The sequence below is a fragment of the Lactuca saligna genome, chromosome 2, assembly GCF_052625555.1.
Source record: "Lactuca saligna cultivar CGN05327 chromosome 2, ASM5262555v1, whole genome shotgun sequence".
In the NCBI taxonomy this organism is placed as follows: domain Eukaryota; kingdom Viridiplantae; phylum Streptophyta; class Magnoliopsida; order Asterales; family Asteraceae; genus Lactuca; species Lactuca saligna.
The window spans coordinates 51,703,829-51,775,917 of record NC_136418.1 but is presented as its reverse complement, the minus strand read 5'-3'; the positions used below and the strand labels follow the sequence as shown (position 1 = coordinate 51,775,917).

At 34.6% G+C, this 72,089-nt stretch overlaps 5 protein-coding genes, 1 long non-coding RNA gene and 1 pseudogene across 15 annotated transcripts in view; 3 read left to right on the top strand and 4 right to left on the bottom strand.

Annotated features, from left to right (window-relative positions):
• Positions 1 to 4,056, top strand: part of LOC145030957 (putative disease resistance protein RGA3) — a 10,223-nt gene extending 6,167 nt beyond the window's left edge. The window contains exon 2 of the mRNA XM_078979399.1: positions 741 to 4,056. Coding sequence (XP_078835525.1) covers positions 746 to 3,961 — 3,216 coding nt within the window. The 5' untranslated portion in view covers positions 741 to 745 and the 3' untranslated portion in view covers positions 3,962 to 4,056. The remainder of the gene's footprint in view (positions 1 to 740) is intronic.
• A 2,907-nt stretch (positions 4,057 to 6,963) lies between these two features.
• LOC145030956 (uncharacterized) lies at positions 6,964 to 10,854 on the bottom strand. Of its 7 annotated transcripts, XM_078979398.1 has the most exons (5): positions 10,142 to 10,854; positions 9,857 to 10,058; positions 9,552 to 9,748; positions 7,500 to 8,157; positions 6,964 to 7,323 (listed from the first exon to the last, which is right to left on the bottom strand). In XM_078979398.1, the coding sequence occupies exons 2-5, from the start codon at positions 9,966 to 9,968 to the stop codon at positions 7,295 to 7,297; spliced, it is 996 nt and encodes a 331-aa protein (XP_078835524.1). In that variant the 5' UTR covers positions 9,969 to 10,058; positions 10,142 to 10,854; the 3' UTR covers positions 6,964 to 7,294. The 7 variants fall into 7 exon arrangements, 1 of the variants encoding a protein (XP_078835524.1); XR_013676764.1 differs by having other exon boundaries at positions 6,964 to 8,539; positions 9,027 to 10,058; XR_013676766.1 differs by having other exon boundaries at positions 6,964 to 8,157; positions 9,027 to 10,058.
• A 26,266-nt stretch (positions 10,855 to 37,120) lies between these two features.
• LOC145030955 (cationic amino acid transporter 2, vacuolar-like) lies at positions 37,121 to 44,453 on the bottom strand (annotated as a pseudogene). The gene is made up of 13 exons (XR_013676763.1): positions 43,335 to 44,453; positions 42,882 to 43,247; positions 42,705 to 42,779; positions 42,532 to 42,604; positions 41,759 to 41,811; positions 41,509 to 41,650; positions 41,050 to 41,251; positions 40,875 to 40,959; positions 40,647 to 40,781; positions 40,460 to 40,577; positions 40,285 to 40,381; positions 40,096 to 40,214; positions 37,121 to 37,285 (listed from the first exon to the last, which is right to left on the bottom strand). The product of XR_013676763.1 is annotated as a cationic amino acid transporter 2, vacuolar-like (transcript).
• A 726-nt stretch (positions 44,454 to 45,179) lies between these two features.
• LOC145029722 (putative disease resistance protein RGA3) lies at positions 45,180 to 48,414 on the top strand. The gene has a single exon (XM_078978202.1). The coding sequence runs from the start codon at positions 45,214 to 45,216 to the stop codon at positions 48,412 to 48,414; it is 3,201 nt and encodes a 1,066-aa protein (XP_078834328.1). The 5' UTR covers positions 45,180 to 45,213.
• Positions 48,415 to 49,940: 1,526 nt separating this feature from the next.
• LOC145030954 (uncharacterized) lies at positions 49,941 to 51,461 on the bottom strand. The gene is made up of 2 exons (XR_013676762.1): positions 51,029 to 51,461; positions 49,941 to 50,826 (listed from the first exon to the last, which is right to left on the bottom strand). It is a non-coding gene; the product is annotated as an uncharacterized LOC145030954 (long non-coding RNA).
• Positions 51,462 to 60,625: 9,164 nt separating this feature from the next.
• Positions 60,626 to 62,085, top strand: LOC145029721 (uncharacterized). Its single transcript, XM_078978201.1, has 3 exons — positions 60,626 to 60,909; positions 61,110 to 61,384; positions 61,493 to 62,085. The coding sequence occupies exons 1-3, from the start codon at positions 60,626 to 60,628 to the stop codon at positions 62,083 to 62,085; spliced, it is 1,152 nt and encodes a 383-aa protein (XP_078834327.1).
• Positions 62,086 to 62,731: 646 nt separating this feature from the next.
• On the bottom strand, positions 62,732 to 68,225 carry LOC145030953 (uncharacterized). Of its 3 annotated transcripts, XM_078979394.1 has the most exons (7): positions 68,021 to 68,225; positions 67,403 to 67,695; positions 66,357 to 66,485; positions 65,621 to 66,121; positions 65,259 to 65,393; positions 64,657 to 65,144; positions 62,732 to 63,484 (listed from the first exon to the last, which is right to left on the bottom strand). In XM_078979394.1, the coding sequence occupies exons 2-7, from the start codon at positions 67,467 to 67,469 to the stop codon at positions 62,855 to 62,857; spliced, it is 1,950 nt and encodes a 649-aa protein (XP_078835520.1). In that variant the 5' UTR covers positions 67,470 to 67,695; positions 68,021 to 68,225; the 3' UTR covers positions 62,732 to 62,854. The 3 variants fall into 3 exon arrangements, with proteins under 3 accessions (XP_078835520.1, XP_078835521.1, XP_078835522.1); XM_078979395.1 differs by lacking the exon at positions 68,021 to 68,225 and having other exon boundaries at positions 67,403 to 67,969; XM_078979396.1 differs by lacking the exons at positions 67,403 to 67,695; positions 68,021 to 68,225 and adding an exon at positions 66,592 to 66,656.
• Between the last annotated feature and the right edge of the window lie 3,864 nt (positions 68,226 to 72,089).

Sequence of the window (72,089 nt, the reverse complement as noted above, 5' to 3'; positions counted from 1 at the left end):
ACACAATTCATTTCAAAATTTTACCCAACCTTGCTATTAATAATCCTCTTTGTCACATGTCTCTATCATTAACTTGGACACATGTCATTTTTTGGTATTTTTGAATAAATGTTTTTTCCATTTTTCATTTTTTCTTAATTAATACATCATATTTACACCTCAATTAATAATTGTCTTAATTATAAATAATCAATAAATTACAATATTACTATTCATATAGTATTTAATATATTTCCTTTTGAATTCAAATTTTGAATTTAAATTTTAAATATCAAGTCTAAATAAATTTTTGTTTAAACCTTAATATTTAATTTTTTGTTTTATCCAACCGGTATAATATACGAGTCTCACATCTAATTAATAATACATTAGATTCATTCAAGATGTGCATATGTGTGTTGCTCCAGTATGAGGCGGTGGCATGATCACACTGCAGTGAAAATCTATTTTGATAATGTAGATAACAATTGTTTATTCAGGTTTGCCCAAAAATGTTTTACATAACTAGATATATTATATAAATGGAAGGAAAACAATTAAGCAGAAATATAAAAAAAGAAAAGAAAAAAGTCCATTTTAATAGAGAATTACTTGATTCATATCCTCCGTCTGAGTATAATATGTTTATTACCATACATAACCTTTTTGGTTACAATTCCACTTTCCCTGGTGGGTTCTTTCCATTTATAAAGTATATATCTCTCTCCACCATCTCATTCACTATCTCCTTTTCTCAACAGTGAAAATGGCTGAAGCCTTAGTTATTATTGTCGCTGGGGGGATATTGAAAAAAGTGTTGTCTATAGCTGCTGGCGAACTGGTCATTTCTTGGGGTTACGATGAAAAGCTGACCACCCTCCACAGAACATTGGACCTGATTTGTGCCAAGTTGAGTGATGCTGAGAGAAAAAAGGGAACGGAGGTTGTGATGATGTGGCTGAAGCAGCTAAAAGTTGTAGTGGGTGAAGCTGATGATGTGTTGGACGAGGTTCATTTCGAAATGCTGAGGCGGGAGATAAAGAAACGTGATCGGGTGGCAAAAACTGTGCCATCTCTTCCAAGCTTAAAAAAACTTTCATTTCGCTGGGAAATTGGTCATAAAATCAAAAACATCAATAAAAGGTTGCTTGATATCAATACACAGGCAAACGGTTTAGGACTACAAAACGAACACCCTGGTGCCACCCCTTTTACAGATCGTCTCTATCGGGAGTCTGTTCCATATCCAGAAAAATTCAAAACTGTTGGGAGGGATGATGATGTACTACGTATCATACAGATTTTAACCCAATCAAGAACCGAAGAAAAACTTACAATTGTTCCCATAGTGGGAATGGGCGGGATTGGGAAGACAACTTTGGCTAAGTCGGTCTACAATAGTAAAAACATAAAGCAATATTTTGATATTAAAGCTTGGTTGTGTGTGTCGGTTAAGGTTGACATCAACACACTTCTCGCAAAGATCTATGAATCTCTTGCCGGAAAGAAACCTGAGTCGGACTCTATGGTCAATTTAATTAAAAGTCTAGAAGAGAAGTTGGGATCAAAAAGATATTTGCTTGTTCTTGATGACGTTTGGGTTGAAGAGAGAGCATATTGGGAAGCATTTGAGAGTTGTATGCTAAATGTAAACTCACAAAATGGAAGTGGCATTCTTGTCACTACACGGAAACTTGAAATCGGAACTACTGGAATGAAGGCTGATTCATGTCTTTTAAAAGGTCTTTCTGATGATCACTGTTGGGACATCTTTAGAGAAAGAGCATTTGTGACAGGCTCATCACCCTCTCCAGAACTGGAGGAGATAGGCCGTGAGATTGTAAAAAGATGTGGTGGTTTACCATTGCTATTAAATGTAACAGGTGGCATGTTGGCAAATTACAATGATGATAAAGAAAAGTGGTTCTCCATAAAAAATAGCAAGGTTTGGGATCTAGAAGAAGAAAGGGATAGAGTTCAAAAGAGTTTGGAACTGAGCTTTGATAATCTCCCCAATTCTATTGTGAAGCAATGCTTTGTATATTGTTCCATATTTAAGAAAGATAAGGTTATTAAAAGGGAAGAACTGGTCCGGCTTTGGATGGCTTTAGGATTGATTCAAGCAGATGAGGAAAGAAACAAGGAGATGGAAGCTGTGGGAAATGAGATTTTTCAAGTTTTGGTCAGCAATTCATTGTTCCAAGATGTTGCAAGGGATGAGTATGGTCGTGTCGATCATTGTAGCATGCATGATATGGTGCATGATTTGTCATTATCACTTTCAAAACATGAAAGCTTATGTTTGGTGGATGCTACAAATGATGATATTGCATGTATACCTCAGTTAAAACATCTCTCTTTTTACCAAGAACAGAATGAGTACGATGAATTGAAAGCCAATGTTTCTATGTTCATTGAAAGGAATACAGTGGCTAGAACTTTGCATACATTGTTTATCAAAGTTGAAGTCGAGAAGAAACTTTCATTTCAACGATTAAAGTGCATACGCATTCTAAAACTCAAGGGAGATAGTATTGAGAAGTTAGACGATTCAATTGGAGGGTTGGTGCATCTCAGGTATCTTAATTTATCATCTACAGAGATACGTGTTCTTCCTAAATCTATTGGTAAATTGTACCACTTGCAAACTCTGAAGTTGCCTGATCGCATTGAGCAGTTTCCAGAAACCATGAGAAATTTGATAAGCCTGCGGCATCTGAAGTGTGACGAAAACATTCCTACAAGTATTTTGGGACAATTGACTTCACTTCGAACATTAACGCCTTCCTTCAGGGTGCTTAAAAGGAAGGGACATAGTATTCAAGAGCTACGCCATTTGAATAACCTCAGTGGAAGCCTCTTTATTTCACATCTAGAGAACGTCGGTAGCAAGGAGGAAGCTAGCAAGGCAGATTTATCTAGCAAGAAAAATTTACACAATATTCATTTCAAATGGAGTGAAGACTATCAAGGCGCCAACCGAATTGACATGGATGTATTGGAAGGCTTGCAACCCCCTAGAGATGTAAAAGCATTGACAATTAAGAATTTTTCTGGTGATAATTTTCCAGATTGGGTAATGAAGATGGTGATCCACATCGAAGGGAAATGGATGCCCCTTAATAAGCTGATGGATATCACATTATCTAACTGTAGAAGCTGCCTCTCTCTTCCAACGCTTGAGCACCTACCACATCTTCGGCATATGTGGTTGCAAAATATGGACAACTTGACATGCTTAAGGACTTCTGATGGTAGTGGAATAACAAAGCCTTTGTCTCCAACGTTGACATCACTCCTACTATATCGCATGAGAAAATTAGAAAAGTGGATAGATGGAGCACCCAATAGCTCAAAAATGATATCTCCTGTCCTTGGGAGCTTGTACATTCGTGAGTGCCCAAAAATTATTCACTTGGATGAATGCCATCCCCATCCTCTTTTTTCCTTACAGATTAGAGGCTGCGAAGGACTGGCATCCATTAAGAGTATACAAGGCCTCACATCTCTCATATCTTTACAAATTTCCATGTGTCCTAGTCTTTTAGAAATAACCAATTTGCCCCAACAATGTCATTCTTTGGAAACTTTGTACATTACGCATTGCCTCAAACTGACTTCCTTGCCTCACAAACTGTTTGATTGTTATGCATTCTTAAATGAGTTGGAACTTGGTGTGTTCTCGGAGGAGCTCGATTCTTTTCCAAGTCTCCAAGGCATCGAGAAGTTAAGAAATCACCTTCACTCTTTGTATTTGGGAGGTTGGGATCATTGGGAGTCAATTCCAGAAGAAATACAACACCTCACATCACTGACTTTGTTACGCATAAATAGTTTCGGATTACAAGAACTGCCCATGTGGTTAACCAACATGTCATGTATTCGAGAAATTATTTTCTATAATTGCAAGGGGCTAGATGAAGAAAAGGTTAAGCGGGGAGCACCGCGAGAAGCAAATGATGTCACTTGTCAGATTAGATAATTTGATTGTAAGTAGAGATGTTAATTAGTTATTTGGTACACTAAGCTTGTAATCAGGATCTAATTTTGATTTTGAAAAATATCCAATTTGGTTGTCAAAAGTCATGACTTGAACTTATTGTGATAAAGGTACTATTAACGTTGCTCAAGAAATATATCAATTATATATTTTTTTTTAATTCTATCAATTACCACTAACTATAATGATGCATGATAAGGAAAAAAACGACGAACCTTGAAATCCTTAGCCTCGGTCCAATCCCAACCCTAATCACAACTGCTACCGGTCCCAGCCACCTCCTCCAGAGCCACAACTGTAGCAACAACAACATTTGCAGCCTGTAAAGGCTAATAAAGATTCAATTTCATTGTATTTGATACAATAGAATACATTGGTATAAATACAAAGATGAATGAAAAATATACGGCGCAACTCAACTACATACAGAAGACTAGGAAAGTAGAATAGACTAAATCAATAGAACTCCTACAATAACGGAAGTATTTTACAAGTTGTTAGCCCCCTCACAAAAGGACGGGTCGAACTTGAAGCTTGGAACAAAGAAAAGAGAGTCGATCCTTTGGAAGTGGTTTAGTAAATACATCAGCCAACTGGTCCACAGAAGAAACATGACATATTTTTAGAGCTCCAGATTCTATCTGTTCACGAATAAAATGAAAATCCAATGCTATGTGCTTGAACTGGGTGCTTATTACCAGGTTCTTACCCATGAAGATTGCTCCGACATTGTCACAAAGTAACAGTGGAGGCTGAGTGACCGGAGCATGGAGATCAATAATGAGTTGTTTCAACCATAAGAGTTCAGCTGTTGTGTATGCCAGAGAGACCGGTATTCCACCTCAGTACTGGAACGGGAAACTACTCTTTGTTTTCTGGAGGTCCAACTAATAAGATTATTACCATGGAAGATAGTATAACCGTATTGAGATCGATAATCTTCCTTATCAGAAATCCAACCAGCATCAGAGTATGCGAGTAAGCAAGTTGCCGTAGTTGGAGTGAATCACAAGCAATGATTATTCGTGCCTTTTAGATATCTTAATATCTGTTTTGTAGCGTGCCAATGAAGATTGGTTGGGGAGTGCATAAATTGGCAGACACGATTAACTGCATATGCTATGTCGGGACGAGTAATGGTAGCATATTGCAGTGAATCGACCACTTGTCTGAACATTTTAGGATCATGAAAGAGATCACCTTGGAGATGAAGGGAAGATTGTGGATCAGCAGGTGTTGTAATAGGGATGCTTCAGTCATATTTGTGCGCTGCAAGATATCATCAATGTATTTTGCTTGAGACAAACTAATGCCCTTCGAGTCTTTAGAAATTTGTATCCCCAGGAAGAAATTTAGATCTCCTAGATCTTTACGTTTAAACACCTGATGAAGTTGATTGATGAATCGCTGAATTTGATATGCTTTTGACCCTGTGATTATTAAATCATCCACATACACGAGAATATAAATGACAGATGTGGGAGAATAATGAACGAACAGGGATGTGTCTGATTGGCAAGCCCTAAACCCATGAGTCATACGATAATTATTGAGTTTAGTAAACCAAGCCCGTGGGGCTTGTTTTAACCCGTAAATAGCCTTGTGTAAGCAACAAACATGATTGGGTTTGGATGGATCTTCAAACCCTCGTGGTTGTTTCATATAAACTTGTTCCTTTAAGTCGCCGTTAAGAAACACATTGTTGATGTCGAGTTGACGGAGACACCAGCCTTTTGATAAAGCTAGGGAGAGAACTAAACGGATTGTTGTTGGCTTAATAACTGGATTGAAGGTCTCGAAATAGTCAACATCAGCTTCTTGATTGAAGCCTTGAGCTACCAAACGGGCTTTCTGTCTTTCAATTTTTCCATTCGATCGTCTCTTTATCATGTATATCTACTTACAGCCAATAAGATTTACATTAGTAGGACAAGGGACTAAAGACCATGTTTTATTTCACATAAGGGCATCATGTTCAAGTTGCATGGCTTGATGCCAACAAGGATGTCTGACAGCTTGAGTAAAAGATTTGGGTCCAAATTTAGGATCGGAGGATATGATGGATGTGGTGAAGGTTTTTGGTTTTAATGAGTTGGTGCGAGCTCTGGTTTGCATTGGGTGAGTATTGTGATTTGTTGCATGATAATGAGATGTGGAGGGTTGTTTTTGCTTAGATCGAGAGCTGATGATGGATTGTTAGTGGGAGGGTGTAGATACAGTTGGAGTAGGAGATAGCGATTAGGGAGGTGAGGGTGTTGGTAGGGAAGTAGGTGGAGGTGCTGTTGGTAGAGAGGTTGTGTGTGCTAAAAGGTCAGTGGAAGTAGATGAAGGAGGTAGAATAGTAATAGAAGGTGAGATAAATGAGATGTTTGTATTTGGAAAAACCTCTTCATTGAAGACAACATGGCGTGAGACATAGACGCGGGAAGTAGGTTGATGAAAACATACATACCCCTTATGAGACGTACTGTACCCGAGAAAAATACAAGGTAAAGTTCGGTAAATGAGCTTATTCTTGTAGTAGGGTCGAAGAAAAGGATAGCATAAGCAGCCAAACGTTTTGGAGAAATCATATTGGGGAGGTTTGCGATACAATTTCTGATAGGGAGAGTGAAACTGAAGAAGAAGGGTAATGGTGCAATTATGGATATAAGTAGCGGTTTTGAAGGCGTGTTCCCAAAACCCATGAGGGAGGGAAGACTAGGTTAATAGAGTAAGGCCTTTTTCAACAATTATACGGTTGCGTTTCTCGACTGCACCATTTTGTTCCTGAGTGTATGGGCAGGAGATTCGATGCTCCATGCCATGGTGGTGAAGAAAAGGATAAACATTTCTAAATTCACCACCCCAATCAGATTGCAACACTTGATGTCACTATGAAATTCAGTTTTAACCATAATTTTGAAATGCAAAAATGTAGAGAACACTTGAGATTTATGAGATAAAAAATAAATCCATACGTATTTTGTGCAGTCATCGATAAATAAAACAAAAAATTGATTTCCATTCATAGACAAGAAGGGTGATGGCCCCCAAACATCAGAATAAATCAACTCAAATGGTGTTTGTGATGCAATGTGAGAAGTGGGGAGAGGGAAGCGATGACTCTTTGCTAATTGACATGATTCACAAACATTCGGGAATTTATTGGACACAACAGGAAGCTTAAACAAAGAAACTAAATGACACAAAAGTTGTTCATGTGGGTGAGCAAGTCGTTGATGCCAACCATGAAGAGATGTCCGAACACCAGAGAGAGCCATGATAGAAGGCTGCTTATTGTTGCTGGAGTGAGGAATGCGATATAAGCCATGCTTAGTGTCCCCGCGGAGCATGGTTTGACCCTGAAAATTCTTGACAGCACAGTAAGTAGGCCAAAATTCCACAAAAGCATTATTGTCATGAGTTAATTTAGAGATACTAAGAAGGTTTTTGGTAAGTTTTAAAACAACAAGAACATTAGGAAGTTTCAGGTGATGCAATTTACATGAGCCCATAGGAGAAATAAAAAGGTTTTTACCATTACCAACTTGGAGTTTATTATCTCCTGTATATTCAGTAGCACCATGAAGTTTGTTCACATCCGGAGTGACATGATTAGTTGCTCCTGTATCAAAGTACCATGTATCAAAGTACCAGGAGGGATCTAAAATAGTAGAAGATGAACCAGATTGAACCAGGTGAGCTTGGCGAGATTGATCACGTGGGTTTGCCTTGCGGGAAGGGTAGTCAGCTTGATTATTCTGCTGCCAGCAGTCAATGGCTTCATGGCCTGGTTTGCTACAAAGTTGACACATTGGTCGTCGTCTGCGATTGTCATTGTTGCGGTTGGGAGAGGAAAGAGGATCGGTATTGGAGGAATTAACCTTTCTTGAAGACGAGCGATTTGCGGAGTAAGCAGATGCAACCGAGGTAGCAAATAGCGATTTGGTATTTGGTTGGGGTAGAAGAGCACCTTGACGAGTAATCTCCTGTTCCAAATGAGCCTCTTCTTGAAGTAGAAGACCAGCGAGATGATCAACTGAGATAGGATCAGGTCGCAACGTGATAGCAGTGTAGAATGGACCATAAGAGGAGTCGAGGCCAGACAAGATGTCACCAACAAGGTCCTCTTCAGATATTGGGTAGAGATTTTCTGCAAGGGAGTCAGCTATGGATCGTTTCTGCTGAAGATAGTCCTGTTAAAAGTTAATTCAAATTTTAGTTTAATGCACGTTATTTTCTTTTGATATTTGAATAAATCAAAGCCCAGTGAGTGTATTCCTGGTCTTTGGCATGTAGTCAAGTTAGTTCCTTATTTTTATCAAAGTTTTAGTATAAGTAGATAGGCAAGTGTACGTTGAAAGTATCCCACTTTGTTTTACAATTCAGTGAATAAAGCAGTTACACTTTGCCCCAGATAGCTATCCTGTTCCCCTACTAAGTCCTCTCTATTTTTGTTCACTGTGCAGTTCTTCATTAAAAGCTGTTTTTCCCTGTTTTACCCTTCCTGTGTTTATCCCCTACTCACTTCACTATCCTATCCCCTGCTTCTTGTTCTAAAAAAGGACTTAATTGCCCCTGTAAAAGACCAACATTTGGTATCAGAGCATTCCTGGTGTATGCCAAAATATCAACCTCGTGTGATAGATATGTCTGGAAGCAATGGAGAAAAAGATGGTCAAGTCACACTACACTATCCAATGTTGTCAAGATCCAATTATGCTGCATGGGCAATCAAGATGAGGGTGTTTATGCAGGCCCAAGGTGTTTGGGAAGCTGTTGAACCTAGAACATCCAATACAGTGGTGGAAGTGAAGAAAGATAAATTGGCATTAGCAGCCATTTATCAAGGAATACATGAGGATCTATTGCTGTCACTGGCTAAGAAGAAAACAGCCAAAGAAGCATGGGACGCTTTGAAGACCATGTTTTTGGGAGCAGACAGGGTAAGGATTGCAAGAATTCAAACATTGAAGTATGAGTTTGAATCATTGAACATGAAGGAAACTGAAGGAGTAGATGAGTTTGCTGTGAAAGTGACAAACATTGTGAGTACTATGCGTACCTTGGGAAATACTGTAGATGAATCCTATGTGGTGAAGAAGCTACTTAGGGCAGTACCAGCCAAGTTCCTTCAGAAAGTATCAACCCTTGAACAGTTTGCTGACCTAGATGAAATGACAATAGAAGAAGTGATTGGCAGGCTTAAAGCTCATGAAGAGAGAATGAAGGGGCATGGTGATATAGAGGAGAGAAAGTTACTATTAACCCACCAAGAGTGGACTGAAAGAAATAAGAAGAAGGGAGAAGGTAGTTCTAAGTCAGCCCAAAAAGGCAATCGTGGTGGGTCTTCACGAGGAAGAGGAAGAGGCCGGGGGAGAGGTGGTCCAAGTGGTGGTCGAGGTGGTCGTGGCAGAGGTGGCTCTTACCAACAGAAAGAAAGGAGTCACAATAGAAGCCAAAGTCAAGATAAAAGTGAAATACAATGTTACAATTATCAAGAGTTCGGGCACTACTCAGCTGAGTGCAAGAACCCAAGGAAAGAAAGAAATCATGAAAGCAATTTGATCCAGGAAGATGATGAACCAACCCTATTATTGTCATCCTTTGAGGCTAAAGAAGAGACAGGGGAAGTTTTTTTGAATGAAGAGAAGGTCAACCCGAAGCTGAGATCGAAAGGTGATGTTGTGAGTGACTCAAACATGTGGTATCTGGACACAGGGGCTAGCAACCACATGACTGGAGAGAGAAGCAAATTCCAAGAACTAGACACCACGATCCAGGGGTCTGTAAAGTTTGGTAACAACTCAAAAGTCACAATTGAAGGTAGGGGTATGATTAGTTTCTAATGTAAAAATGGTGAGCAAAGGAGATTAAGAGAGGTATACTATATACCGGAGTTGTGTAGCAATATTATAAGCCTTGGCCAACTCTCAGAAGGTGGAGATGAGATCAGAATCAAGGAGAACTTCTTGAGAATATATGACTCCAGGATGAGACTACTCATGAAGGTTCAGAGATCACCAAACAGGCTCTACAAAATCGAGCTCAAAGAGGTCACTCCAAGATGTTTGGTTGCTGAAATAAGTAACCCAACCTGGTTATGGCACACAAGGTTAGGTCACGTGAATTTCACTACTTTGAAGTCGATGTCGGATAAAGGAATCATAGAAGGAGTACCTAAGATGGTTATACCATCCCATCCATGTGAAGGCTGCCTGGGAGGAAAACAATCAAGAAACCCCTACCCATCGTGTACAAGTTTCAAGGCCCAAAAGAAGCTCGAGTTGATTCATGGAGACCTGTGTGGTCCAGTTTCACCCCCCACACCAGCAGGTAACAAGTATTTCATGCTCCTGGTCGATGACTACAGCAGGGTAATGTGGGTATACCTGCTAAAAACAAAGGATGAAGCTTTTCAATCGTTCAAGAATTTTAGAGCTAAAGTAGAGAATGAAACCGGTGAGAGGATCAAAGTTTTAAGAACAGATAGGGGCGGTGAATTTTTGTCAAATCAATTCACTACCTATTGTGATGAAACGGGACTCGATCGACAACTCACCTCACCATACTCCCCACAACAGAACGGGGTGGTGGAGAGGCGTAATCGCACAGTAATTGAGATGGTGAGAAGTAATTTAACGATGATGAAGGTCCCACACACGCTATGGGGAGAAGCTGTGAGCCATGCCATTTATGTACTGAACAGGATAAGCACAAAAGCCTTGAATGATTCCACACCTTACGAGATGTGGACCGGTCGCAAGCCTCATGTGGGTCACTTGAGGGAGTTCGGATGTCTCGCACACATGATGATTCCCAAGAATCAACTGAAAAAGTTAGATAAGAGAAGCAGGCGTGTTGTACATTTAGGAATTGAAAAGGGAACAAAAGCTTACAGGCTGTTGGATCCGAATACTGGGTCGATTCATATAAGTAGAAATGTCGTGTTTGAAGAAGGTCAGACATGGGTGTGGGACCAGACGACAACGATACAGGGAACGCCAGGCATAAGCTTTACCATTGAAGGTTTTGACTTTGACAATGAAAACTCCATCGGCGACCAAAATGACGCTGAAGAGATTGGGTCCATTCCAATCACGCCTGATGGACTACATAATGCTTATTCCCCTGTTAATATGGACTGGACTGATAGTGAGTCGCAGCCCAGTTACCAACTGGACTCACAAACAGGCCCACATGGTAGTTCTTTAAGTCCGACTGACCCACCATCCACACCAATCGCGCCGATCTCACCAAATACATCTAGTACCGCCTCAAGCTCCACTGGCGGCGGTGCCCCCAAGAGATATCGGTTATTCTCCGATTTATATGAAGCCACAAAACAACTAATGATAGCTCAAGATGTTGAAGAACCATCAAATTATCAAGAAGCAAAGAACAAGGCTGAATGGGTCGATGCAATGAAGGCAGAATTGGCAGTGATCGAAAAAAACGATACTTGGAATCTGGTCGATTTACCAAAAGGAAGAAGAGCAATTGGCCTGAAGTGGGTATTCAAGGTAAAGCGAGATCCACAAGGTAATATCCTGAAGCACAAAGCCAGAATTGTAGCTAAAGGATACGTACAAAAACAGGGTATCGACTATGAATAGGTGTTCGCTCCGGTGGCGAGAATTGAAACAGAGTCATCTTGGCTCTCGCAGGCTCAAATGGGTGGCGTGTACATCACCTGGACGTGAAGTCGGCATTCTTGAATGGGCACCTAACAAAAGAAGTCTATGTCTCGCAACCTGAAGGTTTCGTGAAGAAAAATGAACCTGGGAAGGTGTATAAGCTCTCTAAAGCCCTATATGACTTGAAACAAGCTCCCAGAGCTTGGAATTCGTGCTTAGACAAGTATCTAAAGAGCTTGGGTTTCAGAAGGTGTGCTCAAGAATATTCAGTATATACAAGAACAAAGAATGGAAGCAGTCTGATTATTGGAATATATGTAGATGATTTGCTTGTTACAGGTAGCAATCCAGAAAACATAAAAGAGTTCAAGAAGGAGATGAAGGCCATATTTGAAATGAGTGATCTTGGTCTATTGTCATACTACCTGGGAATTGAAGTAAACCAACAAGACATAGGAATCACATTAAAGCAGGAAGGTTATGCCAAGAACATTCTGGTTAAAACTCGCATGCTAGACTGCAATCCCACCAAAACTCCAATGGAGCATAAACTCTCTTTGACCAAGGATGGAGATGAGGAGCTGGTAAATCCAACTGAGTACAGAAGCATTGTTGGCTGCCTAAGGTATCTCACTCACACTAGACCTGATATAACCTTTGCTGTTGGCGTAGTTAGTCGATTTATGGAGAAGCCCACCATAAAACACCTCCAAGCTGTAAAAGGAATCCTTAGATATGTAAAAGGAACCTTAAGCCATGGTTTAGTCTATTCTAAAGGAGGAGAAAAGGTCAATATTTCAGGCTATACTGATAGTGATTTGGCCAAGGATATAAATGACAGAAGAAGCACAGGGGGAATGGCGTTTTATGTAAATGGAAACTTGGTCACATGGGCATCTCAAAAGCAAAGGGTAGTGGCACTTTCATCTTGTGAAGCAGAATTTATTGCTGCTACTATGGCAGCTTGTCAGGGCATATGGCTAAGGAGACTTCTTGCAAAAATCACAGGTCAAAAGGTGCCACCTGTGACATTGTTTGTAGACAACAAATCAGCCCTTGACCTGATGAAAAACCCTGTATTCCATGGCCAGAGCAAACATATAGACATCAGGTATCACTTTATCAGAGTGTGTGTTGAAAATGGAGAAATCATTGTAACTCATGTGTGTGGGAAAAGCCAGAAAGCAGACATTCTCACAAAGTCCCTAGCAAGAGTGAAGCATGAAGAGATGAAGGACCTAATTGGAGTGAAGAAAATTCAGAATTAAAGGGGAAAATGTTAAAAGTTAATTCAGATTTTAGTTTAATACACCTTATTTTCTTTTGATATTTGAATAAATCAAAGCCCAGTGAGTGTATTCCTGGTCTTTGGCATGTAGTCAAGTTAGTTCCTTATTTTTAGCAAAGTTTTAGTATAAGTAGATAGGCAAGTGTACGTTGAAAGTATCCCACTTTGTTTTACAACAGTTACACTTTGCCCCAGATAGCTATCCTGTTCCCCTACTAAGTCCTCTCTATTTTTGTTCACTGTGCAGTTCTTCATTAAAAGCTGTTTTTCCCTGTTTTACCCTTCCTGTGTTTATCCCCTGCTCACTTCACTATCCTGTCCCCTGCTTCTTGTTCCAAAAAAGGACTTAATTGCCCCTGTAAAAAGACCAACAAGTCCATCATGGACAGAGAACCTTTGACAAGAGATTGCAATTGAACCCACATAGGCATTCTCCGTGCCCTAGTGTGTGCCTGGAAGGTCTTTTTGATGGCTTGTCAGTCCATGTGGGAAGAGGTGGCATGAACAACGATGGCTAGGGCACTCTCAGATAAGGTAGATTTAAGCCAGAGGAGGACAAAACGGTCCTGTTTCTTCCACATGGTGAATTCAGCATTGGGTTCGGTGGTGGTAGCACCTTTATCATCAGTAACACAAAAGTGGTTGCCGGTGGAGGGCGAGGATCAAGAAAAAAATCCTCAAGATCGAATGTCTCTAGGGCTTGAATGATACTGGACCACCAAAGGGAGTAATTGTCACGATCGAGTTTGATGCTGATGGAGCGAATCTGAAAATTGAGAGTAGAGGAACTGCCGATTGCAAGATTCAGGAGTGAGGAATTTGGGTGAGCCATTGAACAGAGACGATTGGGAGAAGATGAGAGAAAAAAAAGAACTATGTGGCTCTTGATACCATGTAAAGGCTAACAAAGATTCAATTTCACGGTGTTTAATACAATAGAATACATTGGTATAAATACAAAGATGAATGAGAAATATACGGCACAACTCAACTACATACAGAAGACTAGGAAAGTAGAATAGACTAAATCAATAGAACTCCTACAATAATGGAAGTATTTTACACGTTGTTACAGCCCAACCCAAACATTAACAAGAGAAAAAATCTCAAGAACGTAATGTTGCCCCTATCGAGCTTCCTGCTAATGTCAACAGTGAAAATGGTGTAATGGAAGAAGATATAAAAACAGAGACTGAAGAACTTTATGAAATTGTAGATGATTTACCATCCATAACTGAAGGCAAAGAAGCCACCAGAAGCTTTGTTTCTTTAATGGTGATCTTATCAGGTCGCCTATAGTTTATTCATTTATGTAAAATTGGTTTTCTTTATGATGCTAATTTTACCTGTTTTTATGTCATCAGTCTTTTTTTTTTTTTTTTTTTTTTTTTTTTTTTTAATGTGGTAATGCTTTGCAACAACAAATTGATCGGGGAAGTGGTGATGAACCCTCTATTTTTTATGAACACCAAGTGTTCAACAAAATTCCCTAATGAAAAGATATCCACAGATTCTATGCCCCCATTGTAGTGTTGAGGATATACATATTCTTTGAGTTCTCCTTAAACAGCATTGCTTTCATTTTCCTTCTCATGATCATTAAATTACTTTTCAATTAGTGTTCGTAAGCATCATTGTGAACAATAGATTACTTTTCATACAAAGTTTTATTCTCTATGAATTTACTATGTCCATATCGCATCCATATAGATACAAATACATATGTGTCGAGGATAATGTCTTTCTAAACTAATTGGATTTTACTATATCCATGTACATCTTTGTGAAACCCAACAGCAAGACTATATGCATGAATTTCCTGATGAGATTCGTTCACTTTGGATTATACTGATCAAGATTAGTAAATCATTTTAATGTTACAATGATGAACTCCATTTTGCATGTTGCTAAAGTAATAAAGGTTACTACACTTGAATTTATCAATGGAAACTTTGTTCTATTTTATTTGTTAATAAGTTGTCAAAACTGTTGGTTATCCTATTTGAAAATTATGAAATTAAAGTTATGTTTTCATCCTTAATATATTATTATTTGTGTGATCAAAAGTTGGTAAATTTGAACTACTTTCATTTCTTCTTATTACAAGAACAAGGTTAAATGCAAGAAATATCCTTTATATTTTACCATATCCATGTACATACACACTTCATCCTTACAGATCTACACTTACTACTAATAATCTTGCACATTATTTGTACACTGATTGGCAGCCAATACAAATCTGATTCATGCATGATTTAGGGCATTTTTTGAGTTGCAAAATATAATTGTGTAATTTTGATGAGGGAATGAGCAAAGTTACTTTTCTACCTTAATCAAGTGGAAAGAGCCAAAGAGGACATGGTAACTTTTTTTCAATTGATAAATTTATCAAGTATTTTAGCCACCAGAAGCTGATCATATGTAATTTTGTTTTTTTAAAAGTAAGTAATTGTCAATCTCAAATAATTGTTTTTGTATAGCATTTTTGGCTAACTTAGTGAAATCCAACAGCAAGACTACATGCATGAACTTCCTGATGAGATTCATTCACTTTGGATTATACTGATCAAGTGGACAACCTTATAAAGTTTTGTCTTACAATAGAGGAAATGGAGTTGCCTTAGGTAAGATGTCAGCTAAGCCTTTTAAAAGGGAAAATTATGGAAATAACCTTGTTTAAAAAAGAAAAGTATTGGTTTTTTATGCTTTAGGATTACAGAGGAGTGGCAAGTAGTATACATTTAACTTCACACTGCTAAATCACCTTAAATTATATCAATAACATTTGGGTTAAATGCAAAAGGTGGCAACGTACTTCCACTGATGTGTTTATTAAAACATTAGACTTAGAGAATTCTACTCAATTCTAGCAATTCTCCATTTAATCACAATGTTGTTTTCATCGTTATGAACTTATGATTGGTTAGATTTTTAAAGTATACTGTCCTAATAGGAATAAAATTTTAAAGCATAATGTAATAATTGGGCACATCTTTCCTACTACAATGATATCATTTGTTTGATCAAATAGATAATAGTGGGTCATAGCATTCTATTCCATCCAAGATCAATGCAAAAAAAAGGTAGGGATGATAGAGACGTTTCTTTCTTCATCATTTCAACTTTTTCCACAGATGTTCTGCTGAAACTCTTTAATTAAAAAATAATTTTCTTGTAATTGGTTTCATTACTCTTGATGCTACAGATCTGTACCAGTGACAAAAATGATCAGAATTATGTGGGTGAGGTATGCTTTTAGTCTGTCAGCTGTTTACAAGAAACGAGTTGTTTTTTTTTTTTTTTTTTTTACTTAATGGACTTAACAAGGACACGACTTTATTCGGTAAGCTATATATGGATATTCCTTTCTTAATTAATAAAGAAAAAATGACTTAATAGAGAAATGAAAGTATATAACGTCTTCCCATTAGCTGCCAACTTTTACCTAATTTCAAAAGGTGCTTCCTAAATTTACAAACCTTCAATCATCTTTTGCAGGGCTTCATCAGCAAGAGTATCAGTCACTGAGTGAAATTGTTCAAGTGTTTAGAAATATAATGTAACAGATAACCATTGTAAAACACGATTCAAGACATTAAACATGCTATATTGATGCTTTCTACTACTCCTCCAACTTCAAATGAAAAAAAAGGTGATGAGTCATCTCCCATTCATAAAGTTGATTTCTACCATGTTGATAATAAATTAATCACCTAATCTTAATGCTATGAACCTTTTGATCAGTTTATTTCATGTGTCTTTCCCTGCTAAACTCACATAGATTGATAGAATAAGGATTGTTAATCTCTCAGCATGAACACTTACTGGAATAGACATGTCTTGTGTTCCACCTTCCACCTTGTGGTAAGCAATTGTATTTTGCTCATCCAGATTATTACCCAATTAATAGCAACCTATTTTCTATTTAAAGCCACAATAGCAATAGCAATAAGAGTACATAAGTAGAAAGTAGGCTGATATAAAATTACATTAATAGAAAGCAGGATGCTATAAAATGACAAATGAAAAGTACGTTACTATAAAATGACATAAACATAATCTTTTAGTCAATTTATGGCAACCTACTATCTATTTAAAGCACAATAGTTATAAGATTGAATATATGGAACATAGGATGCTATAAAATGACATAAATGAAAAATACATTGCTATTTAATAACATAAACAAAATAGTTTACTCAATTTTTATATAGGAACCTAATTTCTGTTTAAAGTCACACTAGCTATACGAAGACATAAACAGAAAGCACACTGTTATAAAATGACATAAATGAAGAGTACATATCTATAAAATGAGAAAAGCAAAATATTTTAGTCAATTTATAGCAACTTACTTTCTATTTTAAGCAATAGTTAACATTAGACGACACAAAAAGAAAGTAGGCTGCAATAAAATAACATTAAGACACTACAAAAAAATATGTCATTTAGTGGCACACAAAAAGTACCACTAAAACCCCAAAAAAATGTCACTAAAGGCTTCTAAGAGAATCAGCGACACATATAATACGTGTCACTAGAAACGCTCCCACTAAAACCCTTAAGTGACACTTTTTGTTTTTGTCGCTGCAGATTTTTAGGCTTTTAGTAGCACTTTTTTATTTGTCACAATAGAAAAAAAGTTTTTGTGGCATATATTTTGTGCCACTAAAGCTCATGTGATTCAAAAATTCATTCTACTTTTAGTTACACAATTTAAGATTTTTGTGGCACTTTTTCTATTTGCTACAAAAAAAAAAAAGTTATAGCATAAGTTGCATCCTTAAATGCTCATGAGATTCTATAATTTAGGCTACTTATATCTATATATTTTTTTATTTATAATATAAAATAATATAAATAATTAAATTATAGCATGTAGAAAATAATTACATTACATTGTTTTTTATTAATATTTTTAAACTTTTTGAATCCAATTTCCAAGTAAATATCAGATACATCTAAATGTGAAACCAAGTACAAGCTAAACATAAAATAACCGAACAAAACTAATAATAAAGAACTTCAAACTTAATTGCAGATGAACTTCTTCCCCAAATTTCATGTTAGGTTGAATAAATCTTGTTATCTAATACGCTAGAATTAATACTAGCAATTTTCTGTCCAAAAAAAAAAACAAAGACGATTCAAAATACAGTTAAATAAGGCATAGTTTATCAAATAAATAATATAACATTAAATAAGGCATAGTTTATCAAATAAATAATACTCCTTCCGTCCCAATATTATTGTCCATAGACAAAAAATACACAGATTAAGAAAAGCATTAATTACCACTAACTTTATTTAATAAAATGACAGTTTTGTCCTTACTTTGCATTTAATATTCCATTAAATGCTTAGTTGGTTAAGTAATAATGAAGGGTTATTTTGGTAAAAATGTTATTTATTTTTAGAAGTGGACTATTATTTTGGGACAAACCAAAAATGAAAGATGGACTATAATTATGGGACGGAGGGAGTATAACATTAAACACAAATCAACTGTCTATAAGAATGAACGGGAGTTAAAAGCACATAAAACTGATTACCATTGTTACGATGAATTTTAGTTATATGATCATCAATGGTTGTAAAATATGTTGCATCTTCAAGCCAACCTATTGATGCAATGAGGATTTACATATATGAGTTATATATTACATTTCATATTTCGGAAATGTATTATTAAATTATGAAATACTAAAATAAAAAAAAATCTTTCATATAAATATAAATACGACTTAGAAAATTCTATATTTTGGAAGCCACCATGATAAAAGAACTAATTCATTAAGTCAGATTATTTAATAGGAAATGGAGATTCATACATTCCATGTTCCATGAGTACCTCAATGTCCTACTTATACATACTTGAAAATTACTTTGTTGTCCCTATTAGTAATTTACATGTCCACGGTTTTGCTAAGTTGCTAACTGACTCTAGCTACTACATAGGTGTACTAAACGACTCTAACTACACCATCAACTCTCATGAGATTTAGGCCCCTACACTTGTCCTTATTCCTAATCTATCCCTGATAGTTACTCTAGTTAATAAAACTAATGCAAGAAAAAAGGCTAAAAGATTACCACATAGAGGCTATTTGTTATTCTAGAACTACGTTGAGCCTTAAGAGAAGAATTGTCCTAATAGCTTATAAAATGATATCTTACTTGCAAAATCAGGATCTTTGTGGAAATCTTCAAGTTGTGTTTATGCTATCCTTAACTCAAAATGAGCCTATTTGCAGCCTAAGCCAGAAAAAAGATTAAACATGAAATTTAGTTCAACCTAAGTTACATGTAAAAAAAACTATTTTTTCTTGACACGTTACCTTAGCTATCAAAGGAGTCGTTATGTTAGCAAAAAAATGCTAAAATGATGAAGGAATATAGATCAAGATAGTAAATATAAGAATTACATCCACTTCATTGAATCAATGGATCTTACAGTGGTTCAGGAAGCTCTTCTTTCATTAACAAACCATCTTTAACATGTTCATCAAGGGATATCAAAAGTGTATTACCGTAACCTGCATCTAGAAGTGAGACTTGCAACATTTATCACTATTATATAATCTTTTTTTTGGAATGACAGATCTATTCTATTCTACTCCTACAATACTCCTAATCTCCACCTATGTCCCTCACGGGACTTGAACCCTCGACTTCAGGGAGAGAGGGAAACACCAATTTAGAGATGTCAAAAGTTTTATATTCAAAATCATAGTTGTTGAGCTTATTTATATGATCATTTACTACAAAATAACTACATTCAATACATAAATATAATTTATGAAGAAAATTTAGACCTGCTAAAGTTGCAACCAGCTTCATGAAGCCAGTCTATGAACGGATCCCTGCACCCTGCTGTTGGGATAATGTTGCTTCAGGGGTAAATTTGGTAATTGGACTGGAGCATATAAGGCAACTTGCAAGGCCAAAATATAAAATCATGGCTTCAATACTTTGTGATATAGCCACCTGTATAAATTCATGATATGATCCAAGTGATAGCATGATGCATAGTTGTTTGGGAAAAAATGTATTGAGGACACACTTTGATGTATACAATAGTCAGCTAATGAAAGAATCCATAGATCCTAACTTCCATTCAACACCTAAGGGAAAAATGAAGTTGATTGCAATTTCTTTATCCATTGATCCTCTTTAGAATGAAAAACTTAAGCCACTGTCAACTTCACATAAAAAGGCTAAATATTATGCAAAAGTTGAAGATAATCACATTCAACGAAAACCCATAGAATTTATAACATATGTTTGTTATTATCAAATGGATTGTGTCAATGCAAAACTTAGTTTTCACCCAACCTCCCTCAAAACGAATCTAATCAAGTTCATTGCACACTTGTGTCAACAAACATAGTCCCACTTGTAAGTAAACCACAATGAATTCCTATAGGTCTAAATCCAAGCATAATTTGATTAATTTCCTTCTTTGTTGGATGAATTAATCATCCAACAAGCAAATGATACACTATGGTTACTTACCTAATCAATCATAACGATCCTACTGTACTACGCATAATTCCTCATAAAAGAAAGAAAATGAATAAGAAAATGTATAATTTATCAACAACATGAAAACATCACATACTGCAGTACCAATGGCCATAAGGACCATGACATGGAGAGGAGAAGGAGCCAAAACAGATAGGGAAATAGTTATTGGCCGGTGGTCCATCGCATACAGTCAAAGCTTTCCTTCCTTATCAGGAACTAAATCGATGACAAAATCGATTGTGCTGACTTTGCCCCAAATTCTTCCCTTTTAGTTTCCATATGGATATTACAAGTAGATAAATCGATGAAGAAATCGACTCTTGGTGATGAAGATGGAGACGAATCATGAGCATGTAAAAATATGCGTACAATTCGTATCAAAAAAGTAATTAGGGTTACGATTTCGTATATCAATCACTCTGAACGAATATATATGTATTTCATTTGTATATAGACAAAAGAAAACATCGAAGTTATCCACTGCTACCAATAATTTATTAGTTTCTTATATATATATATATATATATATATATATATATATATATATATATATATATATATATATATATATATATAGGTAAAGGTTCAAATGAGAACCAAAAAAGATTAAGAACCTAAGAACTAACTAATTAAAGGAAATTCTTGTCAAAACACAGAATGGCAAGGTTGTAAATAATATGAAGTCTAAGCCCATTTTCACAAACATTATTATTACATCTGAAACTTAAAATATCAGATCAACCCATTATATCTACAAAACTTTATTTCTCTCTCTCACCAAAGATTTCTTCTTTTCCATCACACCTCTGGTGGCTTTCCCACGCCACCACCACCTCCGGTGTCGCCACCAACCACCGTGATCTACCTCCAGCGGAAACAACCTCAACCAACGCAAGCGTACCACTCTTACGACGTTGCTCTGGTGACACATCTCGATCCGCCTTCTTTTTTTTTCTCAATCTCCTTGAAACACCACCAAATTGTTCAGATCTGGTGCACCACCACCTCCACCTACCATTGATACGTGTCTTCGACCTCCAAAAGCTTTCATTTTCATCAGATTTGTGTTGATTCTTTATAGATCTATGATCTCCAGCTATAGATCTATGATCTTTGACGACATATCTCTGATTTTGGCTTTGAAATCTATGATATTCACCTCCAGATCTGTTATGTGTCGCCTCCTTCCCCTCTATTACTCGTTTTCATCTCTGTTTCTCTTATTTTTGGTCAAAACACCACCAAATCGACATCTGATGTGATATTTTTGTCCATTTTCGGGTTAGATCTGGTGTGTGTATGGTGTTTACATTGATTGTGTTTACAATAGGGAGTTCTGATAAAAAGATTCACACAAGGTGTTTGATGAAATGCCTCAATGAAATTTGGTAAGTTATTAAGTTGTGAATGTATATTTTTTGTATATTAAACTATGAAGTTTGTGTATTTAGCTGTGATATTTGTGTTTAAAATTGCAAATTGAATGCATTAAGCTGTGAATTTGTTGTTTAAACTGTAAATTGACTATATTAAGCTGTGAGTTTTGTATATTTAACTATGAATTAATTGTATTAAACTGTGAATTGATTGTATTAAATTTTTTAGTTGAAAATATGCTTTTGAATGCATATTTTTTTGGGTATTAAACAGTGAATTTTCTGTATTTAACTATGAATTAAAAGTTTTAAGTTGATATTATGTTTTTCTATTTGCATTTGTTGTAGATCTCTATTATATTTTGGTTTTTTTTTTCTGTTAATGTGTGAATTTGATATTTTAATCTCTTATGTGTTATATAATTTTGTTAATCTTAGTTTTTACTACTATTAACTTGTGAATGTATAATTATTTTTGAATTAAACTTTAAATTTATTATACTAGTTTGTGATTTTTATATATTAAATTGTGTATTAATTGTAATAAGTGTTTTAAGTTGATAATATGGATGTGAATACTACTTTTTTGTATTAAAATGGTAATTTAGTATACTAAGCTGTCATTTTTGTGTTTTAAACTGTGAATTGATTACATTAAGCTTTGAATTTTCTTTTTAAACTACGAATTGACTGTATTAAGCTGTGAATTTTTTGTTTGAACTGAAAATTGACTAGATTAAGTTGTGAATTATATGTATGAAACTATGAAGTTACTTGTATTAAGCTATGAACTTTGTGTATAAACTTTGTATTGACTATATAAAGAGTGTTAAGCTGAAAATATGGTTATGGATGCATACTTTTTGTGTATTAAACTTTCAATTTTGTGTATTAAACTATGACTTTTGTGTTTTAAATTGTGAATTGACTGCATTAAACTGTATATTTTCTTCCTAGACTATTAATTGACTATATTAAGCTGTAAATTTTGTGTATTAAATTATGAGTTGATTGTATAAAGTTGTGAAGAATTGACATTAAGTTGTGATTATTTTATAATTTTTTTTGTTTGCTTTTGAAATAATGTAAATTTTATTCACGACTTAATATATTAAATTCACAATTTAAAATATGAATGATTTATGTATAAATTTTTTTGTTAATTTTTTTCTGGATATATTTATTTTTTGTGTTGTATAAGTATATAAGAATATATTAGTTTTAATAATAATTTTGCATTAAATTCAAAATGAGTGAAATAAATGGTTTTATTAGACTGTGAATGCAGTATTTATGTTATTAATGCATGACTTTGTTTACAGATCTAATTTAGAAGAAAATAATGGTTGCGATGCTGGTATAGGTGGTTGGTGGCAGCGTGTGGTGGTGGTGGTAGTAGGGTTTGAAATTTTGATTTCTTTAAGTTTGTGAATTAGTATAAAATGGTTTGCATTAAATTGTGAATTTTGTGAATTAAATTACGAATGGACTGTATAAACTAGTAATTTATATAAGTTTTGTGTTCAAATATGAGAGCATATAAGAATGAAAATATTATCCTGCAAAAATTACAATATTACCCTTTTTGTATCAAGAAGAGAGAAAAAAAAAAGATTTTCACCTGTTTAACAAGAATATCATGTAAATATTTATTAACTAATGGGGTTCTTAGGTTCTTAATCTTTTATGGTTCTCATTTGAACCACTCCATATACATACATACATACATATATATATATATATATATATATATATATATATATATATATATATATATAAGAAATCTAAATGGTATATTAAAACATTATGTCACTAATAATTATGAATATTAGTGACATAAAATCTATTAATTTTTATTGTGACACATATACTATGCTACTAAAAAATGTGATATAGTGACACATAGTACATATGCCATTAAAAATATGATATAGTGGCACATAGGACATATGTCATTAAAATGTATGCCACTAAATGACATATTGATTGTAGTGACAGTTACAATAAAGTAAAACATTAAAAAAAATGAAGGGGAAAAAGTGTATCTATCTAATGCGGTTTATTTTGATTCACACATATAAATATTTCGGTAAAAAAACTTATTTCAAACATTTATCAACCCTTTGTTGTTGAAAATACTATATTAGACAGATTCAAAAGATGTAATCTGTATGAGTTACACAAATTTTGGCAAAAAATACTAATTTCATCACTACAAGGAAAACAATCATTAGCGGCGACAAAAGTCACCGATAAATGTCCAAAATGTTGCCGGTAATACTAATAGCGGCAACACGTCGCCGGTAATGAGTTGTCGCTAATGAGATATGTCGCCGCTAATGACCATGTCGCCGCTAATGAGGCGTGTCGCCGGTAATAACAATTTTAATTTTTGTAATTTTTTTTAATTAATGATTTTGGTTGCCGGTAATAATGTCGTCAGTAATTACATAACAACATTCGATTAAATATCAAAAATAATAGTGTCGACGCTAATTACAAAACAAACATCTAATTACAATTAAATATCAAAAGTCATAATATCCGATTAAATATAAAAAGTAATAATGTCGCCCGGTAATTAGAAAAAACAACCAAAGTTCTACAATCTACCAAGTAGCAATGTGTGACAACGTATGCAAATAAAACGCATCCCTACATACCATCATCTTCGTTCCCATCGTTTCCTCGATTATTTTGGGATTGAAAAAACGAATAAGGCGTACGTTACAGGGTTCACTCGAGAAGTCAGAGTATTTTTTATCAAAATCTTGCCAATGTTCCCCATCAACAGGATGAAACATCACACCATCTTCTGAACATCCGGTACTATGCCAAATCATATTTTTGGTAGTGTGCCTCGAACAATATAAACGTCGTAGTCTAGGGGTCACAGGAAAGTACCGTAACACCTTATGAGGTACTTTCTTACCCTTGGTGTTTTTATCGATCCATCAGCTCTCTTTACAAACGAGACAAACTTGCAATGAATCGTGTTCTTTCCAAAAGAGACAACAATCATTTTTGTACACATGTATTGACTCATACCCCAGACCAATAGACTTTAGTTTCTTTTTGTTTCTTTTTGGCTAGATAATGTGAAAGGGGAACCTTGTTGCCTTTGGGAAATACTAATTGAAACAACTCAAGGAGTTGATCAAATAAACTATCATGTCATTTGTTGTTCACCTTGATATGCATTAACTTTGCTAGAAACTCAAGGGAAGAAAAGATGCAACCAGGATACAATTGAGTTCCCATTTCTTCCAACAACTATGCAAAATCATCATCCACACCGCTACCCCTTGTATTCGAGGTTCCTTCATCAAGGTTGGTATCATTTTCTCTCGACTCCCACATCACATCGTTGACTAAATCGGCCATTTTGTTACTTGGCAAGACGACTGGAGGAATAAAAGATTCAACATGATAGATCCAAATTTTTTACAACTTACTGAAACCATTTATAAATATATGGCGTTCAACTGCAGTCGGGTACTTGAAGTAACGGTTATCACATTTTTCACACGCACATCTGATTTTACCATTACTATCAAGGTGTGACTTCGACTTCTCGATAAAAGATTTGAGTCCTGCTTGGAACTCGGGATGGTTTCAATATGGATTAGTAGTCCAGCTTTTATCAATAGACATGATGTTGCTGAAACATAATTTTGGGTTTAGAGTTTAGTATACAGAATTAGCATTGTTTTTTTTTCAATCCACATTTTTTACAATAAAGAATAAAAATTTTATAACAACAATTATATTTTGTGTTTGTGTTGTTCTTTTTACCGTCGAGATTAAAAAATATATATATTTTTTATTTATAACATTAAACAATTTTATAACATTTTTTTGTGTTTTTTTCCAATTATAACAATAAATTTTTTTTCAATTATGGCATCCTACTTATACCAAAACCACATACTTTTACATAATACATAAGAGCATGAAATTCACATACTTTTACATACATATTATGTTGTTGTGTTGTTCTTTTTTACCATCGAGATTAAAAAATATATTTTTTTATTTATAACATTATATAAATATGTTGCAAATAAAAAATTTAAAAACTAAAAAAGACATGAAAATATAAATATGAAACAATAGAAATATAACATTATAAGTTAATTTGAAGATTATAAGTTAACTATATAACTTATTGGTTAACATTATAAGAAAGTTTCTAGTATTTGTATATAAGTTTTTAAACAATTTTATAACGTTTTTTTTTCTTTGTGTTTTTTTCCCATTATAACAATAATTTTTTTTTCAATTATAGCATCCTACTTATACCAAAACCTCATACTCTTACATAATACACAAGAGCATGAAATTCACACACTTTTACATGTTGGATTAGTGTCTAAGTCCATAACTATTTTGGTATGTACTTGACACGATTATGAGCATGGTCCTTTTGGGTTGCCTTCACCATAGCAATATGTAGGATGAATTGAGAGAAAAATTTAAATATGATTTATTAATATATTATGAGAATAATATATTAAAATAGAAATCATATTGTGTAATTAATATTAGTCAAGAATTAATTGATAATTAATTTTGTGGCTAGAATAGATTAATTAAATATAGGAGACTGGACTGCAATTATTGGATAGTGGAGTTAGTGGGCTAAGGAATACTAAAGGAACAAGGGTTGAACGAAATTATGTTGGGAGCCCATCATATTTTCGTACATGGCCTTATCCAGAAGGTTCCATGGGCTGCTTAGAGTTTAAGCTATCCATTAGGGTTTTGACTGAAACCCTAGCAGCCCACACAAGTATATAAAGAACCCCTGAGGCCCCAAAAATGTGGGTAACTGGATCCTTAGAGTTTCTAGACGTTTTTGGGTGCCTCCTCTCTTCTCCTTCTTCATCTAGTTGCTTAGTGGTGTTTGTGACTCCATTAGAGGTGCAACACTTGAGGCACTAAGCTTTCTGAAGCCAATCAAAGCAAGGAATTGATTGTTATTACAATATAACAATCAAAGGTAATTACTAAACCCTTATTTCAGTTATTATATGATAGATCTAGGGTTTATAGCTTTGGATATTCAATTGCATGTTCATTAGACAAACTAGATCCAAAAGTTATCAAGGTTTGCATTCACACCATAGGATTGATGTTTTGCTTAAAACCCATCAGTGGTATCAGAGCCTAGGATGATTTTCTAATGTATTTGATGCAAAAGTTATGTTTTCAAAGCAGAAAAAAAATTTCTTTTTTTTTGCTTCTGCCTGATCACCATGAGGTGGTGTCGGGGCAGATGACAGAATACTCGGGATTTTGACCTATTTTGAGCTTGGATAATTACCAAAATTGTTTTTGATTGATAAAATCCAAATTTTATTAATTTGTTATGATTATCCTTGTCAAAATTAGAGATGATTGTCATTTAATCAGATAATTATTGCCTTATTTGATAAACCCTAATTATTTGAATGATTTGTTTTGAATTATCTTGTAAGAAATTAAATTAGGTAAAATTTAGATAATTCAAATTATTTGATTAATTTAATTATTTGTAATTTGATCTATATAGTTTTGAAAAGTTTCAAAACTTGCCCTCAAGTTTTGGAATTTAAATTTTTTAATTAAAAGTTTAATTTTGAAATATTTAAATTCTAAACCCCGATGTTTTGAAATGTTTCAAGACTTGCCCTCAAGTTTTGGAATTTAAAAGTTGATTAAAAGTTTAATTTTGAAATGTTAAATTCTAAAACCCTAGTATTTTTTAAAGTTCAAATTACACCCTTATGGTTTTATTAATTAATTAAAGTGTATAATTAAAAGAGATTTAATAAACCCATAAAGTTTTGGTTTACATTTAAATAAATTAAAAGTATAATTTGCTAAATTAAACCACTTAGTATTTTAAAAGTGTAAATACACCCTATACTATATATATGTAACATTAAAAGTCTAATATTATATATATATATATATATATATATATATATATATATATATATGTATATATATATATATATATATATATATATATATATATATATATATGAGTAAAAGTCAGTCTTACCGTTAGTAGGCCTCATTCACGAAGTTGGTCTATAAGGGGTGTTTAAGGAAATTGCCTATATAAAATGGCGATTGAATGGGTATCCACTCTTACCCACCGCACTATTGACTTGTGGAGGGTCGTTAGCCGAACGGGTAGGATAGGATAGAAACCTTCCATTATAAGTATAATGAAGTATACAAAGTAACTAAATGCTTTCATAAATTCCCAAATCTAGTTACTTTAGGCAAAATGTGAAATTATATGCTAATCCATGGAATTACACTTCGTACCCTTGTCAAACGTTAGTGGAGCGTGTGTGGTTAACCGGCACACTAATTTGGGGATGACTTTGGTAGCGAAGGGTGGCTCGATTCTTATCATGGATCAATGGAGCGCGTGTGGCTAACCGGCACATTGTTTTGGTGATAGTAGCATTGGGTGCACCATGTGATTCGTATGGTTATTCACACCTTATTTGTGATCCTCAGCATCCCAGTCACAAATAGAAGAGCATAATCGAGATTTAAACATGCCATTGAAAAGTTCAATGAATCTCAAAAGATCTAGGAGTTTCAATTCATTTAAAACTTAAACTCCCTTTTCGTTTTTCATTGTGGAAATTGGTAAATCGTCATTTACCTACCTTCAAATATTCTGCGACTAGATTACGACATCCCTCTTCTAGGTTGTAGAGTATTGAGTTGGATCCTAGCTTGATGTTTCATTTGGGTGTTACATCAAGAATTCTAATCAACTTAACTTGAATTTTCTCCCATTTTGTAGATGTCTAGTTCTGACAATCATGGTCTTCCCAAATCCCATGGAACAAGTTTTCCAAATGAAGATGATGTTCCACGATATGATCGAGGAACAAGAGATCATGCTTCACTTCCTCCACCTCCTCCAATTATTCTCCCTACCCCACAAGTTCAAAGGCTTGAAAAGGTTCAAGCTCATTCAAGCCATATTGGCAATTAAGCATGAAGATGGAAAGTCTGTGTGTGTGCACACATCTTAGAGATGAAGTTGCACATTGATAGATTAAGGATGTTGGGTGTTGATATCTCATAAATATTGACCGTTGAATGGGTTCTTCAGTCACTTCCTGAATCATATAGTGAGTTCGTTAGAGAGTACTATATGATGGATCACGACGTGACCCTCATTGATCTCACCTATTTGCTTATAGCTGCTGAATCAACAATGATTTGGCGTGCTGGTCAAGCAAATTTGTCTGGTGAATCAAACTCCCAAACTTCAATGGACACAGGCAACTTTGGAAGTCCAGAAAGAACTAAGTATGTGATTGTCCAATGTGCGATACCAAAGGAGTCCATTTTCTTTTATTTCCAAGAGAAGGGACAATGGAGACGAAGCTGCGCAAACTACCTGAGAGATCTAAGAGATGGGAGAGTCAAGACGTATGGCTCTACTTCAGGTAAAATCCATTATCTAACTCTTTTAAGTTCCTATTCTAGACTCTTAATACATGATGTGATAAGATTACATTTTGATGTTTTGTAGGATCGAAGAAAAGAGAGGAAGCTTATGGGAAGAAGTGAGCTGAATCTAATCATGAAGAAATGGATTTCGATTGCATTGCTTGAAGATTGGATTCTTGAGCTACTACTTGGAGTTAGAATAGATTGCTAAGAAATATGTAATAACGTAGTTTTTCAGTTGAATTGCATTGTAAGGACAAGTTTTTCCACAATAAAATAAATTTTGATTTTTCTTATTTATTTATCCTTACAATGGCATGTGTGAAAAATTGATGTTTGAAGGTTTCTATTATTAGCAATAATGGATTTGATTCTTAATTATGTTATTTGTGAATATGTTAAGAATTTACCAAATAGGGAGAGTTTCTCATCGCCCAAGTTTCAAATGGACGGAAAATTGGAATCATACAACTTGGTTGTGTGATGAATGAGAAACTTCATATTGGGAAATTAGACTAATTCTTTGACAAAGTGTCAATTGAAGGACTAGGAGATCGAGTACACAAGATTTTACGTTGATCAAGTCCATCACAAGAGTGATAAAGATATTCGTCATGATTTACTAAAGTTTAGTAAATATGAATGTACTTATAAGATTAAGTGTAATTCTTAGTTGATTGAAAAATGTTTCAATGAATAGCAGAACGAATAAGAAGAATCAAGTAGGCAGAAAGATAAAAGTTTCTCTATTCTAAGAAGAAGGGAGAGTACATTTTATTGTGTTTTATGATAAGTCTTAATGATTAAGAACCATATCTCAATTTTTTCTCTAAGTGAGTCTTAGTACATTTGTATGTCTCAGAAGAGGAATCGGGAATTGGTTAAATCAAGAAGTCAATCATACTTCGTTCCAATATCGAATCTTAGAGACATACTCCAAGATTGCGAATTGAGTGACAAGTCTTAGTAGGTTTATAACACTCAACAAATGTGGAATTTGGAAAAGTTTTCTTATTCTTGCACAGTTGAAATTGGTAAGTTGTGTTGTCTTGTATAAGACAAAGACCAACTAGGACCAATTATGTGAAGTGTCTTGTCTTGATAAGAACTACACTAACTCTTGAATATATTTTTTGTCTAGAAAAGTTTTCTGAAAAGAGAATCATATGTGTCAAGAGGCCAGTGGGAGTTTTAATGATCTTGAAAAAGTTTCAAGAACAAATCAAGAATAAACCTTATCAATCATCACTAGCACACGACTTGAGGTTTACAACCTATCGTGTTGACATTATTTTGTTTCTGTGCCATTCCAATTGAGTTAATTATGCATGTGAATTCTACGAGTTCTCATTTGAATGCATAAAGACAAAGTACCTTAATCAATGGAAAGTACATTGATATGTAAGGATAAGTTGCTAAACTACTTGGAAGACATGGTGGGCACTCGTGTTACCATAAGGCAAGAAATCAAGATTAAGAAAGTTCAGTCCATATGAGTTTGGATTTGTCGCAAACTTTGGTTTTGGCAAATTCACATGGATAGGAACTCATACACCATAAAATCTAAGTGTCATAAGATTCCCTCCTTCATGAAAATGACTGTGAGGAAATGCTTTCACTAAGAGAGATTTTAAGAAGATAGCGGTTGTGAGAATTGTATTCTCAAATTCGATTATGGTTACGGCATCCCTTTCCATAGTTTGAATTTTGAAATTTGGCAATTAGTCTAACATTTGGGACTTATTGATATAAATTCTGAATTGTTTAGACACACATATGAGCTATCTAAGGCAAAGGTGTATAAGTTTAAGAAGCTTAGATAAAGGCTTATCGAAGCATCTGGTATTAGAAATATGAACTTCAAAAATTCAATAAGCATTGTTTTTTGGAAGTTCAGCTATTTTCTGAATACATGTCAAAACTAGTGGGAGCATAAGTGTTATGCTTATATGATAATAATCATCATGATAGTGGGAGCATAAGTGTTATGTTTGTATGATTAGTATGGAAAGTATTGCAAGTTTGCAATATTAATTATAGAAAAACAAAGATTCAATTTGCAAGGTTGCATGGGTTGAAAAGTTGTTTTGCTATAATTAAGGGAAAGAATATTATACTTCGTTTCAAAATCTAAAGCTTTGATTGAGAAATTTTAATAAATTTAGTCAAAGGATACATAGTGTGTTCTTAAATTTCGATTATGATTACGACATCCCTCTTCATAGTTTGATTTGTGAGAACGTGACACAAAATATTATGGCCGAAGATTGATAAAGTATCATATCTTTATGTAAGACAGTATGCATCGTGTCCCATACGCTTCCTAGGATCGATTGCAAATGATATAATATTTAACCATTCTAAAATTTTCCAAATGTCTAGAGAATTAAGAGGGAAAAATGACTAGAATTGGTTTTGACTAAAATAATTAAACAACTATCAAAGGACGATCCAAAGTTCGTTGAGGATTGGTCGCTTGTGAGTAGTTGGAAGTATGGTATTGGATGGACCATATCGACATTATTATGAATAGATAAGATTCTATTAAGAATGAGTTGACATATGGCAAATATGGAAATGTTTCCATATTGGGAGTTGGATATTGAGAGCTATATCTAGATTAGAAAATTTTATGCAAGAAGGATATTCAAAGGAATGTACTTAATGTGAGACTTCACGTCTATGGAATTGTCTTGTAACAATTTCCGAAAGAGTACTTTGTAATTTCATTATCCAAGTCTTGGTGACTTTTGTGCTATGACTTTGCGAAAGGATCGTTGCATAAAATGTTAGAATCTAGCATATTCTAGTGGTGGCAAGAACCTTGTGTTCTAACACTAATGATAAGGATTGGGAATTGTGAAATGAGCATCCTTGTAAAAGCTTTTCAATTGATCTATTTCACAAAGTAAGGACCATAGGAAATAAAGTGTGCATGCTTTGTGCATGGGACAGCTATTGTTGTAATTTGAGTAATAAGTTGATTTTTTGAAACAGTAAATAATGAATAATGAGTAAGCAATATGGTGTTTAAACAAAAGTGTTTTATTTACTCCCATAAGTTTGGGGCCATATAGGATTAAGTATTATTGTTGTGTTTCGGTTTGCATGTTTTGACTTCCCGAATAACTGGGTTATTCAAACCTCCACAATCGGTCATACGTTGGAAGTAAGTATGAAGGAAGACTGTCATGAAGAGTCTGTAGATTGTCTGAAGAGTTTAGACATAGCACAAGTTTGTTGCAGGGTTCATGAGTGCTATGATAAGATTAGGGTATTGGATTAAACCCACGCTCACTTGGATCACTTCATGTATTTATCGCGGGTGTTTAGTGAGATGATAATATTGTATATTCTTGAAACCGAGACCTGTGAGTTGTTATTTGTTGGTCGGTTGCACATTGATAATAAGTAAACGCACCAGTAACTTGGTGTCATAAAACTTATTGTTGTGTGTGATTTTATCAGTGAATGCAAGCGAGCATTTGAGTCAAAGTTTATCCATTCTTTTACCTAAAGTGGGATAAAAGCGATATCTGTGGGCCCCTCGATGATTTAGTGATGACACCTAAGTGCTTGGCCAAGCCGGGACTAAGTTGATGTGTTCAATTGTAGTCTGTTGTCAGTCGTCATAAATTGGAAGTCAGGGAACAATATAGAGAGAATGATTGAAATTCATGTCTTATGTCTATACGATATCTTGAGAATGGAGGAATATATGATCCCTTATCCAAAAGTCACGCTATCTGATAAGATCAGAGTTGACAGCGGCTTCTGAAAGCTACGATTATTGATCAGGTTCTGAAGTCATACGGAAAATAGTTATTAGACTTATCCAAGTGGGAGACTGTTGGATTAGTGTCTAAGTCCATAACTATTTTGGTATGTACTTGACTCGATTATGAGCATGGTCCTTTTGGGTTGCCTTCACCATAGCAATATGTAGGATGAATTAAGGAGAGAAAGGTTTAAATATGATTTATTAATATATTATGAGAATAATATATTAAAAGAGAAATCATATTGTTTAACGAATATTAGTCAAGAATTAATTGATAATTAATTTCATGGCTAAAAGAGATTAATTAAATATAGGGAACTGGATTGCAATTATTGGATAATTGTGTTAGTAGGCTAAGGAATGCTACAGGAACAAGGCGTGAATGAAATTATGATGGGAGCCCATCATATTTTCGTCCATGGCCTTATCCAGAAGGTTCCATGGGCTGCTTAGAGTTTAAACTATCCATTAGGGTTTTGACTGAAACCTTAGCAGTCCACACAAGTATATAAAGAACCCCTTAGGCCCCAAAAACGTGGGTAACTGAATCCTTTGGGTTTCTAGACGTTTTTGGGTGCCTCCTCTCTTCTCCTTCTTCATGTAGTTGCTTAGTGGTGTTTGTGACTCCATTAGAGGTGCAGCACTTGAGGCACTAAGCTTTCTGAAGCCAATCAAAGCAAGGAATTGATTGTTATTACAATATAACAATCACAGGTAATTACTAAACCCTTATTTCAGTTCTTATATGAAAGATCTAGGGTTTATAGCTTTGGATATTCAATTGCATGTTCATTAGACAAACTAGATCCAAAAGCTATTAGGGTTTGCATGCACACCATAGGATTGATGTTTTGTTTAAAACCCATCATTACATACATATACCACATATACACCAAATACAAATACATTCACATACACACAAAATAACATCCTACTTAAACCAAATACACATAATTTCACATATATAGATAATAACATCCTATTCATACCAAATACAAAAATTTCACAATCATATACCACATTTACAACAAACATATATACATTCACATATACACAATAACATCCTACTTATAACAAATACATATAATTTCACATATATATAGATAATAACATCATATATATATATATATATATATATATATATATATATATATATATATATATATATATATATATATATATATACTTCTACTAAATACTCATATACCACATATACATAAAACACACATACATTGGCATATATACACCAAATTCACATATATTTATACAAATATCAAATATACAATTCAATTTTCACATATGGAAAATTTCACATAATTTTCACATACAAATACCAAATTCACAAAAAAAAAAATGAAATAATAGAACCTGTAGTGGTGGAAATCAACGGATATGTAGCTAGAAAAACTAGTCTTCACCCGAAAATACTCTCACCGGTAATGTCAAAGACAACACCACCAAAAACACTGAAATTGAACAATTTATTGCAATTTAATCATCAAATTCAGCTTTTAATAATCACCAAATGTCCCTAAAGGCTAAACTACTAGTGGAAGTAATACAACAATCCAATTCATTTTTTTTTCTAATCCAAAGACAACACCACCAAAAATAAGAAATTGAACAATTTATTGCCATTTAATCATCAAATGCAGCTACAAATCGAAATTAACATACAAATTAAAAAGGAAACAACAAAATCAACTAACCTTTCTTCAAGAAATGAAGCTAGAAATCGGTCCCAAAAGCCCTAGCCATCCTTTGATCTTAAATCTCACACAATGTGGGGAGATATGTAGTTGGAATAACCTAATTGAAGACAAACTCGGTAGAAGCTGAAAGAGGCGACTGTGTGGGATGCAACAAACAGAAAGCAAAATGGGAGAAATGAAGAAGCTGCGTGCGTTTTTTTATTATTATTATCTGCGAGAGCCTTTAGCGGCGACAATTAGGGCTTTATCAGGGACAAAGGTCAATAGCGGCGACAATCTGGAGGGAAGGGTACCGCGTCATTTTTTAGCTAACTATTAGTGGCGACATTTTTAACTTTTAGCGGCGACACATATGTCGCCGGTATTAGGTTAGTGCGGATAAGGGATCCCAATCATTAGATTGGATATTTGATCGAACGGCTTAGATGTAGCAGAGTGGGAAAATGCGAATTCGGGTGATAACCCTTTAACGATGATGTGGACTTTTAGCGGCAACTCTAGCATTTATCGCCGCTAAAAGTCCATGTCGCCGGTAATAATGTCGCCGCTAAAGGGTGATATTCTTGTAGTGCGCATTACTAATTAGTTGTGTTGGTGTTGGATGAGGCTTTTATGTAAAGTGATTACAACATATAAAACAATTTGAGGTTGGACAATATTTTATATATGGAGTTTATTTAAAAATGTCGAATAATTAATTATAGATAATATTAATAAAATGGTCCTTGTGGTTTCCAAAGTTCATATATATCGTCCCTACCTTTTTTTTATGAAGATGGTTATGTGGTTTCAGTTTCTTACTATAAAATAACTACTTTACCCTATTGAATATTTATTATCATTTTCTTTCATTTATTTCTTATTTATATTAATAATAAAAATAGGACCCCACCATCCTCATGCCCTTGTACCCGCCCCACCCTCCACCTTTCATCATCCTCTTTCCGGTCACAACACTATCAAACACCATCCTCAAAATTCGAGTCCAAATCTCAGAGGCAACTAAGTTTCATCCTCAATATGTATGAAGATCTTCCAATACTTCACAAGATCAATCATCACCAACAATGAGAAAAAACAAACTACACACCAATACAATGTGAAATACAGAGCCACCATTTGTTTGTGGAGGGAAGAAATATTCGAACTGATAAACAAATCCAAAAGAAATGCTTGTATGGTCCATATGGAGAAGCCACATAATAGATTTCAGCAATAGTTTATGACTCAGTTTCTCGTTTTTAGGCAAGGAACAATATCAAAATAGATAGAACTTCAATAAAATGAAACATATACAAACCTATACAAAGAGAACTTCCAAGGAATGGCCGTTGTGACTAAATGTTAAACATCGACCTGGCCAAAACTTGTTATTGGTGTTAGGCTTCAAAAGAGAGTACATCAAAACCTTCACCTTCAAACCTGCAATTGATTTCAAAATCTTATTTTTTTTCATTTTTGTTTACTACTATTTCATATTTCTTCATCCAAACACAAGAATGTTGTTGATGGGGTTGATTTTCTTTGTCGTATTGCACTACTAGAAACAGGGGTTTTAGAGACGGACGAATCCGTCGCTATTCCATCGCTAAATGTTGTTTGCGATGGATCAGCGACAGATTCACTCCATAGGTAATTAAAATATGGCTAATGACTTAGCGAGGGTTTTAGCAACGGATTAGTTTTTCCTTGCGACAAATTTAGCGACAGAGTATCCGTCGCTAAATGTTACTCAATACATTTACCCAGGACGTTAGCGACAAAAATTTGTTAAAGACATTCCGTCGCTGTTCTGTCGCAAATTTCCATGATCAGTTTTTTTCCATAGCTAATCCCTTGCAAAGTTCATATACTATTTTTTTTTTCGATCGCTGATCTGTCGCAATCTTTAGACTTGATTTTTCCCCATAGCTAATCCCTCGAAAAATTCTTAAATTAATTTTGTTATTTTTCCATCGTTGATCCATCACAAACTTTAGACATGATTTTTTTCCGTAGCTAATCCCTCACTAAATTCATGCATTATTATTATTATTTTTTTGTCACTAATCCGTCGCGAACTTGTAATATCATTTTTTTTATTATGATTCTAAAAGGAAAAAAAATACTACAATCATCAAATTATTATACTAAAATACATCAAATAATGATACAACCAAAAGCAGCACAGAGAGCAGTAACAAATCTGATAGTTATAACATATATGAAATCATGATGATCGTTTTAGATGTAAATAAACATGAAATTACAATTATGCCCTTCAGAAAGAAATGTTGTATGCTTACTGTCACACCCCGAAAACCAAAGGCGGAAACATTTCCGGGGTTGACTCCACGTTGAGTATAAAATCCAATGCACATAGTAAAGCAGTAATCACAAAACATTACATTACATAATATTGTTTACATCTGTTTAAAAGAAAAGTTGTACAAGTGTTTTACATATGTAATATGAACAAAAGTAAAGACGAGTCTTCAGGACGCTCCGTCTTCTCCAAAAGGTTGCGGTGTACCTGTCTAACGCTGACCTGAGAATACAAGCAGTTTGAAAATCAGCATAAAGCTGGTGAGTTCATAAGCGGTTTAGTTTTGAGAAGAACGAGTTTCCTTTACTTTCTGAAATAGTTATTGTTCAAGAAAATCCCATATTTTCTTATAAAATGGTTTAGTTATCTTTTGTTACAATTTCAAAAACGGTTTGTTGTGTTATTCCAGAAAAATCCCATATTTTCCTTATAGTTTTAGTTATTCGTTTGTTACTTTATTCGCTTATGTTTTGTTATGCTATCCAGGAAAATCCCATATTTTCCTAGGTATTGAATTGGCTATTTGATTCTAAGTTCGTTACTAGTTGTTATGTTATCCCAGGAAAATCCCATATTTTCCTATGTGTTGAGTTGTTTGGTTCTTAGGTTTGATTTCAAAGTATTAGTACTTACCATATATGTGTAGTATTAGTTAAGTATTCTAAACTACATTCGTATGACTATAACCTACAAACTTAGTTGTATTTTCGTATTTTTGGATTCACTAGAAAAGTACATTACAGTATTTTCGATTATTCTGGTGGATTCCAAAAGAGTACATTAGTTGTATTTTCGTATCTCTATCGACATTCTGAGGCGGATGGAATCAAAACTCAGTAGAGTTCCAGAGGCGTACTTTCGTATTTGGAACTCTGGTGACGTTCAAGGCGTACACTAGCTGTATATTCGAAGTCTTGCTGTCATCCAAAGGCGTTATTTCGCATTCGTAGTCCTAAGCCTATTCGTATTCGTTCTATCCTGTTAATTATATTCGTTATTCGTATTCGTTCTATCATATTAGTTATATTCGTTATTCGTATTCGTACTTAGTTATATTCGTATTCGAATTCGTTCTATCCTATTATATTCGTTATTCGTATTCGTACTTAGTTATATTCGTATTCGCATTCGTTCTATCCTATTAGTTATATTCGTTATTCGTATTCGTACTTAGTTATGATTAGTATGATTTCTTTTACAAAAGACAATATAATATACAATATTTAAAAGAAATCTTTATTTAACGTGCAGTTCAAAACATCAGTTATCACAATCAAGACAATTAGTAAATAAACCATTAAATTGAAAATTAGTTTAAGTACAAAATGTATTTGTACTTTTGCTTGTATTCCCCCCCTGAAAAACAGTGAAAACAGTGAAAAACACGGAAAAAGGGTAGGGGTATGAACTCACCAGTTGAGAAGCGCGACGTTCCGGATGCTAAGTGTCGATTTAAGGTTTGATAACACGTGAGGTTCCTATGTAATACGAAATGATATACAAATATATCTAATTTGATTTATAAACTCTAATTAGATACGATATTACACTCCAACGAACGAAAACACCTCAAAACGGGTGTTTGGAGTGACCCGGGTGACATCTACGGACGGGAATTGAAGTGAGGGACTTGGGATTTGAATTTACTCCCCAAGAGTAAACTCCCTAATGAAGTTTACGGCCTAAACACCCATTCCCCATGAGTTTACGGCCGTAAACTCATGGTGGGGTGGTTTATGGTGCTTAAAGGGTCACAAATGGCTATTGACACTTGGAAATGTTTGGAAAAATTTTACCTAAGGCTTGGAATGAATTAAAATCACCAAATACAACACTTAATGGAGTTTACGGCCTTGGAATGGGGCCTATGGCCGTAAACTCTCATATCTCCTTGAATAAGTGTTTTTAAGGTCCCAAAATTAATCACATGTGATTCTAAAAATTCCTACAAGCCTAGAAATGAATTTGTGGCACCATTTGACACACTTTTAGGAGTTTATGGCCATGGGGCATGTTCTATGGCCGTAAACTCTCATATGTGAGGTTTTGATGTGTTTAAAGCCCTTATACTATTTTTGGTTGGTCCTATGATTTATTCCAAGGCTTTTGGTGGTGTTGGATGGCTTTCTAACACCTTAGAAGTGATTTTACACCCATGTTCGAGGAGTTTACGGCCCAAGCACATGCCTTGGCCTTAAACTCATACAAACCCCTCAAAATCCATGTTTGAAGTGTTCTAGATCCATAACCAATATTCTAAAAGTCATATCTAAGTCTTGTTTGAGCCATGGAAGGGTTTAAGGGCTTAAAAACCTCTAAATTAGTGTTTACGGCCTAGACACCTTCCAGGACCATAAACTCTTAAACAAGGCTCTAAATCATGTTTCAAGGCATTCTAAGCTCATTCCATAAAGTCATCTAGCCATATCTAAAGTCTAATTGTGGTTTGGAAGGGTTTTGTAGCTCCAAAAACCCCATTTATATGAGTTTACGGCCTAGGATAGTTCTAGGGCCGTAAACACATGATAATGGTCCTAATCCATAGATTATACTCGAATTTGAAGGCTAAAGAGGTTGTATAGCATGCTAGGGAAGTTACTTCAAAGATTTGAAGCCTTAAACTTGAGATTTGGACCTTTAATTCTAGTTTGAGGAGAGAGGTTGGGGTGATAGTTGTAGAATGAAGCAAAAGCTTCAAAATGAAGTCTTAGAACACTTTAAATAGTGTTCAGGATTTGGACACGATGAAATTCTACCTGATACCGGCTTTAGACGGGGCTTTTGGTCGCACCCGGCCAATTTTCCGTAACCCGATATGGTTGATTTTAAACATGTTCCGATCACCAATACGAGGCGTTAAAATGAGTTCTAAGGGCATTTGGGCACTCATTAAGTCCTAAAATAAAATATTCAATAATGACTTAATAAAATGCCGAAATCGGAAACGAAATCGGAAACGGCGATTGGATGGTCGGAACGAGTCGCGAGAAGGGTTACATTTAGGGATATGAATTTCGGGTTGTTACACTTACACTGATCCATTCATTCCATAACTAGCAAAAGCTGAGGCGATAGGGGTATCAGGATCTAATTGGGAACATGGCACCAAACCAATCACAACAGCAGATACATCTCTCTGAGGATTCTTCACCTGTAATATAATCGATATAAAAATTACAATTATACCCTTTAGAAAGAACAATCACAATCACTAGTGTTACCTCTTCTGCTGTGCTTGTTACTACATCAAAACCATCATATGAGAAAAAAACGGTTGCAGATCCAGCAAGTACTCCATTAGCTCCATACGGGAAATACCTGAAAATCAGAAACATGTTTCATGTTGCCAAGGGTAAAATGGTAATTTAACACATGTGAAAAAAATGAACATATTACCCGGCTGGAACTTTGTATCCACCCATTGAGTCTTGAAACCTATCTATCCACCAACTACTATGATGAAAAGCAAGGCTACAACGTTTATTGTTGTGATTATGCCTTGAGCCAATGAACTCTAAAAGTATTCATTTTATTAGTATAATAAAATTTAAGAATAAGTCATTAACTGAAAGGACTAAAATACCTCTTTGATTCCGGTGCAGAGTAGTCCAGTTATAATGAAGACTAAAACAGCAGCACAAGGATCAACTACAATTCCAAGAATGGTGGGTCGAGTTAAGAAAGCAGAAAGCTTATCTGGACCTCCAAAAAACACAGCCTGTTTAAAATTGAAATTATAATTCGAAAAAGAAAAAGAAAAAGAAAATTGAAATTATAAATTAGGTAGAAAGAAAAAGGAGATGAAGTTCACCGTATTTGTGGATATGCCACGGGCTACTGCTGCTCCACCAAGTGTGTATTCAAGAATCAGGGACCAACCAATCAACCAAGCAACACTGGAAGTTGAAGGGGATAGAATATTGATTTGCAGAAAGAAAATATGAATATATGAATAATAGAATTGTTAGGAGAAATTACGAGATTACCCTTCTCCAACATATAAGTAAGAATAGTGATACGCACTCCCTGCAGATGGGCAACGACATGCGAGTTATGCATAACATAATGCTGAAAGTCCACCTGCTATTCCGGCTATGAGGAATGATACTGTGATTGCAGGCCCTGTTTTCTCTTTAGCAACTGTTGCAACAAGAATGTAAACTCCAGCTCCAATTGTTTCTCCAAATCCTGATAAAATTGGTTTGACTTTTAGGTTAATTGATACCAATACATCCCAACATCATACATACATACATATATACATACATACATACATACATATATAACAAATTTATTGCATAATGACACTAAGAGAAATAACATGTATTAATCAACAAAACATATATATGTATCGATTTTACTTAATGTAAATCCGAGAAGTGATCAATAATAGATAGACGATGAAAGGTGAAAAGTGATGATACGTAAGTTGATTGAAAGTTTACCAATGGCGATGAGATCAAAAACAGAGAGACATTTGGCCAACTGAAAACCCTCAGCTCTAGCGACACTTGCATCAACCAAGGGAATAAAAAATAATTCTATTTGTCTTTCTAAAATCATTAACGGAGGTTATTATCATGTTTCCTACAGAATCATTAGAGCATGTTTATCATAATCGTTCAATGGTTACATTACATTGATCAAAAGATGCATTGGCCAAAAAAGAAGAGGAAATAAGACAAAATTACATACCTGCCTTGGAGAACTACTCAAGGGATGTCGTACTTATATATTGACATATTGATCTGTCAAGAAATGAATAATGATTAAAAAAAATTAATAAAAGGAAACAACTACAAAATATATTTCACATGGAGATATGAAGATATGGAGATATTTTATAACACTAAATATATTTCCATGTAAAGTGTTACTTTTGCTTTAATTTTACTTTTAAATTGTGATCAAGAGAAAACATTTTTCACAGATGTCAACTACTTAATTTCACTCTAGAACACAGACTATAATTTTCAACTTGCTACAAAAATAGAGCTTCATCACTTGCTAAAACCCATTTTATATGCAATCATAATCATGGTTTTATGCTTTTTTGTATGTTATTTGAATTTAGATATAAGATGGTGTTTACGTAAGTCACACATTGACACCATTGTATGTCTCATAAGGCATTTCAACTGAAGAAAATTCAAAAGGAAATGTTTTCCTTTCATATATTTCACCAGGAACATCCAGTTCACGAACTACATAACAAAGGGTAACATAGTAAATTACTGATGAATAATGATGTTGAATTATCAATTATCAATGAAAAAACAACATAAAAGTTGTCATTTCATCAATAACATGTAAAAGTTAGCCTCCAAACAGATGGACTTACCAACAGAGGTAAAGTCATAGAAGTTGCCCCTGTCAAAATAAATTTATACAAACAGAACTAAAATACTAAAATATTATTAATATTGATTTGCATGACAATTTCTCCTATAATTAAGTAGAAAACTCACCAATTTGACCAAGGAGTTCTATTTTAATGCCATTATGTTCGACCTTCTTCCCTTGCATTGGGTCTACAGATATCTGCAAAAAGGGTAAATAAGTAAATTCAACTTGTTTCGATCACTAGCTAGCAAGTAAGAGGTTTATTATCCAACAAAATTACAAAACCATCAATAAATACCACTCCAGCAATGCTTTTATGACTTTGGAAAAGAGGCACCATTGATATCTGACCATTTTCCTTCTTCAAAGGAACCTGATGATGAATTAGTAAAGAAGAATTATTATAGCAGACCAAAGTATTGATATACTAAACAATAATCATCTATCTAGAATGAGAACAATAAGAATAGCTTACTTGTTTGTGAGTTTTCACATCATTAAATGTAACTAAAATATTACAAGAAGGCTTGAAAGCTCCTATATTAGTAAGTGGAGTGAAGTAAATTGCTATTTCCTGCAATGTTCTTGTAATATGCATTAACCTTACCAAGTATCCCCTGAAAGCTGTTTGTGCCTTAGTAGCAGCCTGTTCTAGCCTGATTAAATCATCATCATTTGCAACATTTAGTAAGTTGGCACTGGAGCTCTACTCTAACTGTGATTGTTCTCCATTTATGTTGCTGATGTGGGACACTGGTGTTGACATAACAGTAGAATCAACAGCAAGATCATTTGATTGTGTGTTGAGGGTAATGGAGGTCTTTTTGTCTAAACTAGCATCCTTCAAGAATAATAAGATACCATCATGTATATGTGTTTTACTAGTAACAGGTGTAACTGTAAACTGTAATATAACACTTTTACTTACTTTTGAGATATTAGATTTTGATGACTCTTCCCAAAAAGAACAGTCTTCATCCACTTTCCAGGAGATTAGATTCCTTGAGTAACTCACGAGATTCATTGAATAATTTTCAACACATTGCTACTTGTTTTCAATTAGGTACATGCTATTAACTTCATCAATTGTCAAGATTATCAATTCATAGCTAATCCTATCAATCTAACACAACACAATACAATGACCTAAACTTATGCATATCATCCATAAAGTTCAAAATTACCTCAAGGTTAATCAAATTTGTATAAACCAGAGCTTGAATGGGATGACCACCACTGTGATCCAGCTACCGCCAACAGAACCACCACTGCTTTCTTATCGGGTGATCGACGTCGTTGTTGCCGCTAAGCAGTTGTACGGTCTAGAGTAGTTGTGAATCAGCAGATCGAAAGGCATTGGCATGGAAGTAAGCTGTGAGTTAACGAGGAAGGCAGTCAAACCGAGAAGAAAGCCAACGAGGATGTGATTTCAGATCAGGTTTTCCTTTGAGAGGCTTCAAAGAGGGATGATACAGGTTGACTGTGGTGGAGGCGATTTCCTAAACAGAGTAGAGATTTGACGGTCATATAGGGATTTGGTAGGAAATCGTCACTTTGGGAATAAATCGGTGGGAATGAAAATAAAACGAGGGAACGAGTAGAGGAAGAAAAGCCAGGAATGAAAAAAGGAAGGCGTAGATTTTCTGCAAGGGTTTAGCGAGGGCCAGGAAAAAAAGCCACTAATTTTTTGCAATCCGTCGTTATTCCCTCGTTGAGAGGTTTTACTTTTCGACGGTTCAGCGAGGGACTGTTTTTTGTCGATAAAATCATACCAATCTGTCGTTGATCCATCTCTAAACTTCTATAATTATTTGGATTGAAATATTTATGCATTCCATCAATGATTTCTCAGTAAACCGTCGCTAATTAGCTACAGATAAAATCTGTCGCTGATTCCATCGTTGTAGGTTAGGTTTCTAGTAGTGTTGGGTCGTGAGTCTGGCAAGGAAGTAACAAGACAGTCCATGAGAAAAGTGGTGGTTACTGGTGGAGGGTGGCAGGGATGAAGTGGGGTTGAGGGAGGTATGGTGTCGAGCATGAAGACGAACTGAGATGGTTGGGTTAAGGGTAGTTTTAATGAATTTTTATTTTTTTTAATCAATTTAAATTAAAATATAAAAAATAAAAACCAAGAAAAAGGGGTAAAACAACAGATCAAATTTGTAATAAAATGAAATGGACCAACTACACTAGAAAGTAAAACGACACAGATCATGCTAATCAAGCAAAAAAGGTTAGGGGCAATATATGCGAATTTTGGATTTCACAGGACCATTTATGTACTTTTCTCTTAGTTATATTCTCATTGACACACTTATTACAAAAATTTTCATGTTCAATATAAGAAAAAAGTATTCCACCCATATAAACAAACGTAGGGATTAAAATGGAAAGATATAGTTACATATCATATTACAATATAGAGGTATTTTAAAAGGACAAAAGGTAAATGAAAATAAAACAGTTACAAAGATCAATTCTAGTTTACATATGAAACATTATATATTAACTATTAAAACATAAAATATAATGATATATTAATATTTTAGATAAGTAATAATGACAGAAGGTAAAAACAAAAGAAAAGAAAAGAAAAATAGCAATGTGTATGTTCTAAACTTGCAACTTAGGAAAGGCATAACTTAGTAGACACCTTCAATTCTGATTCGATACCATTTTCCACCACACACGCCACCAAATGAATCTCCATTTCCATTCATTGGGTCTCTCTTTGTTCAACCATCTCATAGATTTCTTTCTTTCTTCCACCATTCATCCCCTCTTCCAATCTCATCTAAACTGTGAAAATGGCTGAAGCATTAGTCACTATTGCTGCTGAGGGAACATTGAAAAAGGTGTTGTCTATTGCTGCGGGTGAACTCGCCATTGCATGGGGTTACGAAGAAAAGCTGACCAGCCTTCACAGAACATTAGACCTGATTCGTGCCAAGTTACGTGATGCGGAGCAAAAAAAGGAATCAGAGGTTGTGATGGTGTGGCTGAAGCAGCTAAAAGATGTAGTGGGTGAAGCTGATGATGTGTTGGATGAGGTTGATTACGAAATGCTGAGGCGTCAAATAAAGAAACCAGATCGGATAACAAGGAAGGTAATGTGCCTTCCAAGCTTGAAAAGGTTCTCCTTTCGTAATAAAATAGGTCATAAAATCCAAAACATCAATGAAAAGTTACTTAAGATCAATATAGAAGCAAACAGTTTAGGACTACAAAATGAACACCCTGCAGGCCCTGTTCTAGATCGTCTATATTGGAGAGAGACTGTTCCAAATCAAGAAGAATTTAAAATTGTTGGGAGGGATAATGATAAACTCCATATCATTGAACTTTTAACCCAATCAAGAAAAGAAGAAAAACTTAGCATTGTTCCCATTGTGGGAATGGGCGGGATCGGGAAGACCACTTTGGCTAAGTCGGTCTACAATGATAAAAAGATCGAGCAACATTTTGATGTTAAAGCATGGTTGTGTGTGTCGATTAAGGTTGACATAAATACACTTCTTGCCAAGATCTATGAATCTCTTGCCAAAAAGAAACCTACCTCGGACTTAAGGACCAATTTAATTGAAAGTCTTAAAGAGCAGTTGGCATCAAAAAGATATTTGCTCGTCTTGGATGACGTTTGGGTCGAAGAGAGGCCATATTGGGAAGAGTTTAGGAGTTGTATGTTAAATGTAAGCTCACAAAATGGAAGTGGCATTCTTGTCACTACACGGAAGCTTGAAATCGGAACTCATGATATGCACGTGGATTCATGTCTTTTAAAAGGTCTTTCTAATGATCATTGTTGGCACATCTTCAAAGAAAGAGCGTTTGTGAAAGGAACATCAGCATCGCCAGAACTGGTGAAGATAGGCCGCGACATTGTAGAAAAGTGTGGTGGTTTACCATTGTTATTAAATGTAATAGGTGGTATGTTGGCAAATTACAACGACATAGAGAAGTGGCTGTACATAAAAAATAGCAAGGTTTGGGATCTGGAAGAAGAAAGGGATAGAGTACAAAAGAGTTTGGAACTGAGCTTTGATAATCTCACGAATTCTGTCAAGCAATGCTTTGTGTATTGTTCCATCTTTAAGAAAGATACGGTCATGGAAAGGGAAGAACTGGTCCAACTTTGGATGGCTTTAGGGTTGGTTCAAGCAGATGAGGAAAGAAACAAGGAGATGGAGGATGTGGGGAATGATATTTTTCAAATTTTGGTCAGCAATTCGTTGTTCCAAGATGTTAAAAGGGATGAGTATGGTCATATTACTCGTTGTAGCATGCATGATCTGGTGCATGATCTTTCATTATCACTTTCAAAACATGAAAGCTTATGTCTGGAGGATGCGTCAAATGATGATCTTGCATGTATCCCTCAGGTTAAACATCTTGCTTTTTACAAAGAAAAGAACTATAAATTGGCAGCAGAGGTTTCTATGTTCATTGAAAGGAATACAGTGGCTCGAACTTTGCGTACATTGTTCATCGAAGGTGAAGTTGATAAGAAATTTCCATTTCAACGATTAAAATGCATACGAATCCTACAAGTCAAATGTTATACAATAGAGAAGTTAGACGATTCAATTGGAAGGTTGGTGCATCTCAGGTATTTGGATTTGACATATACGAGTATCCGTGTTCTTCCTAAATCTATTGGTAAATTATACCACTTGCAAACTCTGAAGTTGCCTGACATTAAGAAGTTTCCAGAAGCCATGAGAAATTTGATAAGCCTACGATATTTCCAGCGTCACAAAGAAAATGTCAGGAGGCCTTGGTTGGACATGCGTTTCGAGTGTGACAAATACATTCCTGCCAATATCATAGGACAAATGACTTCTCTTCAAACTTTGCCTTCCTTCATAGTGCTTAGAAGGAAGAGACATGGTATAGAAGAGCTATGCCGTTTGAATAACCTTAGTGGAAGCCTCTTTATTTCACATCTAGAGAATGTTAGTAGCAAAGAGAATGCTTTCAAGGCAGACTTATCTAGAAAGAAAAATCTATACGAGATCGAATTCGAATGGAGTTGGAACCGTGGAGGTGCCAACATAAACGACAAGGATGTATTGGAAGGCTTGCAACCCCCTAGAAATTTAAAAAATTTGAAAATTACAAATTTTTGTGGTGATAATTTTCCAGATTGGGTGATGAAGATGGCAATCGATATCGAAGGGAAATGGACCCCCCTTGACAAGCTCACGGAGATCACATTATTTCGATGTTGCAACTGCCTCTCTTTTCCGACGCTTGAGCACCTACCACATCTTCGGGGTCTTGATTTATACGAAATGGACAACTTGACATGCTTAAGGGTTTCCGATGTTACTGGATCAACAAAGCCTTTGTCTCCATCGTTGAGATCGCTCCGACTAAGAAATATGAAAAGATTGGAAAATTGGATAGATGGAGCACCCAACAGCTCAAAAATGATATCGCCTGTCCTCGAGACATTGGAAATCAAGAGTTGCGCAAAGATTATTCTTTTAGATGAATGTCATCCCCATCCTCTTGTGTCCTTAAGGATATGGAGCTGCACAGGTTTGGAGTACATTAAGAGCATACAAGGCCTCACATCTCTTAAATCTTTAGTAATCGACCATTGTCCAAGTCTTTCATTAATAGCCAATTTGCCCAAACAGTGTCATTCTTTGAAGAGTTTGCGAATTGGCTATTGCGAGAAGCTGACTTCCTTGCCTTGTGAAATGTTTAATTGTTTTGCCTTCTTAAATAAGTTGGAACTTGGTCCATTCTCGAAGGAGCTGGATTCTTTCCCGAGTCTCCAAGGCATCGAGAAGTTAAGGAACCACCTTGACTACTTGAACCTCAGAGGTTGGGATCATTGGGAGTCAATTCCAGAAGAAATACAACACCTCACTTCACTCACTTCGTTAGTCATAAGTGGATTCGGAATGCGAGAAATGCCCGTGTGGTTAACCAACATGTCATCTACCCAACATTTATGTTTCCATGATTACAACGGGCTAAAGAAACATGAGTTTCAATAATTGCAACTGATGTCACACTAAACCATTCAAAGTGTTAAATTATGTTGTATCGTTCATTCGTCTTGTTACTCACTAATACAGTCTCTTCTAACTTTCTCCTCGCTTGTGATCTAATTGTACTGAGACATATGTCTTCAATAACAGACAAGTACAAAAGATATGTAAAAGTCCAAACATTAATTTTATAAATTTGATACCTACACTTTATACTAAATTACTAAATGTCGCAAGACTCTTCTCACTTATTCCTACAGCTATTGACTTTTATTTGCAATTGATGGACCAATTTTGCAACATTCAGTAGTGCTTAGTGTGTTTTTCATAGATTGGACCAATTCATTGCATTATGGCTCTCGTAACTGATTTGTACTATACTACTAATATGTTGAATTGCAATATAAGATTTCAAAAATTCTCATCCTTCTTTGTGTTGATCTAAATAAACCATCGGTAGAATGTTCCTTAGGATTATACACTTATCACTACTGTCAATATTTTTAATTTTAATGATGTATTAAATTTAATATCTTCTAAACACAAATAACAGTCAACATGTGATGTTTACACATGTGGGTTAAGAATTTATTGGATGATATTGGATTAATTGACACTTTAGGAAATGGATATGTTGGGATTTGACAATAAAAGAGATAGCTACATAGTGCATACTGCTAGTGACCACGGATTTCTATTATTTTAGCATCATTAGTGATGAAAACACCAAATTTCCAAATAAACTATCAAAGAAAAAACAAGTGAAATACCAAATCTGAAAACAAAAATTGTAAACAAAAATCAACATGTAGTGTTGTATGTATTTCAAAAGGTGAGGGGACAACATAGACTTACAAATTAACAACACAAAGGTAAAATAAAACAAAAACATACATGTACATCTCTACTCTCTAGTTAACAGCTTAACCCTCGACCTTCTAATCCTCCAACTTTATACCAACTAACTTCAACATATGTTGTAGGTTTCATACTACCAATAAACTTGTCACCAAAATATGAATGATTGTATATCATTGCTTCCATAAACCAACATTTTTAGACCAAACAAAAATGCTTACAAAAAAGAGCAGATAAATTTTTTTAACACTACTAAATTTCAATCTTGGTTTGAATATAAACAACTAAGAGCATAAGCTAGAATATCTTGCATTTTGAAAAATAATCTTATCTTATCAGGATCAAGGTCCCATGATGCATGAGACAACTACAGAGAGCGTTTTCCTTTAATACTTGGAGAAAAAGTTATTAAAAAAAAAAAAAAAAAAAAAAAAAAAAAAAAACAGCTTCTAATCAACAACACTGGCAAGATCATAAATTATATGAAGCCATGTTTTAAGTTATTACAAATTTATGCATCCAAATTGGTACTCTTGCCTTACAACTCCATTATTCAGACTAAAAACATCACGTAATCTACAACGACGAAAAGCAAGGGGTGCTTATATAAAATTTACACATTTTTATCAATTTATGAAGCCATGTTTCATGTTATTACAAATTTATGCAGCCAATTTGGTAAACCATAGCATAAATTGTTATCAATATGTAAATGGCTACAAAGACAGGTAAAAGAATCCATTTTTGTTGCTTACATTCGAAAAAAGATGCAATTAACTTCACTACAAAAATAAGTGTATTACCATCATCTTAAGACCATTAAAGAAAAAAAAAATCATCTCATATAGGCATGAATGAAAAGCCATATTCTAGCAATAGTCTGGTATTGATTCAATCTACTGCAATCTGAAAGTTATGTCACCTTCATCTTTGCCAACATGATCTTCATCCTGTCAAAGTCATTAAGTGAGGCTCTCTTCTTCTACACAATGGCCTTTATCTCCCAAGAATTTCTCACCCACTTGCTCTTAGAATCTGCAGTTAATCAATATTTAGGTATCTGAAAAGCCACAAGAACCCACCAACCAATAAAGAGAATATCATAAAAAGAAGGCTAGACCCAGTTTCTTCCTTATAAACATTTCTGAAGTATCCATTAGCTCAATAAGTATAAAACCTAACATTTTGAAAATGTTTTGAACAACATAATCTTTTACTTCCCAAAACATTTCTAAAGTATCCTCCTACTAATTTGAACATGGTAAACCACTTGAGTTGTGGTGACTTGGTAAGGCATGTGGAAGATATGGTGGATAACCTATTGACCCATGTTCAAATCCTGGCACCACTCAGCCCTTGTGGCCATGGAGGTTCGCTTGCAGTGACTCCAGGGCATGAGGCAAAGCTTTATGTTTGCAGCGGGGGATTAGTCGGTGCGCGAAAGCTGGCCCGGAAACCCTCGTTAGGGAAGTTCCCTTTCCAAAAAAAAAAAAACATGGTATAGATCAAACCACTATATTAACCTCGCTCTGTGATATTCAAGATAAACCTGACATAATCCTGCAGAAAATTCGAATTAGGGCTTCACAGGATAATGAAATCACACAAAATAGAAGTATATTATCAAAGAAGGAAATCCAATCAAGCATATTCAAAAAATATCGAATCATTCAACTCTGAAATACCCTCATTTTGTATCCCGAAATCAGATTGCCAACATCAAAATGCCAAATAAAATTGGGAGCAAGGAGAAAGGTCTTACATGATTTTCGATAAAATCTGTAGATGAACAGGAAAAATAACACTAACACATTTTTCTCGATGCTCAGATGGCGACATGGCGTTATCTTCATTGATATCGCTTGTGATTTCAATACCCCTTCTTTTAGAGGCATCTAACGTTTGCGAGTCTGCTGGACTGCACTTCGAAAAATCAAAACGAAATTCAAAACGAAATCCTAGAACAAGAAGATCTAATTAAAAATGGATTGCCGGAGGTGAATGAAGCACCGCGGTGGGGGTCTGTTCGCCACATTGTCGAAAACAGAATTTGGATCTCCAGACCTGATGATTATGAAAAACATAAAACAAGATGAATATCTGAATTCGACGGTCTTCATGAATCTGCATACCCGATGAATACGAAGAAAACAAACCAAGATGAAAGCAAATCGTTGGTTTGATTTTGGGTTTTAGGGGTGCTAAGTTTTTTAAACTAAAAGACAAAACTGCACCAATGGTGTTAGCTCAAAATTGCTACTTTGGTCCAAAAAAGTTTGGACTAACACCACAGGCACAGGTCCAAACTTTTCATTTTATTGCGAGTTTGGTCCAATTTGCTATGAACTTTTTTATAATGATGATTTTGCCCTTATTTTTTTTTTCTTTTTCAGTTTTTTTTTTATTAATTCTATTAATTTTTTTAATGAAATAAAAAAATAAAAAAAACCAACTAACCCTTCCATCTCTCTCTCTCTCTCCCCACCGTGTCACCGGAAACCATTGTTAGCTGCCGAAAGCCACCGCCACCTGCCAGAAACCACCACAATCTATCGGAAATCGCCACCACAACCACCATTCTTGTTGGAAACCACCTCCAAAACCTCTATTCTATCCGCATTTCATCTTTTTGTTTCTTCACTCTCTTCTTCTCCGAAAACCTCATGAACTATCACCACCATTTGATGAATTTAAACATAATTTTTCCAAATATGAAGAACAAAACATTCTATATTTTTCAGATCTGAAGAACAAGAAGTATTTATAGACATGTAAACCACAAGATCAACTAGATTTGTAAAGGCACAAGAAGTATTTACAGATTTGTAGAAGCTTAACATTCTTAAATCAAAATTCAAAAAAATCTACACTGATATGGATCAATAAAGACGAACACAATGCTGATATAGATCTAGAAAGACCAAGACAAAAAAAAAAAAAAAAAAAAAAGGCAGCGAATACATGGCCTGAGTCATTCGAAGGTGTTGAAATCAGAGCTTCCACCGTCTTTAGATCTTGAAAAAGGACGACAGTTTTTTTTTTCAAAACTGTAAAGGACGAAGCTAGGATTTTTCTCAGTTTCTCTTATTCTCCGCCGCCCTTCCCATATGGATTAGGGTTTTTGTCATGAAAATCGAGCTACCACTGTGGGATGGGTTTTCAGATGTGAAGAGGAAAAGGGTTTTCAGATCGATAGATCTGAAGAAAGTTTTCAGACTTAACCGGTGTAGATCCGTTCTCGTCTAAGGACATTGGAGACATGAGCTCGCAACAGAAGACTCTCGAGGAAAAGAGGCGGATCTCGATTCAAGGTTTTATCCTCCATCGTTTCGTCTTCAGATCACCATGTGTGTCTTCAGATGAAGAACCAGAGAACCGATGAACTCGATCTGATTCCGTCTTCATGATTTCGTCTTCTGATTTCATTTTCTTATTTCTTCATTATTCGATCTTCCCTCTATTTTCCCTTCCTTGAGTGTTTAGGGAGAAAAGTCTAGAGAAGAAACATATCTCAGATCCGGTTTTGGTTGGACGAGAGAGAGAGAGAGAGAGAGAGGTTAATTGGTTTTTTTATTATTTTTATTTCATCAAAAAATTAATAGAAATAATAAAAAACTGAAAAAGAAAAAAAAAAGTAAGGGCAAAATCGTCATTATAAAAAAGTTCATAGCAAATTGGACCAAACTCGTAACAAAATGAAAAGTTTAGACCTGTGGTGCTAGTCTAAACTTTTTTGGACCAAAGTGTCAATTTTGAGCTAACCACAGGGACCATTTGTGCAGTTTTGTCAAACTAAAAAGACCTTTTTAGCAAACGATTTTTGATTCATGTTTTTTTTTTTTTTTTTTTTTTTTTTTTTTTTTTTTTTAAATATAGTTTTAAAATATATTTGTATAAACTTTTGAGGTTTAACCGCCTTTCTTTTTTTTTTTTTTTTTTTTTTTTAAGTTAATTTAAAAGTTCTTTTGAACTTTCCAAACTTTTTAAACTTTTGATTTTTTGAAAAAACAAAAAATCCTAAAAACCATTTAAAAAAAAATGTCAAACACCCTCTTAATTCTTCTTTGCTTTCACAAAATCAAGTGTTAATCTATTTTGGGGTCACGACCCTTTTATTTTTTTTAAGAAAGCCTTGGCATGCTACGGGATTTTTTTTTTTTTTTGTGTTTTTTTATGTTAAAATATAAAAAAAAATTATTATAAGGATCAAAAGTTTCAAAGTGACTAGAAAATTACAACAAAAACATAAATGTCTTTTTGTGTATTTTATGTCAAAATGTTAAAAAAATTTGACTGCAATGACCAAAATGATTAAAGTGGCTAAAAAATTATGACAAAAATGGTTAAAGTGACTGCAATGACCAAAATGGTTAAAGTGGGTAAAATATAAAAGTTTTGACCACAATGATCATAATGTCAAAATGGCCAATGAACTGTAGTAAAAATCTTAATCCCAAAAAGTTTATGTTGCTAACTCTTTTGTGCTTGTGTATATATTTTAATTTTCATACATTTATTTTTATTTATCTTCATACGCATATAAAATAATGGTACGTCCTTATTAAGTCTATCAAAATGTGACACATATCATCATTTTACATGATCAGAGGATAAATAGGAAGAAAATATATAAATATATCTAATATCTCTCTAGATTTATTGATCTTTTTCTTTATTTTGAATTTAATAAAAAGGTGTGTCCATGTGTTTGCATCTCAAATTCCTACTAACACTTTTGTTTATTTATCTAGTATTGATATTTGTGTTAGGGCTTGTAAACATAAACCAATTATTAATATAACGGTTTGATATTATTAATAGCATTATTGATGGATTGTTTTTAACTAGAAATTCATTTCTTTCTGTTTTATGGAGACACACTGATAATTATCATTTGTTTTTGCCATACTCATAAGTTCTAATGTTTGCTTTGCGGGGGGTAATCTCTAAATTTTCTATTAGACAATGAATATTTTTCTATTTTTTAAATGGACTATTTGCTTTGAAAAAATATGGCATTAGGGCCATTTTTGTAAATTATAGGGACAATTTGTAATTTATTTTCTACAAAAAATCAAACTTATCAACATAGGAAAGTATTATGACGAAAGTGTCAACCCCAAAGATTATACTATTTAAACACTTGGGATAATTTTTGTAAGTTATTTTCTACACTAGGATCAAACTAGCCAACATATGAAAATTCTAATTTGAGTGGATGAAAGAGATATTTTACGAAGTAGGAGGGTGAAAAGTGTCATTCTACAAAATAAGAGGCATGAAGTACCAAGATACAAAAGTTTAATTAATAACCCATAAAAATAAGATGGAATTCATTTTCACTAGTTTTGTATATGTGAAATAGTTAACAGATTTGTCCTTTATGACCTTATTTATGTTTCGGTCACAAACGGTGGTGGATCAAGTATTTAAATTTACATTTAATATATGGATCAAATATATTCTTTTATTGATCCAATTATAGATATATGAATCCAGTTATAGATAAATTTCTTGCTAAATATTCTAAAGGGAAAGCAAACTTATTGTCGATAAGAGGGAGGTTAGTTTTACTCAAATCCGTTTTGGGATATTTGGGTACTTATTTTATGTCTCTTTTTCCTCTTCCGGTGAAAATTAGAAATAAACTTGAATCTTTAAGAGTTTTTTTTCTCAGATCGACATGTGATATAAAGAAAATCCCATGGGTGTCATGGAAATGTATGTTAGCGGATAAAGAGAATGATGGCCTTCAAATTAAAAGTCTTCAAGCTCTTGATTTTGCCCTTATTTAGAAATGGAATTGGAAATTTGTGCATGAATCAAGTGCTATGTGGGTGAAATTAATCAAAGATATTTATAGGGAGAATCTATTTAATGTTCGTTCTATGTCTAGTGCTGGAGTATGGTCGAGAATTGTAGGGTCTATAAATAACCTGCATCATAGTGGTATCAACCCTTATTTACCGTTAGTGAAAAACATTAGGGGTGGTCGTAATACTAAGTTCTGGTACGATTATTCGCTTGATTCAACTCCCTTGCAGGACTAGTTCAATAGTTCAATCGGTTTGCACGTACAAGATCACTCATTAGAGGGGCGCTCCTTTGGATCCTCATTGTTGCAACAAAATGGCAAGTAGAAGATCATAAACAAGTGAAACTCACATTGGTAATCCTTTACTTTTGTTATTTTTTAAAGTAAGTTTCTATAACTAGTAAAACATGGATCCTAGGATACATGTTGTAACCTCCTAAAACCCATAGTAAAAAGATTTCATTCTAAAAGGAGATATAATCATTTTCCGTAAAACCAAAAGTCACCAAAAACAATGTTTCACAACATAACATAAAATCAGAGTATCAAAATCAGAACATCTCTGAAAACAAAATAACCATTGGATGATGTGTACAACCACGTCTTCACCTTGCCCCAATCCTTAGAAATACCTTAAACATATATATCCATAACTTTAAGCCAAAGTATAGTGAGCTCCCTAAAATACCCTATACAACAACACACATACAATATGTGCACACCAGGCCAACATCATAAGGTTGGACCGCCACTGAAGCCTACAATATATAGATGGACCGCTCTCTTGAGCCTACAACATCTAGCTGAACTACTCTCCTTAGGCCTACAGTATCCAATGGATCACCCGGGTATCTTGGCATTTAGGACATAGATGGACCGCCTCAAGCCAAACACAATATATCAACATATGTACATAACAATAACAAGCAACCATAGGTAATCGTAACAAATCTACCTGCCTAACTAATCACTACAACATATTAACATCCTAACACACAAATGATACATAATATAGAACAAAGTATAGTGAAAAAAACTCACATCACAAACGAGCAGAAAAAAACCACAGCTCACACGGAATTACATATTGGTACTACGATCCACCTATACAACAATTAGAAGCAATTCCTCAATATACAACCTGAAACCCTCAATTTGACCAAAAAGTCAACTTGGTCAAAAAGTCAACATGAAACAGTCAAAGTCAACTTCGGTTGGGCACCACGTTGTGATTGCCTCATAACAAAACAGTCACGACAGATCCCACTACACATCTTGGTGAGCATACCACAATGTCGTGGAATTTTTTCTGTACCTCTTAATGGATTAATTCGGTAATACATTAAGCCTCATACTCATCCTTTTCCAGAAAGCTTCCTTACACCCACAAGCATCATTAAAATCCTTTCTCTATGGACATGCATATCTAATGCATGTCATGCACTCAAGTTAGGCCAAAATGAGAAGAATGAAGTCAAAATGCTATTCATGAAACCAAAAATTCATAAAACTTCAAATCTAAAGCATAAGGCCTCATTAGGACCTCGAGGATCCATAAAGTTGCCAACTTTATGGGATCCACCCACTCAACCCATCACAAAAATGAAGAAACATGCTTTAAAACCTAGGTCTAGAAAAGTTGGACAAAAAGACAAGAACTTGTGGGATTATAGAGATCCAATCTATGCACACGATGGTAGTACATAACTTTAATTGATAAATTCTTGCACTTAGAGCATCTCTCTTCCTTCTTCAATGGCATAAAACACCCTAATGAGCTAAAAGATGAACACAAGGAAGTTAGGGTTTGTTTATGAACTTAAGGCAGTGATGGAGGTTGAGGGTGAGCAAATACTAGCCATCACATTCTTTATATCAAGCTCTAGGCCCGAAAATTTGGGTTCTGCACTCCAGCTGCTACTACGCCAACCTTACGATGTCGTGGTAGAATTGAATGCGTGTTTTCTCATCAATTGTGACCACATCATGGCGCTCCTCCAAAACCACGTCGTAGCTACCAAAAACTCGACATTTTGAAGGTCTAAACTAATCAAGCCTAAAAAAAAGTATACCTTGGAAGGGTGTTACACATGTGTACTTAGGTATATCTTTTGAAAATTCTGCTACCTTGAGTTGTATACTTAACACTATAAATCCCAAATATAAGGTTTGACCATTTTTTAGTTTAGGCGGTTCATGTAGTTGATCCTGTGAAAAGGTCATTAAATATTTTTGCCACTAAATGTCCTTTAGTTTGTAGTGGAAAAAGGTCATAAAATCGAGGACACTAATAAAACATTGCTTGAGATCTATACACAAAGGTTTAGGACTAAAAATGTTCAACCTATTGACCCTTTTTTGGATTGCCTCTATCGAGAGACTATTCCACATCTAGAAGAATTCAAAATTGTTGGAAGAGAAGACGATGTACTACATATCATAAAGTTTTTAACCCAACCAAGAACAGAAAAAAAAACTTACAATTATGAATGGGCGGTATTGGGAAGACACCTTTGGATAAGTCGGTATACCATGATAATATAATCAAGAAAAATTTTATTGTTAAATCATGGCTATGTGTGTCAGGTTGACATCATCAATCTTCTTGCAAAGATTTTTGAATCTCTTGCTGGAAAGAAACATGAATCATACTCTAATGCCAAATTAATTATATAATGGATGGATGAGGACTTGATATGTCAACCTTTTAGGTAAGTGTGAAAATAAATGAAGTAATGGTAAAGTTGACAAAAGATGTAAATATAGGGGCCAAGTGTGAAAATGTTAGGGAAATAAGATGCACCCATTTCCCCTCGATCATAAATAACATGGAGGGGAAGATAAAATGCTCTCTCATGGTGATTTTAGTCTATTTTTCATCTAAGGTTTGATCCAAGACAAGATTTGAGCATCCTAAGCAAAGGAATGTGGAATCAGAAGCTTGGTAGGTATAATATTTTCTCTTCTAACTCTAATTTTAGAATTTAAGGTTTGGGGAAACCCCAAATGTTGAAATTTACTTCTTCTAATGGTTAGGGTTTTTGTTTCTAATCTTCATTGAATAGTTTTGATGCTTATAGTCTGAATCCAATCACTATATTGGTGGATTTGATGATTTGGATGAAAACCACATAAACTTAGAAAACCCAAATTGGGGATATTGCAATTGATGATGAAATTGGATTAGATTCTATTACCTAGATGATATTTGATAGCAACATATCCAATAGGAATGCTCAAAACCATAAATGATGGAAGAATCAAGTACTAACATGTATTTGTATTGATTTTTGGGAAATATAGTGAAAAACAATACAAGCCTAATTAGCCATTTTTACCCTAATATTTGAAACTAAGTTCTTTTTACTAACATTCAAAACTAGAAAAATGAAATCGTAGTTTTCTCAACAAATTATGGCCGGAATGAAAATTTGTTGATTTTCGTGGCAAACCATTAGTATGTTGTAACAAACTACCCAATAAATTTGTTCTAGTAGTGTTAGGTGACGGTTAAAGTTAGTTACTTAGTTCTACAATATATTAACAAAGTCTAACTCATGTATAAGTTCTGTCACCAAATGGCTTCTTGCCCACCGGTATTTGGTATTATCCTTCTTCTTTGAGGTTAAGTGTTCAAGTCCCGATGTGTACACAGATAAATTAATTTAGGAATAGTTTAGTATATCTGCGGTTTCAAAAAAAAGTATAAAGTCTGTCAATAAATACATGAAAAAAAATTATAATACTTTCAATGGATCGTCATTCATATAAACATTAAGCAAGGCAACAACCTATTAAGGTAGAATGAACTTACGCATATATATATATATATATATATATATATATATATATATATATATATATATATATATATATATACAGAGAGAGAGAGAGAGAGAGGTGAGTTCAATTGAGAAAATAAAAAAGGTTGAGAATGGGGGAATCATTCTCAGCCACTCATTTAATCTAAGCATAAAAAGACATGGTGACAAACTTGTAAATATGTTAATAACCTTTAATCTCAAATACGTAACTATAGAGAATTCGATAACAGTTCGTTTATCATCAAAAATTTTCCTCCAACCTTCAATAATAATCCATATTTCTTCAACTGTTCATGAAATTGGAATCAGAGTTCTGGACTCGCAGTCACAGTCGACATTAAAGGATTCAGAATTAGTACTCACAGGTTACCAATCGGATTTTCGGAAATCAAAATCAAAATGAGAAATCGATCAGACATAGGATGTCGCATCTGATGTCGAAATCGGAAGTATATGATGATTTGGAATTGATAACTTGATGTTTTTAACATTTTTAAAATAGTTAACTTGTATGTACTCCAATTGTTTGATGAAATGCATAAACTAAATTACCACGCTATATTCACATATGAATATGTTTTTTCACCTGAATCAATATATGATTATTAACAAATATACAAGTTTGTATGTTATGCATATGTGAATAACATATAAAAATTATATATATTTGTGAAAATACCTTCAAATATTCATAAGTGAATATATTCACAAGTGAATATACCTTGTAATATTCATATGTGAATATACTGTGTAATATTCATAAGTGAATATATCATTTAATATTCACAAATGAATATACTACGTAATATTCACATGTGATATACCATGTAATACTATGTAATATTCACATATGAAATATCATTTAATATTCATAAGTGAATATACCATCTAATATTCACAAGTGAATATACTATGTTAATATTCATAAGTGAATGCATCGTCCAATATTAAAATATGAATATACTATGTTTATTATATGCTATATTCATATATGAATGATACTTAAATTGTAAAAAAAAAATCATAATTTTTGTTCATAAGTGAATAACGAATGTACTGTAATAAAATCTGATGCATTTTTATTCACTTATGAATAATGATAGCTGAAAATATATAAAAAAAATTATCTTAAAACTATATCAATATGGATGTCTATTTGTAGAGAATAAAAAATCATGAACTTTGGTATATTTAAAATCATTTTTTGATAAAAATAGCTTCTAAAAATTAAAAAAAAACGAAAAAAACTATGTTTTTGTATATATTAAGGTAATGATTAAAATGGTTTAAGGAAATATATTTTGTTGGAAAATACATGTGTATTCCTTTCCCATTTCCGCCGGTACGTTGAGATGGGCATGTGTGGGCAACGCCCCTGTGGCGTTATCCAATGTGGCAGCGCCCTAAAGGGGGAACACCCCCCCCCCCCCTCCCGTTATTGTGTGTTATGTTAAGTCGCGTGATTGTGGTAACATTTCGTAACGCGTAAAATTTGACCGTTTACAAATTCAAACCGTTTAAAAACGGTAACTTTAAATATAAAAAAAATCACTAATTGCATTTTCTTTTTATACATACATATATATATATATATATATATATATATATATATATATATATATATATATATATATACCTCATTCTTTTTACTACACATATTTCTGTATATCTATCTCTATTTCTATATCACTCAAAACACAAACACAAAAATCAATCAACTATGAATGAATTTGATCCGGCTCATCCGTACAATGATGATAACGACGAAGACGATTTGTTCGTGAGTATGATGTACCAGTATTACACAGACAACCTACTACAGCCAGATCCAGCTCCACTACTCACGCAACGTGCAGCGTTAAATAGAGATCGTGAGGAAGGGCATCAGCAACTAGTTAATGATTACTTTGAGGAAAATTGTGTCTACCAGCCAAGCGATTTCAAAAGAAGATTTCGTTTGCGAAAAAATATCTTTGAAATGATAGCCAACGCTATGGAAGCAAGGTATCGTTTGATTCAACTTTTATAATTTACAAAATGTCACTTTTAGATAAAATAAATAAAAATTTACATGTTTAATATTTAATTAGGTATCGTTTGTTTATTATATAATTAGGTATTGTTTGTTTCAACTTTTATAATTTATAAAATGTTACTTTTAGATAAAAATAAATATAATTTTTACGTGTTTAATATTTATTTAGGTATGAATTTTTCCAAATGAGATATGATGCCAGAGGCAAACGAGGCTTCACAGGTTTGCAAAAATGTGTTGCTGCAATTAAACTTATGGCAATGGGGGAGTCGCCCGATTCTGTTGACAATTATATGAGAATGTCTAAGAGGACCGCACGAGAAAGTTTGTATTTATTGGCAACAGGTGTTGTCAAAACCTTCGGTGACCAATATTTACGCAAACCTTCATTTCGTGATATGCAACAATTATATGTGGCACATGAAGAAAGACATGGTTTTCTGGGTATGCTTGGGAGCATTGATTGCACACACTGGAAATGGAGAAATTGCCCCGTGGCGTGGAAAGGCTAGTATTCGAGCGGTCATCATGGAGCGCCTTCGTTGGTATTAGAGGCTGTTGCTTCACAAGATTTATGGATTTGGCCTGCTTTTTTCGGGGTTGCGGGTTCTAACAACGATGTTAACGTTCTAGATCAATCATCGATATTTGACGATTTTTCGTCAGGAAAAGCCCCAGATGCTCCTTTCACAGTGAATGGAAATGAATATAAGTTCGGGTATTACCTTACATACGAAATATATCCAGAATATTCTACGTTTGTGAAGGCGTTTCGACATCCAATAGATCTAAGGGACAAATATTTCAAGAGACGACAAGAAGGAGCACGTAAGGACGTTGAACGTGCTTTTGGGGTTTTGAAATCAAAATGGCACATTGTTGAACATGCGGCGAGACCTTATGAGTTAGATACTCTACGATATATCATGTATGTATGTATCATAATGCATAACATGGTTGTTGAAGATAGAGGACGCAATATTGCAACGTATTCTCCTACGGAACCAAGACATGTGCAATTTCAACCTGGGACATCAGAATATTTACATAGAGTGGTCGATATTCAAGATCAGCGAAACCACAAGCAACTCTGTGAAGACTTGGCGGATTACATGTATGTTGATCACGAAGATGAAGATGAATAGTTTTAGGGCAAAAAATGTAGGTTTTATTATCTTTTTTTTTGTTATTTATTTTAGGTTTTTAAATGTTTTTGTGTTTTGTTGTAATTTTTTTAATGTTGTTTTTAATTTAAGATTTATTAAAATTTTATTTTTTACTTTTCAAATATAAATAAATAAATAAATAACAAATTCGAAATATAGAAAAAAAAACATCAAAAAAAAAATAAAAAATAAAATGGAAAATAATTGGTGTTATCACATGTTATTAGATGTTGTGCATTTCCACCTTAGGTGTTATAATACCATGTATGAGTAGGATGCTGATATGACACCTTTTGGGTGTGGTAACATGTGATAAATAGTAGTCTGAAGGCTTTTGCGGTAAAAATAAATGAGTGGTTGAGAATGATTTCTGCTATTCTCAATCTTTTTTTTTCTCAGTTGAACCCTTATATATATATATATATATATATATATATATATATATATATATATATATATATATATATATATATATATATATATATATATATATATATATATATATATATATATATATAAAACCAGTTTACCACATTCTTCGTTTAAGGTGTGGATACCAAATTTTATTACGGCAACCGATTGCAACAAAAAGAAAGAGTTTAATTATTTACTTAAAGACATCACCATCTATGATAAACTTAAATACAAATTTGCTTCAAAAAGTACATTATCATCCGCCAACAACATCTTCCGATTAAAGAAAGCATCACAGTATCTGAAAATTAGACTTTGCACTCAGAATACATGACTAGAATCTTGGATTTTGATAGTAAAGTCTATGTTTTCTCTGCATACTGAAGTGACTCCTAGAACCAAATGCTTGTTGAAAAAATTCAGCAGTTATATCCATCTGATACATGCCATATGATAGCATTGACATTAAAATCGACAAGGTGATAAAGATTGGTACCCAAACTAACTTGTCCTGATAATAAATGAAGAAACAGGTACAAAAACAGAACAACATCGATGCTACTGAGAACAAGAGTCCTGCTATGCCTGTCATCAGTTTTCTATGTACTGATTGCAGAAAATCATGTTGCCTTTTTATGTGAATAGATAAGAATATGAGGATCGAAATGGAAGAGGATGACAAAGAGAGGGCATTAAATATGGAGAAGATTATGAACACTTGGTTACGGCGGAAAATAGGAATACCATTATCTTGATTGTAACCCCCTGGGAGTGTAAAAGCTGCTGTGAATCCAATGGTAGCTATGACCGCTGCAACCACCAAGCACTGGTTCGCTGTCTCTTTGATGGATTTTTCATGTGCAGAGAATAGTTCTTTGTGCTCAAGCATGAACAATTCATATGGTGTTTGACCATTGTTGTTCTTCGTTTCATGGTGAAAAGGAGAGATGTTAGCCTCTACTTCCTACGACGTCAAAAAAATGTGATTATTTTACCTGGTTTGTATTTCAAATGTAAAACTGAAAGCTGTTCATCATATTCAAAGTCCTCTAAAATATACAACATAGATTGTTGTGTATGGCAAAAATTAAGTTGGTGTGTTACTATTTGAATAACCTCATATGAAACATTTAATTTGACATCATAGATCTTGAACCTGTAAAATGAAGTAACTAGTCCAAATAAAGTATCGATCGAGTAAGCTAGCACTTAACATAAGTAATATATTAGATTGTCATGAGCCATTGAAACTATCCAACTCTAATATAATTTTAGTATTCTTGTATGAAGTTGATGAGATCAGTGGTCTATCTTCTTCTAGTACAACCCAGGGAGAGATGGTTGTAGAAGAAAATAAACCATTTGTGTGCTCCTGTGTGTTTTAAATTTAGAAAATCTCCACATGTGAAGGTTTTCTAAAACGTCACTTTTAACCACTCGAACTCCAACCTCTTAATTTTCTTTTATGTTTTGTACATTTTGGCCCTTGGCCTTGCATGATAGGGTTTCATTTTCCACCCTTTTTATATTTAAATATGAAATCATTATTACTTTTTGGTAAATTAGTATATTTAATTATATATAGAAAAATTAAAAATATTTCATAGAAATTATTATATCAATTAAATGTATTTGGCGAAACTTTAGAAACAATATATATATATATATATATATATATATATATATATATATATATATATATATATATATTTAAAATTAAAAAATATTTTGGTCACATGTGTAATAGGATTTTATTGTTTTTATTTATTTAAATTTAATTGTTAACTTATGCTATTTTTCGATGATATAACATACTATATATCTTGAAAAATGATAAATCATAAGACGGAATTTTATGACAAAAGATAAGTATAACTTTGTTAAAACCAATTAATAGAGAAAGTTTTGTGAAAATAAGTTAAATTAGAGGAAGCTTAGGTAACAAGTATTAAAGAGTGTAACCATTGGAGATGCTCTATTAGTGGCATGCCAAACCAGATTCAAGAAAAATAAATATTGTAATAACTGGTTAGCTAGTTTGTACCCGTATAAACGCTACAACTGGTAAATGTAGGAACAAATTGGCATATGCAAAAAGCTATGGTCCGAGAATCTCAGACAAATGGAAGTACATACCATGAACCATAACATGTCATGTTGCACTTGTAGACCAAGTGCTGAAGTTTCGTGAGGTCTATTTGTCTTTGACCTCTTCCCAGCTAAGTGCAACATGTTATTTCCTTCCACGTCTTGGAGAGATGTTATCATGTTTTGCATTGAGCCGAGCTCATAGAGAAGGCAGTAGATATCTACATGACGGTGTGAGACAGCAACATGAAATATACTTTGGTTGTTATCGTCTGTCTTCCATACTAAATCAGGATATTCACGGATGAGCTCAACTAGAAATTTAGTATTTCCCCTCTCTGCAGCTATGAATAGTACTCGTGAAGAGTGCTTTGGCTTTTTCTTTCCATCTTTGGTAATAATTATGTCTGATGGTCCTTTGATAACGTCTGCAGGGCCTCTGAGAATGTCATCAATTGTATCGATGGGCAACTTCAGAATATTTGACCAAACGATTCGAAGTAATCGCGTGGCATCAGTCAGTTCTTCTGCAGGATCTAGTAAGAAACCAAGTTAAGGACACCATATACTTTTTGAGTAATTTATAAGTGATCTATAAATCTGGCTAAAAGATATGTAGTGGAGAAATAAATAAGAATAGAAATACTAACATCGATGTATGGCTCTCCGGTAAAACGGCGGTGTATGATTCAGTTCAAATGCATTCGTCTTTCGAGCAAGAACTTGGAGTACATTCCCATTAAGAGCAAGTTCTGGTCGCTCAGTCACTATAGTCAAGGCAATATCTACAAAATATTTAACAGTCACTTAAAGCGGTAAGATGTTACATTTCCAACAAACTCTAAATACAATCGCCTTAACAATTTTCCTTTGAAATTAACCCATCCTAAAAAAAAGATCATGCATACTATCATGTAAGAAGAATGGACATGAAAAAATTTGGTGTAGAAAACTTGGGAGTTTAATCTCACGACCCAGATAAAAGAACAAGAAAGGTGCAACAACTACTTACCAAACATATCAACCTCTACACAGTTTTGGAGAACCTGACTACGATTCTGATCTGTCCAAAGATCACCGGTCATCTGCCTAGAATTGTGAAAGAGATAACGCACAATGTCATTTCCATGTATTGATGCCATATGAAGTGGCATCATTCCTTGATTACCAGGAATTTCCAGCAGGGCCTTATTCTTTTGAATTAATATCTTAGCAATTTCGACATTTCCACTTTCTGCTGCTAAACACAGTGCGGTGTTGTGGTGCATGTTCTGAAGTTGTAATTGTTGGTTTGTCATCTTACTCAATAGATTATTTACAAACTGTTTCCCGTACTCGGTTCTTTTTGTGGATGCTGCAATGTGAAGAGCAGTATCATAATTTTGACTGATACCAAACCCTACCAGATCTAGATGTTGATGTTTGTCAAAGATGTCCTGAGCAGCCTTCCAATCACCTTCCATTGATGCATTATAAAGAGGAACACAGATTTTGTGGTAGTCGTCTCTATTTCCTTTGAAGCAATAACAGATGATAGGTTAATCAAATATTGATCATAATAAGCAGCTAATACTTTTAATTACTTGAATACCATTTCAAAGAATTCTCTATATATGCTTGGTATGAGGTGTGCAAGTTAAAACTTAATAGAATATTTTTTTTTTAACAAAAGTAATTTCTGGTCGACGTTAATTACATCAAATCATCATTAAGGGATCTTATAAATTAAAATTTATATCAGAGTTTACCAAGTAGATCTCCACAAGGCAGATTCCGTGGTGGAGAAGTATATGAAGCCAAATAATTCATTTTGTCCCTCCGCTGGCCACCGATGGGATCTATGGATGCGCTTCCGGGTTTTTGACTAGATAGCGCACCTGCATGATGACACTGTTAGTAAAATGAAATCCAAAAAGGACACCATGCATGCATGGGTGATGTATGTATCTGAAACCAGATAATATATCGAAATTTTGAAACTACCTAAAATCAATATATAGACCAGTAAATTTCACTTTATGAATCTGTATACATTAGAGTAAGTATGTGTGAAATTTCTGAAGACACCAATGCAATTTATAAGCCAAATTTATGGGTTAGGTGAAGATTAACCGTTATTTAAAATTGCTTGATTCTGAGTAACAACAAACGCTAATTGTAAGGAAAGAGACGAGTACGTATAAAATTATAGATAATATAGATAATATAAGTAGACTTTGATGGGTTAGTTGAAGGTCAATGCTTATAATAAAATTAAATCATTCTTAATAATAACAACCTCTAATGAGTTGTCATGAAAGTCATAGTTTTCTTAATTATTCATCCTTAGTCTTTACCTATTTAACTGTTATTAAAAAACTCTAATAAATTAGTTTTTAATTAATTACAACGTTGTATGTTTTGACACGGAAGAAATATTATTACAAAGTCAATCCAGAAATCTAAAGAAAATATTATATCCTGCTGGATGTATTTGTATTTGTTTTCTGGTATATATGTTATGATAGTTAGCATGTATTAATATTTAATAGATATATTTCAAATTATTATGTTCTATATTACAATATAGAATTATATCAAAAGGTAAATGAAACTATACCAGTTAAATTAAAAGATCATTCTAGTTTATATATGAAATATTATATGTTAACTATTAAAACATAAAATATAATGATATATTAATATTTTAGATAAGTAATAATGACAGAAGGTAAAAACAAAAGAAAAGAAAAGAAACTTAGCAAAGTGTATGTTCTAAACTTGTAACTTAAGAAAGGTATAACTTAGTAGACACCTTCAATTCTGATTCGATACCATTTTCCACTACACACGCCACCAAATGAATCTCCATTTCCATTCATTGTGTCTCTCTTTGTTCCACCATCTCACAGATTCTTATTGTTTTCTATCTTTCTTCCACCATTCACCCCCTCTTCCAATCTCTTCTAAACAGTGAAAATGGCTGAAGCATTAGTCACTGTTGCTGCTGAGGGAATATTGAAAAAGGTGTTGTCTATTGCTGCGGGCGAACTCGCCATTGCATGGGGTTACGAAGAAAAGCTGACCAGCCTTCACAGAACATTAGACCTGATTCGTGCCAAGTTACGTGATGCGGAGCAAAAAAAGGAATCAGAGGTTGTGATGGTGTGGCTGAAGCAGCTAAAAGATGTAGTGGGTGAAGCTGATGATGTTGTATATCAAATCAAAAGACACGCAAGGAAACCGACAAATAATATTGTGAATTATATGTCGATTAGTTGCGAATAATAAATTCAATTATTATTATTAAATTTACCAAGTTTCGTCCGAAACCAGATCTATCCTTCTCGATTAGATCTGATTGTAAGAAAGGTAGAAGAAGACTGTCTTGTTATTGGACGAATTAACCACAAGACAGAAAAGTAAAACCGACCTGTTGATTGCTGACTTGATCTTGAAGCAACTGCACGGATCAGATTCCTGTCCTTAAAGGTTCTTACTTCGCTTGTATTGGCTGTAAGCAACAGAGTAAAACCCCAGGATTTAATGCAGCTAGATCGATATTCCAACAGCACTGGAAATCGACAAACACAAAGCGACTACTCAGAAACTAGAAGAAAAACGCAGAGAGAGGGAGAGAGCTTTGAGAATTCGTGTGTGTTCTGAATGGCTCCTAGAGGGCTATATTTATAGGTATCGAAACCCTAGAAGGCATAAACCAGGCCCCCATAGGCCGGCCCCAGAAACCCTAGGGCGACAGCTTGCTCTCCAAGCAAGCCGTTTCCTGATCCTTCTAGAATGCCCCGATGACTTATCCATTACGAAGTCAAATCGGCTTGACCCGAACTCACCAAAAATAAAAGCTCCTCAGCTCCCAGCGACCGATGCATCGTGCAAAGTGCGCCTAAATCGCGCCATTTCGCGCACTCGCGGCGTCGGCTAGTGCTAGGCTAGGCTAGGCGCGCGCGTGGGCTTGGCCCATTCCTTTGATCCACTAAAGCCTTTGAAGGCTTACCAAGGGAATAGGCTTATAAACCCTCAAAGGTTTCTTCTCCCCACCAATGTGGGATACAAAGGAAATTGCCAACTTGCAATTCCTTTATATATATATATATATAAAGTTCCAACAATCCCCCACCAAGTTGGTAAGTTTCCTTTCACTCAGACAGATGATGTCACTCGGGTGTCACGAAGATTAAACCCTAGTTTAATGAGAACAAACAAGAAGAGACCGATTCAATGGTATCCTTATAGGTTTAAACCATGAACCTTAATGACCTCTCCGGTTTACCCCCACACACCACAAGTCATATTTGTGTTCTCCCTGAGCGCTTTTATGGCCATGCGCTATAAATCCTTTTCATGACCCTTTAGAAGATAAACCACTAATCTTCACTTGAGGCGGCACCACCTCTAGATCATATAGGCATAGTTTTACAACATCTTCGTTGCTTAGATGTCTCCAAAACTACGTTAAGAGTCGTAACTCAACCTCATTCTCGGCAACGACGCACTATCCTATCTCACATGGATCTATCATGAATGATAGTACCTTCTATCGTTAGTGATTTCGTTGTTACCCTTTAAACTTGAAAATTAGGAGCACTAATGTCAAGTTGGGTTTCCATCACTAAACGATTCTATTGTGGTTTTAGACCCATGACTCTCGTGGTAGATGTAACCAAATCTCTCGTCAGAGGTTTGGTGAACGGATCTGCCAAGTTCCTACTTGTCTTGACATAGACAACCTTGATGGTACCACTTTCAATTAGTTGTCTCACAAAATTGTGACGTAGACCTACATGTCTTGACTTCCCATTATATACCGCATTATATACTTTAGACAGTGTGGCCTCACTGTCACAGTACATGGGTATTGAAGGCATCGGAATATCCCACAAACGTATATCCATAAGTAGATCTCGAATCCACTCTGCCTCTTTGCCTGCTGCTGCTAAGGCAATTAGCTCAGCTTCCATCGTTGAATGAGCTATGCATGTCTGTTTCTTGCTCGCCCAAGAAATAGCACCACCAGCTAGAGTATAAATCCAACCACTTGTGGATTTTGAATCACTGGTGTGATCAATCCAGCTGGCATCAGAATAACCTTCAAGTATTCCATTAGATGACGAATATGTCAATTCAAAAGTACTTGTCCTTTTCAGGTATCCTAGTACTCTACCTACTGCTTTCCAGTGCTCCGTCCCTGGATTAACTGTATACTGACTCAACTTGCTTACAACGAATGCGATGTCAGGTCGCATGCAGTGAGTAGCATACATGATGCTCCCAACTGCACTAGCATATTCTAGTTGGGCCACAGCTCGACCAGAATTCACCTTAAGTTTCACACTTGAATCAAAAGGAGTGTTAAATTCCTTAATGTTCAAATGTTGAAACTTTGTCAGAATTTTCTCTATGTAATGAGATTGACTCAGAGAAATCTGACCACCCGTCCTCTTCACCTTGATACCAAGAATAGTATCTACTTCTCCAAGATCTTTCATCTTAAAGTTCGAGGATAGGTATTTCTTCGTCTCAAGAATACCTTCTAGGTGAGTGCCAATGATCAACATATCATCAACATAAAGACATATAACTACTATGTAATCAGATGTATGTTTTGAGTAAATACATCTGTCAGCACTATTGTGCTGAAAACCAAAGGCAGTCACAGTGGTGTCAAATCTCTCATGCCACTGTTTAGGAGCTTGTTTCAACCCGTACAAAGACTTGAAAAGTCTACATACTTTGTTTTCTTGTCCAGGTATTACGAAACCTTCAGGTTGCTCCAGGTAAATCTCCTCTTTGAGATAACCATTCAGAAAGGCTGTCTTCACATCCATTTGATGAATGTACAATCCCTTCAAAGCTGATATTGCTATGAGAGTTCTAATTGAGCTAATTCTAGCAACTGGGGCATAGGTATCAAAATAATCGATCCCTTCTCGCTGCCTATAGCCCTTTGCAACCAACCTTGCTTTATAAGCAGATATGGATCCATCAGGATGATATTTCTTCTTGAAAATCCATTTGGATCCTATGGGTCTTCTCTCCTTGGGTAAATCAACTAACTCCCAAGTTCCATTACCCATAATTGAATCCATTTCGTCATTGATTGCTTCCTTCCACAGAGGAGCATCCCGAGACGTCATGGCTTCAGTAAAGGTCTTAGGATCATCATCCAAATTAATTGAAAAGATGACCTCTCTCGTCACTTTCTTTTGTGTTCCTTCGACCAAATAAGAATAGAAATCCTCTCCAAAGGTTTTCTCAATTCTAGCCCTAGTACTTTTCCTTGGTTCCTCCACAATGGGAGGAGGTGGGAGTATTTCTCGAGAGGTACTTGTAGGTGTTGTATGACTAGAGTTTTCTTCATCCTTAGAAAACTTGTCCTCAAAGAATTCCACATCTCTGGATTCCACAACAACACCAGACTCAATATCTAGTAATCGGTAAGCCTTGCTATTTTGAGCATATCCAATAAATATACTCTTATTAGCTCGTGCTCCCAATTTGGTTCGCTTAGGATCGGGAGTCCGATAATAAGCAACACACCCCCACACTTTCAAGTAGTCTAGGTTAGGCTTTCTACCTTTCCACAACTCATAAGGGCTTGTAGGAATCACACGACTAGTGATCCTGTTATGAACATAACAAGCAGTTAATAGTGCTTTCCCCCACAGATTGTTTGGTTGACCCGATTGGTTCAACATACAGTTGACCATCTCACAAAGAGTTCGGTTTTTTCTTTCAGCCAAACCATTCTGTTGAGGGGTGTATGGTGATGTTCTCTCATGTTTGATTCCATTCTCTTCGCAGAATGTGTCAAACTCTTGGTTGAAATATTCTCCGCCTCTGTCCGAGCGAAGAATTTTGATGTGTCTTTCAAGTTGATTTTCGACCTCAGCCTTATATCGTTTAAATGCATCAAAAGCTTCATCTTTTGATCTCAGCAAATAAACATGTAGATATCTACTGAAGTCATCACAGAATGTGATGAAATACCTTTTTCCTCCTCGAGTAAGGATTCCATTTAACTCACATATATCAGAATGAATCAACTCAAGTAAAGATGTGTTTCTCTTAACTGATGGAAATGGTTTCTCTGTGAACTTTGATTTTACACATGTTTCACATTTTTCAAAATCTTTTGAGTCATATTTTAACATACCTTTAGTTTGCATTTTTTTCAATGTTTTTAACATTAGTGTGAGCTAAACGTTTATGCCATAAAGAAATTGAACAAACAATATAACCAGAAAAGTTCACTTCATTCACATTAGCAACCAATCCATCAATTACATCATTACCAACACTCGACACCATAGCAACACTAGAAACACCACACTCAACACTAGGACCACTCACATTACCCTCATCACTAAGACACAAGCGATACATTCCCGAAGTATTGTTCGCCCTCCCAACATGTCTTCTGCCTTTAGTGATCACAATTTTGCCTCTCTCAAGCACCATCTTGAACCCAGCCTTGTCAAACT

Excerpts from the sequence above, each read along its gene's own strand:
- LOC145029722 (XM_078978202.1), top strand. The coding sequence starts at position 45,214 with ATGGCTGAAGCATTAGTCACTATTGCTGCTGAGGGAACATTGAAAAAG.
- LOC145030956 (XM_078979398.1), bottom strand. The coding sequence starts at position 9,968 with ATGAGTAGTCTCATCCTGGAGTCATATATTCTCAAGAAGTTCTCCTTG. Across the intron at positions 9,749-9,856 it reads AATATTGCTACACAACTCCG|ACCCCTGGATCGTGGTGTCT; the intron begins GTATATAGTATA and ends CAAACTTTACAG. Across the intron at positions 7,324-7,499 it reads TAAACTCCAAGTTGGTAATG|GGTCAAACCATGCTCCGCGG; the intron begins GTAAAAACCTTT and ends AAGAATTTTCAG.
- LOC145030953 (XM_078979394.1), bottom strand. The coding sequence starts at position 67,469 with ATGAATGGAAATGGAGATTCATTTGGTGGCGTGTGTAGTGGAAAATGG. Across the intron at positions 66,486-67,402 it reads GTATCGAATCAGAATTGAAG|GTGCGCTATCTAGTCAAAAA; the intron begins GTGTCTACTAAG and ends GTCATCATGCAG. Across the intron at positions 65,145-65,258 it reads CCGGAGAGCCATACATCGAT|ATCCTGCAGAAGAACTGACT; the intron begins GTTAGTATTTCT and ends GTTTCTTACTAG.
- LOC145029721 (XM_078978201.1), top strand. The coding sequence starts at position 60,626 with ATGAATGAATTTGATCCGGCTCATCCGTACAATGATGATAACGACGAA. Across the intron at positions 60,910-61,109 it reads GCCAACGCTATGGAAGCAAG|GTATGAATTTTTCCAAATGA; the intron begins GTATCGTTTGAT and ends ATATTTATTTAG. Across the intron at positions 61,385-61,492 it reads AGAAAGACATGGTTTTCTGG|AGGCTGTTGCTTCACAAGAT; the intron begins GTATGCTTGGGA and ends CGTTGGTATTAG.